Source organism: Gossypium hirsutum, chromosome D02 (assembly GCF_007990345.1).
Source record: "Gossypium hirsutum isolate 1008001.06 chromosome D02, Gossypium_hirsutum_v2.1, whole genome shotgun sequence".
Classification (NCBI taxonomy): Eukaryota; Viridiplantae; Streptophyta; class Magnoliopsida; order Malvales; family Malvaceae; genus Gossypium; species Gossypium hirsutum.
Window position 1 is genome coordinate 23188955 of NC_053438.1, and position 72089 is coordinate 23261043.

At 32.7% G+C, this 72089-nt stretch overlaps 1 protein-coding gene and 2 long non-coding RNA genes across 5 annotated transcripts; 1 reads left to right on the plus strand and 2 right to left on the minus strand.

The window, feature by feature from the left end:
- Positions 1-16165: 16165 nt before the first annotated feature.
- Positions 16166-17504, plus strand: LOC107910706 (uncharacterized). Its single transcript, XM_016838666.2, has 2 exons — positions 16166-17152; positions 17259-17504. The coding sequence occupies exon 1, from the start codon at positions 16476-16478 to the stop codon at positions 17109-17111; it is 636 nt and encodes a 211-aa protein (XP_016694155.1). The 5' UTR covers positions 16166-16475; the 3' UTR covers positions 17112-17152; positions 17259-17504.
- Positions 17505-18263: 759 nt separating this feature from the next.
- On the minus strand, positions 18264-19398 carry LOC107908392 (uncharacterized). The gene is made up of 2 exons (XR_001687009.2): positions 18858-19398; positions 18264-18555 (listed from the first exon to the last, which is right to left on the minus strand). It is a non-coding gene; the product is annotated as an uncharacterized lncRNA (long non-coding RNA).
- A 22208-nt stretch (positions 19399-41606) lies between these two features.
- LOC107910703 (uncharacterized) lies at positions 41607-45186 on the minus strand. 3 transcript variants are annotated; one of them, XR_001687725.2, is made up of 3 exons: positions 44723-45143; positions 43052-44568; positions 41607-41791 (listed from the first exon to the last, which is right to left on the minus strand). It is a non-coding gene; the product is annotated as an uncharacterized lncRNA (long non-coding RNA). The 3 variants fall into 3 exon arrangements; XR_005910142.1 differs by having other exon boundaries at positions 41607-43842; positions 43926-44568; positions 44723-45134; XR_005910141.1 differs by having other exon boundaries at positions 41607-44568; positions 44723-45186.
- Between the last annotated feature and the right edge of the window lie 26903 nt (positions 45187-72089).

The window sequence follows — 72089 nt, forward strand, 5'->3', positions numbered from 1 at the left end:
AGCCAATAAGTACAATAAAATCTTCAAACTTACCCTTGTTCTGCTGTCTGACAGCTTCGTCCCTTCTTTGCTAAATATTCATTATCTCTTAGTACAAAATTTGGATGATGTTTCCATTTGTTTCTATTGAAAATAGACTCATTATTAATTTAAAACTATAAATTTTAACCCCTAATTATTATTCTCAAATTTTTTATAATTTTCCAAAGTCAGAACAGGGGAACCCGAATTTAATCTGACATTGTCTCACAAAGTTTATTATACCTCAATATTTACAATTCCATTACTTACACTGTTTCTTCTATGAGATACTAGACTTAATAAGCTTTAATTCAAAATTTTTTCATTCTCTAATTCTATTTCCACAATTTATGGTGATTTTTAAAAGTTAGCCTACTGCTGATGTACAAACAGCAAGTAATTTCGGCCTTTCACCGAATCCTTTTTTTTTGCGTTTCAGGTACACAATTGGTTTTGTTTGACGCTAAAACAGCCCCCGAGCACTCCAAAACCTATAATCAAGATACTCAACATCAATTTAATGTATTTACAAGAAAATTGGCAACCAAAAATGAATAGAAACCCAACTTACCACCAACGATAACCCTTCTTTGAACTATTGTTAAGACGAGAATATTGAATTCACCAATCCGAGCCTCCCCCTATGCCCAAATCACAGAGAAAAACATTACCACTTTAGTCGTTAAGAGATTCATAGCAGAAATGAAGAGAAACACTTACCGAAACTAAGCGAGCACAAACCGCATGCAAAAACGAAGGAAAATAAATGGATTAGGGAGAAAGCAAGAAGAAAAACAAGAGAAAGATGGAAAAACTCAGAGAATTTTGGCAAGAGGAGAGGGAGAAGAATAGACGGCAGAATTTTTTTGGAAAAGAGAGCCAAAATTCAGTTATGGGAAAAAAAGAAAATAAAATCCCAATAACCCCCAAAATCCCTTAATCTTCTCCTCTAATTCCCACTACACATCCACTACTCAGAATCCCCCTATTACACAACTCTATCCCGAAATTTGAGCAAAAAAATAATACCTTTACCTGCATAGGAATTTGAACACAAGACCTCCACCATAATAACACACCATTTAACCATCAGACTAGCAGACCCATTTTGATGTAATTTACCCAACAATCAAATAAAAGCCTACTAAACAAGAGTAAAGCCTAATTCATTCAAAATACCAAAATTTGCCCAAGCGAAGGCTTAAACTTGGGGCCTCCCAAACACTCCTAGAACACATAACCACTAAAGTTGACAGATATTTGTGTCATATTTTCACAATAACGAAATTAGAAATTTTTGGGGCTTTACAATTCTTTTCTATCTTTCATTGTTATTATTTTTCTAGTTGTTAGAAATATCATTGTTATGACCACCATGATAACGATTACTAGTACGTCCTTGACCACGTGCCCTGCTACGTCCACGACTACGATCGCGGCCTCTATATTTTCTATTTTCATATTTATTGTGTACTGCTACATTCACTTTAAGGAATGGTGCAGAACCAGGGGAACGAATTCCATGATTTTTCATCAACAACTCATTAATTTGTTCAGCCACCAAAAAGCATGAAATAAATTTAGAATACCTTTTAAAACCTTTTTCACTGTATTGCTGCTACAGAAGCACATTAGTAGCATGAAAGGTTGAAAATGTTTTCTCTAACAAGTCCTCATAAGTTATGTTTTCTCAACATAATTTTAGTTGAGAACTAATTTTGAAAAGTTCTGAATTGTATTCACTTACAGTCTTAAAATCTTGCAACTGTAAGTGCATCCAATCAGAATGAGCTTTAGGGAGTATCACCGTTTTTTGATGGTCAAATCATTCTTTCAAATTTTTCCACAACTCAAGAGGGTCTTTCACAGTGAGATATTCCACTTTTAATCATTCATGTAGATGATAATGGATGAAAATCTTTTCTTTTGCCTTGTCTTGATTAGATGCTTCTTCATCTGCTAATATAGTATTTCTTAGACCTTTAACATCTAGGTGAATTTTAGCATCTAACACCCATGACAAATAATTTTTGTCTGGGATATCTAAGGTTGCAAATTCAAGTTTGGCAAAGATTTGACATTATAATCACTTGAATCATAATAAAAAAATATTAGTAAAATAATAAGCATTCTCAATCATAAAATAATTCAATTATATATGACAAATTTGCTAAATAATAATATATATGTCAAATATTGGCATAGAGAGGAATAGTCATAATAATAACTTAACACAAATTACATTAATTGAAATTTCTTTTAATAAAAAATATATATATAATTATCATTATTAGATTTTATTTGTAAAAATAAATGTGCAAATATTACCCAAAGCAAATATTTCATCTAGAAAATAAAATAAAAGAATTATGAAAAAACGTATATCGTATATCGTTTAACAGGAGTTATACGAGCAAATTATATAAAGTGAAATGACGTGAACTTCACTATGAACTCGTAGAAGCTCATGCTGATAATTTGTTATAAAATAATTAAATAAAAGAACACTTAAAATAAATAGAGAATTTTCTCGTCTCCTCTTTTCATTTATAAAAGAGTTATATATAAGTCATTGACATTCAATAAATGAATGAAGCTTATTTAACTGCTTCATTAACACGTCCATTAAGCATATTTTAATAATTAATTGGGGGTTTTAACTCATTACTTTCATAAATGTTTAAAGGTTATATACATCCATTTAATGTATTTACAACATTATATATATTTTATATTATAAACTTTAGTTAATTTATTGTTAAAAGAACAAAAATGATAAAACAAAAAGAAATTAAAGGATATATTAGTGGATGGAAAGGGAAAGAATGTTCTCTTTTCATCCCAACCTTTCGAAGAAAAAAAGGAAAAAAAGAAATGGGACAACGACGCATCGGGGTTGAAACTTTTCAAACTTCAAATTGGTTTGTGTAATTTAGTCTCTTTTTTTTAATTTTTATATTTTCACAATCTCGGTATTTTAAGCTAACTGACTCATGTTGTAGTTTTTGTTATTGTTAAAATTTGAGGATGTTACTTTAGTGTGAATATTTGAAGTCCTAGTGTTAAATGATTAACTTTTAAACTTAGATATGAAAATTGACTAATTCGTAAAGTGAAAATTGTTGATTTTGAACATAAGGACTGAATCTTGAGTATATCAAAATTGATATGAAACTTCTATAATTATTGATAATAGAGGGTTTTGAAGGATGAAATTGAAATGGGTTTAAAAATCAGAGCTCAAATATGAAAGTTAAGCTTATTTCGGTTTTAAGAACAAAATTGAATAAAATATAAAATTCTAGGGAAATTGTGAAAAATATTAATAGGAAGAAATATGCATTATATTGAATGTTATAAAACACTTGGGACTGAAAATTGAAATAAATTATTATATAGATTGAGATTTGAGCTAAGTGGTGGATTAGTCCTCAGCGTTAGGTGTGTCACTATTTTTGTCAGGTAAGTTCATATGGAACTTACTAAGCTGATGCATGTTATGTTTTTGTTACATATTTATTTTGTTATGCAATGTATGATATCGAGGAAAATTGAAAATAATTATTAAAGTTTAAAATGTCATTTTTGAGATTGATTATTGAAATAAATGACTAATTTGGATGGAAATGAAAATTTGTGTAACTTATTGATTATATGTATTGGCATTGAATTTGGTTGGAATGTAGAATGTTATAAAATGAAATGAGAAGAACTTACTCAACTCATGGAAGAGCAAATTGTTTAACCACACACTTTATGGGTAGTAGTGGTAGTACAACTTTGAAAATTCACCAAAAATTGTAAGAATTGAGTTAGAGATTTAATAAAAATATGAAATTAAAGACTATTAAGTCTAGTTTTGCATAAAAGTGACAGTGAAAGTAGTGGAATTGTAAATTATGAAATATAATACTTTTTATGAGACAATATCAGAATGATTTTGGGTTCCCTTGTTTTAACTTTCAAAAATTATTATAAATTGTAAAAATATATTTAGGAGATGAAATTTATATGCCTAAAATATTAATGAGTATATTTTCAAAAGAAACAAACGACAACATAATATGAGACTTGTACTGAAAGATATTTAATTTTTAGTGAAGAAGAGTCAAGCTACCTAGCAGCAGAATAAGGGAGGTTTTAAGAAACAAACTGGTATTAATATACTTTGAAATAAATTTTGAAATTTTTATGGTAAAAATTTAATTTAGTCTAATTTCAAGAACAAAATGTGGATCTTAATTTCGAATTATTTAGGTTTGGATATAAATAATTTAGTGAATACTACTCAAGAAGACAACTTTATTAAAAGTATATGTATAAATAGTGAAAGGATAATTCATATTGTATATAAGCATGCCTTACTAAGGGTAAATATTCTTGTATAAATACTTGTAAATAAAGAAAATGGAATGGAGAGAAGGAAGAGGAAAAGTAATAGAAGAATTATAAAATGAATTAATAGTTGATTATGATTGATCAAATCATATTGGTGTGAATTTAATTAATTCTTGAGATAGATGATTAAATTGAATAAAACTAAAAATATTAAAACTAAATGAAATGGTGAAATTGGTTTGGAATTGAGATGGTATGTTATGTTATGTATGAAATGATATCATCAGTGATGAATTGATAATATTGAGATCGATAGAATAAGAATTGAACTTGTAAGGGAATTGGTTAAATGATTACCGTATTAACTGTTTGGGTGGAGTTATTTCGACCATATGTCAATGAGCATTGGGTGCACTTTACTTCGGACGTTTCGATGAGGTACTGGGTGCCAAATGATTACTTCGACTACGTGCCCCTGAGTGCTGGACATAATTTTTACTTCAGTCAACCGATAAGCATTGGGTGCAAACTACTTACTTCGGAGGTTCCGATGAGGCACTGGGTGTCAAATGATTACTTCGACTATGTGTCAATGAGTGCTAGACACAATTTTTACTTCAATTGAGCGTTGGGCGCAAATTAATTACTTTGAACATTCCAATGAGGCACTGGGTGCCAAATGATTACTTCGACTACGTATCGATGAGTGTTGGGCACAATTTGTACTTCGGTCATACTGATGAGCGCCGGGCGCAATCTAATTTTCTTCGAAAATTGTCCGGTGGGGCACTAGGTGCCAAAATTGGGGTGTTGGTTAGATTTGTGTATTGGTTCGTGTCTGAATCAAGTTAATAAGGATTTAATATGTAAAAATTTATAATGATAATGAAAAGAATTGTTAACGTAAAAGATATTTGTAAACCAGATTTATAAGTCTGGAAGATTGGAACAAAATTGTGACAAATTCAATGATTCAGCTTGAGAAATGGCATGTTAACATGATATGTTCCTAACTAGTTATTTTTTCATATTTAAGATGATTCATAAGACACATTTATCATGAGATATTGTATGTTGATGATTTATTTAATTGTGATTTTGAAATTGAATGGGAATATATATTGGATTGAATTGTAATCAAATCATTGTCATACGATAAGAACATTATACATGATACGAGTATGCAAATACGACTGAATTTAAGGTATGTTATGTAATTGAAAATAATTATAGAATATGATATGTGAAAAATGAATGGTTACATCGGGTGTGATATTATAATTGGAATTGGAAACTTGAAAATGAAATGAAATAGATTGACAATAAAATAATGTAATGAAATGAGTTATGTGAAATTGGTATGAGTTTGTGACTTGATAAAAGATATCGAAATGAAATAGTATAATGTTATGGCATCAATTGTGCATATGTGTGCGTGTGTGTGTGTGTGTATTATGATAAAAGAAATACTTGAACTTCTGTGTGAATAAATTGGAAACGAGCCCTAGGGGAGGTTGAAATCAATATGAATGAGTTGACTGACTTTGAAAAGAAACTTTAATGGTTTATTATTGTGGAATTAACATAAAATTGATTGTTATAATGTTAAGGATATAAATGTTTTATTCATGATTGGTATTAAATTTTAAAAAAAAAAGCTTTACGATAGGTGTTGGCATATAAATAGAATTGATCACATCTATTGCAATGCTAAATGAATTGGTTTTCCACTTGATATGAATACATACTAGTTGGATGTTACAATTTTCTTAACTTGAAATTTTGTTATTTGAATCATAAAAATAGTACTGAGTTTCATTGCTTAACATACGGTTTTTTTTTGCGCAGGTTAGGTATAATTCAAGATAATTGAACTGTGACTTTAGCATCCAGTCAACAATCTCAAACTCATTAACATTTTTATATTCTGTTTTTATTCTAACTTGGCATGTACCTAGTTGAGTCTAGTTTGGTTTGTTCTTAAGTGAATGTTCCTGTTGAATTTGCTATCTTATGATGGATGTTTGGTCCCTATTCAACTTTGAATTTGTTCTTGGAGCTTTGTGAGCTCATATAAATCCCATAAATGGTTGGTTATTGTGATTAAGGTTCGTTTGATTGAATTAAATCTTACAGTGATTTCAATTTGAAAAAAATTGATCGTAGTAGCTCCGGTGATGAATGTAACATCCTATAGCTCAGACCCAACGAACGAGTCGGGTGTAGGGTGTTACATGCACCCCTAGAGGCCACGCCACAGGGATTAAGTTGATTATATTTGTATTAAATTTTTATTTAAAATTTTATAAATAGATATTGGAGTCAAAGTTGTAATAAATTATCACTAGTTTCGTATAAGTTTTAATATTGGTTAGATTTTGAAATTTAAGTTGTTTAAGTATGTAATCAAAGCAAAACTAGAAATATCGTTTAGTGGTTTGGGTTATTGTACCATACAATACCCAAACCTGGAAACTAGGTCAGGTATAGGATGTTACAAATTTAGTATCGATACCAGATATCGGTATCGATACTTATGGCCTGGTATTAATACCTTGGTTTATTTTTTATTTTCTCAAAACATCAAAGCCGAAATTGGTATCGATACCAACTATGGGTATCGATACTTTTATTACTGGGAGCACTTTTTGACTTGATAAAAATGTTTGACAAAATTTTAATATAAAAGCTTCATTTAAGTACTTAATAATTTTAATATGAAACGATTTGAACTAAAAAAATTTTAAACTTGAACTCATGACTTAAATTAAAATATTTAATCTGGTTATGTAAATTGTAAGTATGAAATAATACATTATTATATATATTTACAAATTTAAAATTTTAAAAATAAAATAATCGCAACAAATAAAAGAATCACAAAGAATGCAACAAAAATATTGGAAGTACAATGGAACATCAGGTACATCATTTTAGATTCCCCCGATCGTGAAGATTGACTAGCATGTTAATTTCAATACGAGCACTTGTTTCGATTGTTCTACACAACCCGTAATGCTTTGGTTTGATTGTCTCCCTGACGTCTATGTCACCACAAATCCTGGTGATCTCCAGTCGACCTTTGGGTACCCTACGTAGTCCCTGGTGCGACAACAACTCAAATGCAGTCAGAGGCACTTCTCATGTTGAGACATTTCGCAATATGGGAAATTTTTTATCCCAAATACGCAATGTGTGTTTCAACGTGTACACATCATCAATATATTGTTCAACATTCAAATTGGCGGTTGCACATGCTGCAACGACATGCGTACATGGGTACAGAATGGTCTAGAACCTCTCGTACTCGCACCGCCTATTTCAAAGATCAACTCTGTAGGACCTAGCTAGGACCCCCGTGCAACGGTCGATGTACTCTATCTCCCTAAAAGTTTTCAAGTTTTGGGAATATAGTTCTGTATTTACCAACCTCGCTTTCTAAGCGTTGTCGTCCATGGCCTTTCTAACCTCCTCCATGTACATATGTCACGCCTCCATCTGCTTAACCTATCTCAACCCCATTCTTAGCATCAATGTTTCTAGGTTATAGAACGTAGATGAGAAACCAACTAAAATTGGAAAATGACGCATACGATTCAATACAAAGTTATACACCTCTATGAGGTTGGTCTTCATATGACCATATCAATACCCGTCATCGAATCTTTGATCTCATTACCACGACTCCATGCTACCTAACCACTGCCGAAAAGAAGTACCGTTTGCCCCTTCTATATCAACCTCAAGCCTTGCCAACCTATACTTGAAATAGTGTGGTTTTACCCTGCATATGTATTCAGATATGACACGCTATTATTCATTTTAGTTTGTAAAAGTGCTTCAAATTATTTAAAAATAAAAAACTAAAAATTGAATTTTACCCATGTTCACGAGTTGTTTGCATTAGTCTTTATTCTAGTATTCTCGGTGGAAGTTGACGTCGATGTGGTGGATGCACTAGATAGATCTCCACGAAACCCCTGAATGCCTAATTGAAGTAACTAGAACCTTCAATCTATTGGACATAATGAAAATGTTGTCTTGCCTAACATGTCTTCTCAAGTTGGTCAGGAAAAATTGCCATGATTCGAAGTTCTCTAACTCCACGATGGCAAATGCGATGGGTAGTATGTTTTGGTTACAGCCTTGTGCCACTGCTATTAGGAGTATCTATGTATATTTACCATAAATTTAGGTACCATGAACCTATACTAAAAGCTTGTAATGGGAAAAGGCCCTAACACATGAATCGAACATCCAGAACAAGCCATGGAAAATTTTCTCCCCGGTTGTAGTTTGTCCTCCAAGCTGTAACAAGACAACGTTTGCAAATCGAAGACAATACCTAACGTGTACTCTTGCATCATAAATATCCACCTCTGAATTTTGTTGTATGACATATCCCAATCACCGTACAACTACTCCATGGTCATTTGTTTGGCCCATCATGCTTTCCTATACGACGCCCTATACTAGAACCAAGCTTGCATTTCGATAATAAGGATCGATACATGAATGGTGGGAATCTCTTTCACCAGCTGTATGATACAATTGCATATTGTTTTTGCATCCAGTTTGCGATGGTTTTGCGTCATACGTCCAACAATGCATGTATGGGGCCCTTCTAATTTTTGAATTGTCTACTGTTGAATCCTCTGTATATATACAACCCGAACTCATCAGTTGCACCCTTCTTTAACCTTCCAACATTCTCCAACAAGTAATGTCGGTGTAGATTTTATGACTTTGTAGTCCATCGGCACCTTTATGTTGTATCGCTTGATGGAAAATATTCAGTCTATCTTGTTCACAAATTATTGCCCTACGAATAACCCTTCCAACTCCGAGTATGTTGCCAATCGGTAAGCATGTATTATATCTGGGTACTCAGGGAACTCTAGTGCAAGAATCGTATCGGGGTCTATGCTCATCATGTGGTCTCCAAGGTTACTCCGTATAACAATGTCACGGCTCGGGTTCCCGACCGAAAGGGGGTGTACATCTTCACCCTCATCCGTGCCTTCATTGTCGATATTGTTTGGGACCTTATCTAGATCAGAGTCATTAAAATCTTCACTATCATGATGAAAATGATCATCATTATTGGACCCTTCTTCACCATCTGCATTGTTGCCCATCACCTCTAGATGTATCTCTAGATAAGGACCTAGAATAGGATTATTATACGAACTCCCACCATAGTTTAGATTTTTGGGTCATTGCGAGATGCCTCCACAACCTGACTAATCTGTCCATCTAACATTAAAATCAAAGTCAAACCTGTGATGTTGACTTATTAGAGTGACATTTTGAATGGGTTCTAAATCGGCTAATTGAGCAAACAACTTAACTACTTGGGGGTTGACGTTCCTAGTCGAGCAATAAATTGAGATCATATTGCCCAAGTCATCATTATCTAAAAGTTCCATTTCTGTAAATTTCAACGGATAGCTATTTTTGCATTGATCTTTCATTTTTGTTCTTCCACTTTTATAGTATTATTGAATCTCATCCTTACTTTCTGGCGACCTTCAAATACACAACCAACTTTAGTTGTGGTAGAATTGCCCTATCGAAATGAACGTATACCAAAATCATTTGGTTATTCATCTTCAATACAATTTGTTTTCTCTTCTGTTAAATACAAATCTTTTTTCTCTCTCTTACACAATTAAAGCAAGCAAACTTCAACAAAATCCAAAACGAAATGTATATATATTGGGTGGTGCCACCAGACAATCGGGCGACACAAAAAAAATATTCAATCCTTTTTTTCTGACACTAGTGTCGCCACGTAGCCTGGCGGTACCAAAATAAAATAAATAAATTTTTCTGACACGGGTGCAACCAATGAGCATGACGACATAAAAAAGTATACATATTTTTTCTTTTTTCTAACACGTTTTTTTATTTGGCACCCTTTTCTTAAAAAAATTATCCAGTTCCTCCAAAGAGAATGACAATACCCACTAAAATATTAATTTTCTTTTTCCCCCAGAATATCCTTATTTTTAGCGGGTATGTAGAAAAATGCATACTACTGCCGCCAATGGGAATGGCGACACAAAAAAAATTATTTTTTTAAAACTGACAATCATTAGGTATGATGAGGGGTGGTGCCGCCAATGGGAATGGAGTCATTGTTGAAAACGAAAATTAAATTTTATGTTAAGGACTATTTAAATTTAATTTCAAAGGAGACAGAACTAACATGCATTGGTACTACCATGTTGACAGACAACACCCTTTTTTCAACCAATCTAAAAAGGGTAATTGCTATATTAGGTCCCTGAACATTTTATATAATCACACTTCAATTTAGTGCCGCCAATTTATCAGGTGGCACCACCATTTTTTTTAAAAAAAGAAGCAATAATTGGCCGATGATGGGGGGTCGGTGTTACTGGTGTGTCTGGCGGCACCGACAACATTGTAGAAATCAGGTCATTTACATATATGATTTTTAAGTTGAGTCATTTTCGTAATTAATCAAAAAATTTGGATTACTTAAAAAAAGGGGGATACAAGAACGGGCCTGACCACCATACTTTTAAATTCAAGGTCAAGGTCATAGCTAGGGGATTGGCAAGGGCCCCGGCTCCCCCTAAAATGGAAAACTTTTCATTTAAGCCCTTTAAATTTTTTAAAATTTTAAATTAATAAAGTTAAAATTATACTTTGACCCCCTTAAAATGATAAAAAAATTATAAAAATATAAATATTTAAAATAATAAATTATATTTTTATTATTGTAAAAATTATAATTTGATATCGACCCTAACTCTTGCCTCTCTCTTTTTTTTCTTAAAAGACATGGACCTTTTTTTTCTTGGAATTTTACCAATTCTTTTAAGAAACCCATGGTCGGCGTTTGTTTAGTTGACTCGTTTGTTGGCATCAAGTTTACAGCTTTTTTATTTATTTGTTTGCGTGTTTGTTTAATGGCCTCTTGCCCTTTTATTTTACTCCTAATAATTAAAGGCCGCCTATAATATTAAAAATATGAATAAATTTGATCGCCAAAAAGGACTTGAATAATTTGGTCGGTGTATCTAAGCCGGTAATTACTCGTCACCGCCTATCATCTTAAATATCGATATTCGGATCCATTACGAGTCAAGCTTAATTTTAGAAAGCTATAAAACCAAGTTTCCATAAAAAAACAGCCTAATAATGAAGTTTTAAAATAATTTGTTTTACAACAAGCACAGCATAAAACAAAAAATAAAGAGGAAATATAAAGTTTGTTTACGCAATTCACTTACTTTATATTTGTGGAGTTTAACTCAGTCAGAAATATTTTATATCTTCAATGCTAGTGATCTTAATCCATCATTCACTTATTATAGTTTTCTCACATTTGTACATTGAAGAATGAAATTATTACAACTAAATTCACCCATGTGAATTCAGTAAATAAAACCACAATACAAAAGGTTTTACGATTAAAATGCACTCATAATATAACGTTCCTCGCAATGACAGATTAACTATTCAATCTCTCAATACAATAACCTATATAAGTCTCTCAATTTTATAGAATTTGAAACTTTCTAATCTAAATAAGATCTATTGCAATCCCGATAAAACAACTACTATATAAGTTGACTATAATATAATAATAATAAACAAGATAAATAAAGGCTCTTGGCAGCTAATAATGCAACGCTCCACTCTGATTTAATATCTACAATCCAAGGGATTAGATAGGGATGATCTTATCCTTCAAATATATATACTCAATAAACTTTATTAATGAGTTAAATATCATTCACACAATCAACACAACTCATAAACACGATTAAATAAATAACCAATGAAACAAATACGAAAACTAACTACAGTGGTCCAAAGAGTCAGCACTCCCTCAAACACTAATTACCCTTTCCATATTTTTCAACAAAATCAAATACTAGTGCAAGATGACAACGTTTTAGGACCAATATTTTTTTAAAGAAAAAAAGGAATGAATGAATGAAGTAGGCGGCATAATGATTGTTAGGTGCATATGAAAGAAAGAATAAGGTAAAACTTGAAATAGAAGGTAGCATGAGAGCAGAGAGCGAGGAGAACCATAAGTTTTGTATAATCATAAATGAATAGGTCAACTGTTGGTACCGCCAAATATCTTCTAGGTAGGTTGGCAATGGCATCCATTTTGGCGATTCCACTATTGTTGTATACAGCTTGCTGCCTGCCACTCTTAAATTAGTTTCCATGGTAGGCAGCCTGCATTTCAAGCCAATTGCTATGCTATGCATCTATTCATCGTAACTTTTTAATAGGTTTGGTTGGAGAAATATAATATTAATACATTATGAATATGTTTTGTTGATTCAGTTGGAAATAAACAAAATTTAGCTGTAATTAGTATTTATTAGTTTTCATTTAGGGAGGCAATAATATTACCAAATCTACAAGTTATTGGTAATATCATATTACCAACTCAACTCAATTTTATTTATGTAAACATCAAACTATAATAATTTTCCATTTTGTGAATCAAATACCCAATATTAATATATTTACTGTATTTTGTATGGGGTGAATCTAATTAACACCAAGCATTTCTTAAAATTAGATCTTAATACATTATTAAAAAGAATCATTATAAAATTTAAAAAAAATTAATCTTTATAAATCATAAATACTAAAAAAAAAAAGAGAATTCAAGCTTTAATAATAACATCTCCTTCCTATAATATAATTTGTAAAGTATGAAAAATAAGTAAGGTTGTAGCTGCTAGTTAATATTCTCATTCACGGTACTTTATATCAAACTTTAAAAGAAAAAGCTTTTTTAGGCACTTACTGCTATCTACTGAAAAAAAATTATTAAGATACTAATTGTAGCTAACGGCTGAAATATTCGATATATATCTTTCGGTGCTGGGGAAGAAGACTTCAATTTTTGTCCGCAATGGAAGAAATATAGCCAGTCTTAATCAACATTTCCGGCTTTACTCACTTCTTGATTGGGTTAAGTTAAAATTTGGTTTTAAGCTTAGGTCTATTTTCGAGTTGATTTCTTAAAAAATCCATTTTATTATTCAAAAATTAATAAAATTTTAAAAATATATTTAGTTACTATTTTATATATATATTTTAATTAAATTTTAATTTAAAAATACTTTTAACTATTCAAATTAAATGCAAGCTGGGTCGAAATGTAAAAATCTTCATCCAAGCTGAGTTCTAATCAGGTCAGGTCTATCATGCCTGGTGAGCTATTTAGCCATTGGACATGTTTAGTCTCCAATAAATTGTCTCTGTTACTTATAACACTTCTTCAATCCTTGAATAGGAGAATAAATATGTTTTAGCACGCTTAAACTACACTCTCTTACATCGATAACAATGTTCATGCCAACTGAGTTAAAATTCGATTACTTTTAATGTTATAATTATTTTAAATAGCATTAAATATTTTTATGTATTTGTTATTACAGTTTCAATAAACCTTGTGAGGAATTTGATAAAAATATTTTATAAATTAAATCATTTGTAAATATGATTAATTATTTATGTAATTTAAATATTTATCTATTATATTTCTAAAAAAACACTATTTACACTCAGAAATCTTGAATAATTTCGATCATTGATATAAATTTATCGACGAATCGACACAATATAAATGTGAGTTCAACATGAACGCTAGATGACACAACATAAATGCACGAAGGTGTTAAAAATTTAAGTAAAATAATTATTTTTTCATTTAAAAAAATAATTAGTGATGTGTTAAATTTGTACCAATATTTAATACATTGAATATGATTATGATATAAAAAAGATAACACGGTGATGTTAACATGAAATTGACACTCATTTTAATAATGTCAACTAGAATTAGATACAAAATGATTATATGACACATGTATAATATGAGAATAATATAAATTAGATTTTCTCCTTAAAAATATTTTCTTTTAAAATTTATATATTAATGAAAATAGATCGAGTGATGATGAATATTGAATATATGTTTAATCTTTGGATTTATGATTCTTAATTGTTTTATTTAAAAATAATATTAAAGTAGGTAAAGGTATTATGGATGTCTCTATATTAGGAGTTAGATTGCATTTTTTCTCCCTCTACTAAAAATAGATAAATTAGTCCTTATACGTTAAATCAAAGAGCAAATTGGTCATTTCTGCTAAAAAATTCTGTTATTTGTACGGTTAAAAACTTACGTGGTTGACTGAACAACTAGAAAGTGACACGTGACGTGCTATGTGTACCTTATGTTGATGTACAATGACTAGTTTTTAATAGAAGAATTGGATGGAATTTTTAATAGAACGACCATTTTGCATTTAATCTAATGTCCAAGGATTAATTTGTCCATCTTTTAAGTAGGGGAGACAAAATTTAAATTCACCCTTGATATAAGGGTGTCCATGTCATTTTACTTATAAAAGTATGAAAAGACAAAATGGCATCACAATAATATTATAGTTTAAAATAAAGATATTTCTATAATTTCATTACCGAGTTGATGACAGTAACACTAACTTCGCCAAATGTTTAAATATTAAATAGTGAAAATTTTTATATAGAGGAGTTATAAATATTTAAAATTTTTAAATATATATAATACCATGAATATGATGATTGCACAAAATACAAATACATATCTTTTCAGTTTTTTTTTATATTTATGAATTATAACAAATACAATATAATTATAAATATAAGTATAAGTAATTACAAGTATTAAATTATTATAGACGAACTATACAATTAAATTATTATAATCTAAACAAATTAAAAACTGATATAGTTCAAACTAAAACCAATTAGGACTAACTGGACCAAAACTCTCATTATGAAACTTAAAAACTCGCGTATATAAATTAGGCATGAACTATATTTTAAATTGACATAGACGTCGTTATACATCGTTTACATCAAAATTAATAGACGTGAATGAAGGTCACGTGCATGGCACCGACCAATAATGGACCGGAAATTCTCATCAAGACTGGCTGGCCTGCTGCCACGTATACCAATCCCTTCAGGTCTTGCACTGTATTATCACATAAAATATTTAATATTTTACTCCTATTTTCTATTTATGTGTTGTTCTTGCATGAGGTGGTCATAAAATAGTCTTGGGTCCCGCCAAGTGGGATACGTGTATTGCTAGGATTCTTTCAAGTCCCTTTCAAACCAGACCAACATCTTAGATGGAGGGAATGATCAACGGCTGGTATCTCCTCACCGGTTATTTCTAATTATTCGATCCAACGGTGTAAATCGAATTGACGGCTGCCGCCCAACAGTGTTTCCCAAGTCTTGAACTGTCGGTAAATTAGGAGTCTGTGGTAACATTTTTATTATAAAGAAAATGAAAAAAGTAAAGGACAAAGTATGTTACTAGTCCCTGCTTTTCTATAAATTTTGATATTTACTCCCTATATTTTAAAATTTAAAAGTTCAATTCTCTTACTTTTTCAATTTAAAAATCTTAATCCAATAATTATCATATGCTAAAATGTTTATTTTCATTTTATTTTCACTCATATGATATGTCACATGAGGGCAACTTAATCAACATGCTAAATTGGTAAATTTTGACAAAAAAAATACTTACTATTTTAATGATTGGATTGAGATTTTTAGATCAAAACAGTTAAAGGGCTTAATTTCTAACCTTTTAAGTATACAAAATAAATCTCAAATTTTATCAAAAGTATAGGGCCTAACAGACAATTTTAACGAAAAGTAAATTACAATAAAAAAATAAAGTAGCCGTTGGAGACGTGGAGTTTATTACTTGTATAAAAAGAGGCACAGACTTTTAAACACATGAAAGTCTGGAAGAAAAGTAGAATAAATTAAAAATCCAAACCATTTCGGATCCCTCTGGGATCGAAATCGATTTTGTATCTATTTTCTGTTTATCAATAGCATTTCCTAACCAATATTCTTTTTCTTTTTTACTTTTCATTGAGAAAATCTGTAAAGATTTCCTCTGAAATATATATATCTTGAGCATGTTTTTGGCTTCAGGCTTTTGATCATATTATTTCGAAGATCATCGCCTCTTTTTGTTTGATATTGAAAAAGCTTGTTCGTTGTTTGCCAAAGCAAAACCCAGTAGTATTATGGATGGGATTTTCTTGTCATCTTCAGCTGAGAAATCTGTTTCTCCAAACAAGCAACTCAAGAACATTCCAAGGAGACATAGTAGTGGAGCTCACACAAGCATCATCCATGGGGGGGGAGGAGGCCTCTTTTTGGCTCCTCCACCGTCTCTTTCCTTCTCTTATCCATTCTATCAGGCTCAGCATCAACCACCTCTCCTTCCACTTCCACTCCCTAATAAACCTCTTCATACGTCGCTCCCTTCTCGAACCCCACCCCTTTCATCTTCTCCATCTAACCTCAAAAGCAACAGATACAAAGACCAATCTCTGACCCCTCCAAAGAGATCAAAATCGAAGCAACTCAGTGGCAAATCAGTAGGAGAGCCAAAGAAACTTCAAACCAGACCAACGGAGGGAAAAAAAGCACAAGGTGCAATTAGTAAGCCCTTTGTCATGGCATCAGGAGGACCCCAGGCGGCTGCGAGAGATTTGGAGAGGCTTTCAAGTTCTATCTTTACACTCTCTCCACCACCTAGCAGCTTGCCTTTGCCCAGCTTTTCGCTTAGACCAAAGCTTGGCTGCAAGGCTGAAGCTGGTGGAGGAGTCGATGATGGAGCCACTGACAATCTCCGACGACTCCTACGTCTCCCTTGAAGGGTCTTTTCCGTAAATAAAGGCGTGAACAATAATTAAGGGTAAGCAGTAACTTCTGTTCTTCCTTTTTCTAGTTTTTCTCCTTAATTGTCTCATGTCATGGGAAATTATAAAGATACCTCATAGTTTTTTTGAGCTGAGGTGCAGGAATAAAAGAAAAACTAGAGTGGATAAGAAGTGTGCTTGCTTCTGAGTTCTAAGGCTTTGGGTCAATAGTTTGTTCAACTTTTTCCATTTTCTTTTATAGCGTATTAAGTATATTGTAATTTAGATCCTATGCTGATCATAATGCGATCACCGCCTTGTTTTTGAATCGGGGGTGAACATATAAAAGCTATATGTGTAAGGCTTTGCCATTTTCTTGTGTTTGATAATCTTAAGGCTGTTTCTGAACAGACGATTGCCACATTACGAATTAAGCACATGCACGCATTTTATGTCTCGATAATAACATCTATGCCAACCAATCTTCACTTCACCTCACCGGATTTAAATCATAGGAGGTGAGAGAAAGCAGCATGAGCAAGCAAATGATAAACTTATATATATTAGGTGCCATTCTGCATGGATTATGCTTTCTTATGGACTCGGAATTTCTCACCATATTCAGGAATAGTGTCCCAATCTCTGTCTTTTAACCAGCTGAGATAGATATTTATTTTTTCCTCTTAATTTCTGTGAGCACAAGGCTTCCAAAGAAATTGCAAATTGCATATTTAAGAAATGTTCAAAGATTTTCAAAAAAAAGTCTTGATTTTTCGTTTTTTTCTTCAATTCAAATAAAAGAAAGAAATTCTATAAGATTATTAAAAATAAATAAAAAATGAAAGAAAAGCAGAAAATAACCATAAATAAAGGAAAATAAAAATTGAAAAGAAGGTTAAAGACTAATGGACACAATATAATATAAATCCCAAGGTTTAAAATGATTGTTTATTTAGTAGTAAATATTTTATTTCTCCATGTACAACAAGTACTAAAGTCACGGCTTCTAGTAATCTTACATGGATATGACTTCATATTGTATGTGCTCCAACCTAAAATATTTCTACATATTTTATAATAAATGCAATGGATTTTATTTACAAAAATAATGTTAATACATACAACAATTTTATGTAATATTTTCTGAATAAAGAATATAAAAAAATATTTTACTTGTAATACCTAATTTTTATCCGACCTGTATTAAAATCAAATTTAATAAATCCAAAAGTCCAAAAATAATAATGTCTAGTTACAAAAAAATTAGCCCAAACCCTAAAATTACATTGGCCCGAAATAAAACAAAAAATAAATAATAACCCCAAAAGCCCAATTTACAAAACTCATTTTAGTGGCCCAACAATCAGCAAACCACCCAAAACCCTAAACGCCTTTTAGCCTCCGCTGCTCCTACGCACAGCAGCTCCCACGTGCGCCTCCACGCCAGCTGGCCATGTACCTGCAATGCAACAAACAAAGAAACAAGCAGCAAAAAGAAACGGACTAACAGCAAAATGGAAGCAAAGAATTATTTCCTTTTTTCATATATCTATTTTTCTTTTTTGTTTCGGCTATAAAAGCCAATTAAAATCTGTAAAATAAGGGGATTAGAAAAAAATACAAATACAAAAGAAATCGAATATTAGTTTTTTTTGGAAGGTGATTCTCAAAGTTTTTTTCTTTATTTTTTTCTTCGATTTGATATTCATTTTTTTTATATATGCGAAAAAAGTAAAAGAGGAGAAATGAAAGAGGCCATACCTTCGTGAGTGCGCCGCCGGAATCTCTGCTTACTCCGTCCCAAATCGGAGTTGAGAGTGGAGGGTTTCGGGCTTGCGCAGCGGCGGAGAGAGTAGGGGGTGGCCTTCCGATTTTAGGGTTTTAAAAGGGGCTATTTATAGTGTGAGAAACGGCACCGCTTAGGGCCTGTTTCAATAGCTCCAAAACAGTGCCGTATTGGCTATAACCCGTGACCCGATCCGTCTGCCTAAGGGATCCGCGTGTTTCTGCAGAAAATGGACAATGTGCGCATGCGGTCCTTCCACATTTCAAGCGCGTTTCAATCCAGTCCTTTTTGTATTTTATTTCCTTTTAAATTTTATCTCCATTTTATTTCTGTTTCAATTAAGTCCGCATCTGAGCGCCGCATTTTGGGGGTGGGGAAAATTTCCCTTTTAGTCCCCATGTCATGCGCACTACGTTTTGATCCTTGGACAGTTTTTTTAATCTCGTTTTCTTTCCTTTAAATTTTGTTTTGACTCCAATTTAATCCTTATTAATTTAATGGTTTTAATTATTATTATTTAAATACATTTAAATATCTATTACTCCATTTTTATCTAATTTTAAATTTGATATTATTTTGGTGTTTAAACTTAATATTATTTTAGTTTTATTATTAAAATCGTTTAATTTATTATATTTTATTATCTTAGATTTATTATGCATTATTATTTATAATTTATCAACATTATTATTTTAAATTCATCATTAACATTAATATTTTTAATCATGTATTATTATTTTAAATGTATCACATATTATTATTTTAGAATTATTATCAAAATTTTTAAATTTATTGTGTATTATTATTTCAAATTTATTATGTGTTGTTTATTGTAAATTACTTATTCATTTCAAGTCATGGATATTATTTGTATTAAAATACATATTTATAAATTATTTATTTTAATTCATGCGTCGTTTTAAATGTCATCTATATATTATTATTTTAAATTATACACATTTTTTTAATTTACTTTGTTATTATTTTTCTATATAATATACCTTTAATTCTTCTTTACACATCTTTTATTTAAATATTTTGTATATTATGTCTACATATTATATGTGTTAAAATGTTTGTATGTAATTTTAAATGATTTTTTATTATTTCTTTTAAATTCGTTTCATGTGTTCATTTTATTTTGAACAGACTTGTATACTAGTTTTTAGCTTATTACTTGCTTCACTTTGTTCTATTTTATGTGCTATCTATTTGGTATTGAGTTTTGTTTCATTTATTATTTTGAGTTTAAAAAACTATTATGTGCATTTGAGTTTGTATATTCATATTTGTATGGTAGTCAACCCGCGTATATTGTTCCATGTTCGTACATTTGTTTTCTAATTCCAAACATTACATTATAGTTAAAATTTCTGATTTATTTACCAAAAATTGATCATTTTATTTTTCTTCATTTCAAATAAATCAAATTTATATCTTTGTTAACATTACATTGAACTTTCGCTTTAATCCAAATTCGTAAAAAGGAAAAATGAAGTTTGCAATATATCGTCTTTGGAACGATGAGAAATTGTGCCCTAACTTACGGGGTTTCGATTTTTTTTCGTTGAACTAAAATGGCTAAACATTTTAGTTTTCAAATACACAAAGTTCCAATAAAGATTTTTTAAGGGTTAGCTTATGCTCGGGAATTCAAACGTTGTATCCTAACTTACAGGATACGACATTTTGTTGCCTCGAGATAAGAATGCCTCTTTTACATTTGTTCAAATCTATCAAAGCATTGTTTTAAAATATGACATTAATAAAAAGGGGGAATCGTATTTAATCTTTTCAAATTTTCGACATTTGACTTTAAGACATCAAATAATCAATTCAGTACCAGTTTTGGGCGTTACGAGGGTGCTAACCCTTCCTCGTGCGTAACTGACTCCCGAACCCGTTTTCTTACTAAAACTTGTAGATCAAAAGTGTTTTCAAGGTGATCCGATCGCACCTCAATAAAAGATCGGTGGCGACTCCAATTTTCATTTTTTAAAACCAAATACCAAATAAAAATTCAAAGTCCAAATACAGTCCAATTGATAGCCCAAACCCAAACCCGATTACAAAATACACTAAGACCCAATCTAAATCCCTAACCCAATAAACAGTGGCCCAATTACAGAGGCCCAATGCCTAACCCTAGACCACGAAATAGAAACCCTAGCAGCAATAGCAGCTTTTTGCCTTTGCGCCGTAGCCGAACCCAAACCCCTCGCACGTGCTGCACCTACGCGCGCGTGCACCCCTCCGAGCTTGTACCTGCACAACAAAAATGGCAACAAATAGCACAGGCAGGGAAAAACAGCAAGAAAATAAAAAATCGCAAATTAGGGCTAGCAGAAAACATCATAGATTTCTATTTATTTTATTTTCTTGTTTCATTTCGGCTATAAAAAGCCATTAAAAATTTGTAAAGGCGGGGAGATCAGTTAAAAAGATACCAAAGAAATCAGAAAAAGAATTAAAAGTTTGGAAAGGTGATTTGAAATCTGATTTTTTTTCTTTTTCGATTTCATTTTTCTTTTATGTTTCTTCGATGTTCGTTTGTTGTTCATGTTGTTTATAAAATAAAAAATAAAGAAGGGGGAAAAGGATTTACCTCAGTGTCGGCGCCGATTGGATCCTTGTTCACTTCATTGCAATCGAAGTTCAGGCAAAGATTGTAAGGCCGAAGATCGACGGAGCTTTCAGCGGCGCGGGACTTGGTTCAAAACCCTAGTGGAGACGGAAGAACAAGGGGCGACCCCTTTTTATTTTTTAAAAAACGAAAAACTAAAATGTTTTAAAAAAATTCGGTTTAAATAATGCAATCACTCGGCGTCGTTTTGAAATTAGGGTTAGTCACCCTCAAAACGGTGTCGTTTAATTACTTTGACTTGATGACCCGACCCAAATGCGGCTAGATCCGCGCTCTTTGGTATTGTGAGGGTTATTTGCGCGCTAGGTCCTTACATTTTTGCGTTGTGGTTCAATCTAGTCTCTTTTGTGTATTTAATTTTGACCACATAATTTCCTGCTGATTTCAATTTAGTCCATATCGCAGCGTTGCGTTTTGGGAGGATGAGGAATATTTCCCAATTAGTCCCCCATGTTAGTACATTTTCGTCCTTAATTTTTGTTTAAAAAAACCCTACTTTATTCTATACTTTTTTTGTTCTAACATTTTATATATATTATTATATATTATTTATATTAAATTTTCATTTCATATGTATATTGCTTATTTAGACTAATATGTATTATTTTATGTATTACTTATTTTGATTTTCATCTTATACAATATTTACTTTAAAAAATTCTTTTAAATATTATTATTTTACATGGTATTTATTTTTTATTTATGTTAAACTTATATATATTGTTTATTTTAAAATTTCATGTCTATAATTTATTGTTTGTATATTGATAATTTTAAATTTTCTCTCTTGCATGCTATTTATTTTTTATTTTATTTTAAAATTTGATATTCTTTATTTGTGTTAATTTGCTTAGTATTTCTTTCAAAGTTAATTTATAATTCATTAGCTTTAAATGTGAGTTTTTGCATAATATATCATGTAGGATTGTTGCTCTCATGTGTATTGTTTTGTTTACTTGTATTTATGGATTATTTGCCGATCACTAGTGTACATTTTAGTTTACGAATTATCATTTCACATTGTACATTATTATCCCATTGCGTTTTATTTGTCAAAAAGATTACGTTTCATCAAAGCATTAAAATCATTTTATTCAAAAAGTTTTCAAAATAAAGCAATACTCGGTATCCAAGATCTTTGAGAAGATTGTGCCCTAACTTAGTGGGCTTCAATTTCCTACGTTGAATTTAGGTAACCGAATATCCCTTTTTCAATTCAAACGTGAAAATTTTAAATCAAAGCTTATCTCGGGAATTCAAATGTTGTGCCCTAACTCATTGGATATGACCTTTCGATATCTCGAGATGAGGTTTTTTTAAAATGAAGGCAGACTTATATATTATCTTTGGAATTTTGAGGAATTGTGCCCTAACTTACGTGATTTCGATTTTCTCATTAAACCAAGATGGTCAAACATTTTAGTTTTCAAACATAAAAATTTTAATAAAGGTTTTTAAGGGTTAGCTTGAGCTTGGGAATTCAAATGTTGCATCCTAACTTAAGGGGTACGACATTTTGCTACCACGGGATGAGAAGGCCTTTCTACATATGTTTAAATTTAAGCAAATATTTAAAATATATCATTAATAAAAGGAGGATCATTTTTAATATTTTCAAATTTTTGACATTCGACTTTAAAACACTAAATAATCAATTCGGTACCAAATTTAGGCGTTACGAGGGTACTAATCCTTCCTTGTACGTAACTGACTCCCGAACCCTCTTTTTTTCTAAAACTCATAGACGAAAATTATTTTTAAGGTGATCCGATCACACCTCAATAAAAGATCGGTGGCGACTCCAATTTTCTTTTTTTAAGTCGACACTATTTTTGTTTTCAAAAAAGTGGTTTCGACAGCTTGGCGACTCCGTTGGGGACTGATTTTAAGAGAGTCGAGCCATAAATTGATTAATTTTTGTCTTATGGTCGAAAAATCAAAATTTGTTTTAAAATTCATAATATCCCCTTTGCATTCAATCTCATTTTCAATATAGTGTGCTTGGTTGGTTGGTTTAAGTCTGTTAGTGAATTTGCATTTTGAATTACATGAGTTGGACGATTTTACCCTTTTAAGTGGGAGTGAGAAACTATTCCTTCGTAAAGTTTTCACCTCCGTATAGGATAGTGGATTGCTTTTGGGATACATCTGTACCTGTGCCTTCGTGAGATTTTCATCTCCGTATAGTCATAGGGAAATGTATTCCCCTGAACCGAACTTGGTCTGCATGAGCATATAACGGGTGAAGATCGAGGCATCGGCTGGTACAAGTACCTTTGCCCTAGAAGCCAAAACTTCATGTAGTGAACCTTAGGAATTCACCTTAGGTAGAACCACACTGAACCCTAAGAAATACCCGAATAAGTGTTTTGATTATTTCTTGATTGTATTGGATTCTATGTTTATATATGATATTGAATTTTTGTGTCTTACTTTGATTGCATGACATTTCAACTACATGGCATTTCATTATGAAAGGCGTTGGTTCATATTCAGTTGCTAGATAGAAAGCTTATCATGGAAAAAGGGTTTCTTGATAAGGTGGAAGATAATGCGGCTGTCTGAACTTGGTCCAAAATGACACAACGCGAGAAAGGTGATAGTTTGGCTGAGGGATACGTATCAAAATTATGGGACTTTACCCGTATTAGCGTAACTCAAAACAGTTTGCAAGAGTTGAAAGAAATCTGGGATCAGTGGAATGATGAGGTTAGATAGCTATTCTACTCTAATTATGGGGATTTGACTTATCTGCTTGACATGAAGGTAGACAAGCACCTGTTTCGGGCTCTCGCCCAGTTTTAGAATCTTGCTTACAGTTGCTTCACATTTGGGAAGGTCGATTTGGTGCATAGAATAGAAGAATACATGGCTTTACTTTGGTGTTCAAAGATTCAAGTAGACAGAGCCTACTCGAGAGCTGTAAATGTACCAACCTTTTTAAAGAAGATGATGAATATAACTGGGATAAGCGAGCAGTGAGTTGTAGCCCAGATCAAGCAGAAGGGGGATAGCAAGTGCATTTCTTAGAAGAGCTTGAAGGATCTAAGTCTAGCACACCCAGATATAAATAAGTGGGTGGATGTCTTTGCTTTAAGTATATACGGCTTAGTGGTCTTCCCCAAAGCTTTGGGGCACGTTGATGAAGCATTCACTGATTTATTCGATCGACTTGATAAGAGGGTTACACCAGTCCCAGCGATTTTGGTAGAAACCTTCAGTTCACTGAATGCATGCCGAAAAGCTGGTGAGGGTAGATTCATCAGATGTGCGCAGCTCCTACTTCCATGGTTCCATAGTCACTTCTAAAAGGTTGATAAGGTTTTGTATCGGGTCTTCTTCAAAAACTATTCTCCACTGAAAGAGATAATAGCTACACTGAGGAGGGATGACATCTTGGAAGAGAAATGGATGGCAATTTTTTAGAATCTTGAAGAAGAGAACATCGAGTGGAGAGCTCCTTGGTTGCTTCTAGATAGGATCCTATATTGATGCGGTGATTTTGATTGGGTTCCTCTGCTTGGGATTTGGGGAGCTGTTGGTTATGCTCCATTGCTAGTGCTTAGGCAGTATAGGTCAAGGCAATTTATACCTACAACCCATGGAATAGCTGAGTGTGAATTCTCATACAAGGGCGATGGTTACAAAAAGAAGATTCGATAGATGTTCAATGCATGAAACCAGACACGACGGATGAAGAGATTAGTCGTGGGTTCAATGACAAATTTTGAGTATAATGAATGGTTGGTTAGGAGGATTAATGATAATATCCCCAAGCCAAGTCAGGGAAGTAGTTAGTCAATAGATGAACATTTGCGAGTTGTCCCTTCTGAGCTAGAAATCATAAGAGAAGATTTTGAAAGAAGAAATGTAGAACAAATGGAAGAAGAAAATATGAGCTTGAGATTAGACGTGTATGTTCAGAAACTCGAGGTTGAGAAACTAAGAAAAGGGAAAAATAAAGTTGATGAGGATTTAGATAGCTTGAAGATAGATTATAAGAAGCTGCGTCTGTCAATGAGAACTGCCGGGTTGGGGAAAACTTCAGAGTAGTGGTGTGAAGAGATTCGAGAAGAAAAGAACAAAGCTGATAGATGGGAAAGGAAATTCCAAGAGGTTCAGACACGAAATGAGGCTTTAGAGAAGAGTTTGTCAGAGAACCAAAAAGAAAAAAGGCGAATTAAAGGACAGAGTGGCCAAGTTGGAAAGATTTATTCGTCAGTATCGAAATTGGAACTCTGCAATAGAGTTGAGAGCGAGCTTGAGCAGGATTGAAGAATTGAAAAAAAGAATTGAAAAAAAGAATAGAAGAGTTAGAAACAGCATTGCAAAATTGTGATATCCGGATCGAGTACTTGGAAGCAAACGAAGATCGTAATAATGAGCAGCTTCACTACTTTCAGAATCAAGTTAGAAACAGGGACCACATTATGGGAAAAGCCATGGTTCAGATTCGAGAGGTAGTTGATCACTTGCAGACTTTGGCAGTGCAGGCTGATACGCAGAGTATAAAGTATTAATTGGAATCAGATTAGGGGCAATAGTTAGCCTCGCTACTTAGGAAGATTAGAGTTCTGAGTATTAGGATAAAGCCTTATTTGTAGCCTACTTTATGTAAAGAAATTTATTTTCTAGTAAAGTTTTCTTAAATGGAATTGAATCAAAATTGGCGCCGTTTTTGCATTCATTTCATGCATTGCATTGCATCATATGCATTAAAAACTAACTAAAAGATCCTAATCGATTAAAATTATTCCTCAGTTAATCTGGAAACCAACCAACCAAACACCATTACGGTACTCGAGTGAAAACCAAAGACATGGACTAAAGATTGGAAAGACTTGAACAGTTCCAAAATGAGATGCAAGACCAACTTAAACTGCAAATGCAGGAGCAGCTAGCTAAGATTCAGCAAGATATGATGGACAAAATGCTGGAGTCTCAAAGAAACATAATGACTCAGTTGGCTCAACTTTTGGCTGGGGGAAATGATAAAGGAAAGGGCCCTATGGTTAATACCGAAGAAGGATACAATAAGGGACCTTTCTATCCTCCAGGTTTTACTCCCCCACATGTGCAGACCTAAGCTGAGGTATACTGGTGCAAATCCTCTGTCACAATCAAGCCTCAGCATTTCCAGGCCGATACCTCAACACCAATAAACTTCTAAACCAGATCAGGCTCTAACCCCGAAGATAACCCTATTAATCCTACTATATCTAATTTCGATGAAGTGGCTAAAAAAGAAAAAATAAAAGAGGAATTGCCAAAACAACTAGAGGAAAGGTGTAAGTGGCTCGAAGAAAAATTCAGGGCAATGGAAAGCACTGAGAACTACCATGGGATAGATGCTAAATATCTGAGCTTAGTCCCGGATTTGGTACTCCTTTACAAGTTCAAAATGCCAGAATTTGGGAAGTACAATGGGACCAGTTGCCTTGAAGCTCATATTACCATGTTTTGTAGGCGGATGACTGGATATGTTAATAACAACCAACTGCTAATACATTGCTTCCAAGATAGCCTCACAGGGGCAACATCTAAATGGTACAATCAATTGAGCCATACCAGGATTAGTTTATGGAGGGATTTAGTGCAAGCATTCATGAAACAGTACAGTCACGTAACAGATATGGTTCTTGATAGAATCACCCTACAAAATATGGAAAAGAAGCCGAATGAAAGTTTTAGGCAATACGCACAAAGGGTGGAGCGAGGTTGCCGTCCAAGTTCAGCCTTCGCTCCTGGAAAGAGAAATAACAATGCTCTTTATTAACACACTGAAATCCCCATTTATTACACATATGTTAGAAAGTGCCACAAAAAGCTTTTCTGACATAGTCATGAATGGTGAAATGATTGAAAACGCCATAATGAGTGGTAAGATTGATGCTGGAGAAAGTAACAGAAGGTCGGCCTTGAAGAAAAAAGAAAATGAGCTGAACAACACGAGTACATATAGAAAAGGTTACTCAAAATCGATTATAGTGAATCAACCAAGAAAGGTGGCTACTAACCAACAAGGTTTATCAAGACAAGAATCCGACACAAGACAAAACACTGAGAAGCTCTAGTTCACGCCAATTCCAATGTCATATAGGGAGCTGTATCAAAGTTTATTCGATGTACACGTTGTTTCCCCTTTCTACTTAAAACCTCTACAACCTCCGTACCCCAAATGGTACGACACGAATGCACAATACGATTATCATGCGGGAATTACGGGGCATTCCATAGAAAATTGCACTGCCTTTAAAAAACTGCTTGAAAAACTCATCAGTATGGGCATTGTCAAATTTGATGATTCATCCAGTGGAGAAAATCCATTACCTAATCATACTGATAATGGGGTAAACATGATGAGTGGAAACATGGGAGAAGAATTAAGACAGACATTGCAGAAGTAATAACTCCTTTGAGATGGGTCTGGAAGAAGATGGTAGAAAAGGGGTTAATCATTTTGAATTTAAAAAAGAGCTACAAAAAGACGAGAAATTATTGTGAGTTCCATCACGAAGAAGGGCACGAGATCTAAGAGTGCATAGAATTTAGAGCCTTGGTTCAAGGCATGATGGATGATAAATAAGTGGAGTTCTACAAAGAAGTCAAGGAATAAGGAAGCATATGCGCGTCAGAATCAACGACAAAGGTTCTGAAAGTAAATCATCTTGTGGTCATCATCTCGCGACCAAAGAATAATGAAGCGGGAGTACAAATAATGCCAAATATCATAATTCAGAAACCTACAACCTTCTCTTACAAGGATAGCAAGAAAGTCTCATGGAACTATGAGTGCAACGCAACCATCTCGGGAAGGGAGACTTCAGCCAGTGCTGCAAAAGAAGATTAGGGTATAGGTTCTCATACGCGTTGTGAGAAACGCTATGATTTGATAAGTCCTCAAACAGAACCTGTAAAAGGAAAGGCCATAGTGACGGAACAAAAGAAGGGGAAAGCAACCTAGCCTGTGTTACCGATCAAAGAGCCAATAAAAGAGGAAGAAGCCAAGGAATTCCTCAAATTCTTGAAGCATAGCGAGTACAGCGTTGTGGGACAACTATATAAACAACTAGCTCGCATATCTGTGCTAGCCTTGCTCTTGAGTTCAGAGGTGCATTGAAGTGCGTTGATGAAAGTGCTGAACGTAACCTATGTGGTCAATGATATCTCTGCCAATAAATTAGATCGGCTAGTCAATAATATAAGTGCCGATAACTTTATCTTCTTCAATGATGATGAAATACCACCTGGGGGTATGGGGTCTACTAAATCTTTGCACATTACTGCCCGATGCAAAGGGTATACCTTGCTAGGAGTTTTGATCGATAATAGATCAGCATTGAATGTATTGCCCCTATCCACACTTAACAGGCTACTCGTGGATAGCTCGCACATGAAGACATGCCAGAATATAGTGAGGGCATTTGATGGCATATAAAGGAAGGTCATGGGATGAATCGAAATACCCTTATTGATTGGTCCGACTATTTACAAGGTGGATTTCCTTGTAATGGATATCAAACCTTCCTACAATTGCTTGTTAGGGAGACCATGGATACATTCGGTGGGGGATATACCATCATCATTACATTAGAAGTTGAAGCTAGTGTCAGAAGGTCGACTAGTGACAATAAATGCCGAAGAGGATATCATAGCGGCTATAGCCAATGATGTACCGTACATGGAAACTAATGATGAGGCAGTTGAATGCTCCTTTCGATCATTGGAGTTTGTAAATGCAACATTTATTTCTGAGGGGAACAAAATTTTAGTGCCTAAAATATCCAAAACCACGGAGATGGGGTTACAGTTGTTGATAGGGAAATGAGCTTTACCTGGAAGAGGATTAGGGAGACATCTTCAAGGAAGAATTATGGTTCCGGTGTTGAAAGAAAAAGAAGATCGCTTTGGTTTAGGGTACATGCCAGATATAAGACAGAGAAAGAAGAAGTTAGAAAAAAGGCAAGAAAGAAAAATGGCACGTGTGAGTGGGGAGTAAGTCAAATGGGAACCAATGATATTCCCCTACATATCCAAAACTTTTGTATCAGGACCGATTATTCATCCCGAGCGAAAGATGCCAAGGAGAGAAAGTATTGAAGAGATGTTGGAAAATGTTCACATCAATGCCATACATGAAGACACAAATGAAGAGGGGACCTTCTTAGATATCCGTCCTTATGAACCTGGGAGTGTTCTAAATAATTGGACTGCAGAAGAAATACCTGAAGTTTTTAGAGCTTTCTTAGAGTAATATTCAGAACACACTTGTTGTTTTAGACTAAAGACAATAAGAACTCCTTTGTGAAATAAGCTCATATTTGAACATCATTATTTTAATAAAATATATCTTTGCAATTATTTTAAGAAGATATTTCTTTAATATTCTTTCATTCTTTTGTATGAGTAATTATTTTGGATTCTTTCATTCTTTTGAATTCTTTACCAAATCATTCTTTCATTAATTCATAATCATGCCATACAAATAAGTATCCTTAAATTCATACAATTCTTTGTATATTCCTTGGCACCTATAACAGACCCCCAGATATCAATGACTATGGACTCAGGAAATCCTTTTGAACAAGACATGTGTTTAGAGGGATCTCATGACTTTGAAGATAACATAGATCATAAGAGGGATCTCATGACTTTGAAGATAACATAGATCATAACCTATCTCCGGACTTCTTGAGGATGGTAGAGCAAGAAAATAAACAAATCCTACCTCATAAGGAAATGGTGGAAATTGTGACCCTGGAAGAGGGAAAGGTGGTGAAAATTAGGACATGCATAACCGAAGAAACGAAGCGAGACTTTATCGAGTTCCTTCGAAAGTTCAAAGACGTCTTCGTACCGTCATACCAAGATATACCCGAGTTAAGCTCTGATATTGTAGTGTATCGCCTTCCTATAAGAGAGGATTGCAAGCCAGTTCAGCAAATGCTTAGAAGGATGAGACCTGATATTGTGCTTAAAATAAAGGAGGAAGTCAAAAAGCAGTATGATGCTGGGTTTTTACAATAGGTCAAATATTGTAAATGGGTAGCCAACATCGTCCTAGTCCCTAAAAAAGATGGAAAAGTACGAATGTGTGTAGATTACAGAGACTTGAATAAGGCCAGCCCAAAGGACAGCTTCCCATTGCCTTATATTGACACTTTGGTGGATAATACGGTGGGCCATTCACTGTTTTCCTTTATGGATGGTTTCTCTGGATATAACCAGATAAAGATGCATCCTAAAGATATGGGAAAGACAACATTCATTACCTTGTGGGGAACATTTTGCTATAAGGTGATGCCATTCAGATTAAAAAAATGTGGGGGCAACATATCAAAGAGCCATGGTAGCCTTGTTCCATGACATGAAACACAAGGAAATTGAGGTTTACGTTGATGATATGATTGCAAAATCCAGAACAGAAGAGGAACATGTGCAGGTCCTAAGAGAATTGTTCTTAAGACTAAGAAAGTTCCAGTTCAAGCTTAATCCAAAAAAATGAACTTTCGGAACCAGGTCAGGAAAGCTGTTGGGCTTCATAGTCAGTGAAAAGGGAATCGAGATCGACCCAGACAAAGTCAACACGATACGAGATTTTCCTCCACCACGTACTCAGAAAGAAATTCGAGGTTTCTTAGGAAGACTGAATTACATCACTCGGTTCATTTCACAACTGACCGAGAAATGTGACCCCATATTTCGTCTTCTGAAGAAACATAATCCAGGTGTGTGGGATGAAGAATGCTAGGAAGCTTTTGACAAGATAAAACAATACTTGTCCAATACTTCAGTGTTGTCATCGCCTAGCCTGGATAGACCGCTGATTTTGTATTTATCGGTGTTTGATAATTTCATGGGATGTGTGTTGAGCCAGCATGATGAGACAGGAAGGAAAGAAAAGGCGATATACTATCTCAGTAAGAAATTCACTGATTGTGAAATGAGATATTCACCTATTGAAAAATTATGTTGTGCCCTGATCTGGACGACACGGAGATTGAGGCAATACATGCTCTACCATACGACTTGGCTAATTTCAAAGTTAGACCCTTTAAAGTATATGATGGAGTCAACTGTGTTGAATGGGAGGATGGCTAGATGGAATATTTTGCTCTCCGAGTTTGATATAGTATATGTAAATCAGAAGGCTGTCAAAGGGAGTGTAATAGCAGACTTTTTGGCCAGCAGAGCTTTAGAAGACTATGAACCTCTGGATTTTGATTTCCCGAATGAAGATTTGATGTGTGTGGCAACTGTTGAAGAGGATTCTCAAGAAAATCATCCTTGGAGGCTAAATTTCGATGGAGCTTCGAATGCTGCAAGTAATGGGATTGGGGCAATCCTTGTGTCCCTAAATGGAGATCATTATCCTTTTACCAGTAAATTGGATTTTGATTACACCAATAACATGGCTGAATATGAAGCTTGCATCATGGGCATCCAGGTAGCCATATAGCGAAAAATTAAGATACTAGAGGTATAAGGGGACTCGACATTGGTAATATACCAGTTCAAAGGGGAATGGGAAACGAGAGACCCAAAGTTAATTTGTTATCGAAGATTGGTTCTGGAGTTGATTGAGGAATTTGACAGTATCACTTTTTGTTATCTTCCACGAGAAGAAAATTAGATGGTTGATGCTCTGGCTACCCTAGCCTCCATGATCAAAGTGATCAAACTAGAAGACATGAAGCCTATTCAAATCAGTATTTATGAGACCCCGACCCATTGCTACAGTATTGAGGAAGAGGAAAATGATAACCATCCTTGTTACCAAGATATATTACAATATGTGAAAAATCCTGAGTACCCTGATCAGGCAACAGAGAATGATAAGAGGACATTGAGGAGACTAGCCATTGACTATGTCTTAGATGGAGAGATTTTATACAAAAGGGGAAATGATTAAGTACTATTGAGATGCGTGGACGCTGTGGAGGCCAAGGAAATCTTGGAGGAAGTCCATGAGGGTATTTGCGGAACGTATGCCAAAGAATTCACCATGGCTAGATAGATTATGAGATTCGGGTATTACTGGTCCACCATGGAAATGGATTGCATCAACTATGCCAATAAGTGCCATAAATGCCAAATTTATGGGGACAAAATGCACGCACCTCCTTCACCTCTCACGTTATGACTTCTCCATGGCCTTTCTCCATGTGGGGTATGGATGTTATCGGGCCAATATCGCCGAAGGCTTCTAATGGGCATCGTTTCATCTTTGTGGTTATTGACTATTTCACTAAATGAGTGGAAGCTGCTTCATATGCTAATGTCACGAAGTCAGCAAGTTCTTGAAAAAAGAGATCATATGTCGATATGGAATGCCTAAAAGAATCATATCTGATAATGTGCTGAATCAGTACAATAGTGGAAGTCTACAGTCAATTCAAGATCAAACACCATAATTCGTCACCATATCGCCCAAAAATGAACAGTGTAGTGGAAGCGGCCAACAAGAATAGCAGAAAAATTGTGGGGAAAATGGTTGAAACTTATAAGGACTGGCATGATAAATTACCATTTTCTCTCATTGCCTATCGAACATCTATCAGAACTTCTACAGGGGCAACGCCTTTTTCTCTGGTTTATGGGATGAAGGCAGCTTTACCCATTGAAGTTGAAATCCCTTCTCTCTTGGTATTAGTTAAACTAAAGTTGGATGAGGCCGAATGGATCCAATCTCGATATGATCAGTTGAACCTGATAGAAGGGAAAAGGATAAAGGCTATTCATCACGGTTAGATATAGCAAAAACGAATGATGCGAGCCTATAACAAAAAGGTTCGCAGAGAATTCCACGATGGGGACCTGGTGTTGAAAAAGATCCTTCCTCTACAAAAGGATTTTAGAGGGAAATGAATGCCAAATTGGAAGGACCTTATGTTGTAAAGAAGGTCTTTTCTGGAGGAGCTTTGATTTTGAGCGAGATGGATGGTAAAAACTTGCCAAATTTGGTAAACTCAGCTCAGTCAAGAAATACTTCACATGAAGAAAGAAAATGGATTAAAGTGAAAACCCACAAAGGGCGCTTTGAGTCAAAAAAAAGGGAGAGGCCAAGGTGAAAACCCGCAAAGGGCACCTTGAGACCAAAGGGGATTTGAGTTGAAAACCCGAAAAGGGCGGCTCAAATTTTGATCAGAATGAGACATGAGGTGATCAGAGTAGATCAAATGATTTATCAAAATAGGGCATGCGGTAATCTTGCTATACTTGAATCAATAGAAAAGGGTAGGCGACATCTTGGGGCATCGACAAAGTGTAGGTCTCCTAAACACATGTCAAACTCAGAATGGTCTTCAGAAAGTTTGTATAGAGAAATTCAAGCTGCGATATCTGGGGCATTTAGTCTTCATACTATTTATATTGAATTTTTTGTTCTTGTAATACTTTATTCTTTTTCAAAATACATGTTCCCACTTAATTCCTCTTTTATTTTACTATCCTTGATAATTTATTCATTTTAAATCGTGCTCCGAAATCAATTCTATTTTTATCCATTGATATGATTTTTTGTAAGCATGTGGCATTGGAATGATGATTAATGGACTAATAATACTTTCTCAAAGGAAGTTTTGCATATTACTCTAGAAATTTCTAAATAATATAGGAACCTGAAACAGGACTATTGTTTAGAACGCACCAAGTTTAAAGGTTGAAATATCTAAGAAGGAAAATTCTAAATTAAGACTATCCCTTCGAATTTTGTTGTCAAAATATTGATTGAACAAAGTGACAAGATGTCGTGTTGTTGACAATGAAAAAACAAGCAATGATCATTGAGTGATAAGAAGAGGTTTTCTTGGAGAAGAAAGTTATACAATTGTGCATAAAACATGTGGTACGACACTCTAGGAAAAGTGTAAGAGACCAAAGAGATTCAGATCTTGTATCCTTAAATTGTAGTAGGAGAGGATTGAGAAAGAGCTAGGTCTTACACTTCTAAATTACAGTGGGAGGAAGATAATTCAAATTTTACGTACTAAAAGCACAATGGATTGGACCTTGAAGATTACAGTGGATTGAACCTTGAAGATTACAGTGGAGGCAATCCGGTTAAGTAAGATATGAGTGTTACTAGCAGAACAAGATGGCGTTCTGATGTGTTGGTAATAAATCCTTAATGAACAATGAGCAATAACAACTCAAACATTAGGGGATTATTTTCATGACATTTTGCATTCATGCATGCATATTTTGTTCAGAGATTTTGATTTATTCCGATCATAACATCCTAATCACTAGGCATAAATAGGCTCATAAAAAGGATTCTACAGGTCAGGTTCCCCAGGGAATAGATTGGTGAAATCACAAATCCTATCTCCCTAAAGTTGCAGTGGGGTGGATTGAGGACACCAATCTTATCTCCCTGGCGTTAAGATTGAAGGCAGCGAATCTTATTTCCCTAGCGTTGCAGTGGAACAGATTAAAGCTAAAGTGGAGTAGATTAAAACTGAAGGTAGCGAATCTTATCTCCCTAGCAGACTGAAGATGGCGAATCTTATTTCCCTGAAGTTGTAATGGAGCAGATTGAAGAAACTAATCCTATCTTCCTGAAGTTACAGTGGAGCAAATTAAAACCACAGATCTTATCTCTCTGAAGTTGCAGAGAGCAAATCACATCAAGTCTTATCTCCCTGAAGTTGCAGTAGGGCAGACTGAATGAACCAATCTTATCTCCCTGAAGTTGCAGTGGAGCGGATTAAAATGATAGATCTTATCTCTCTGAAGTTCCAGTAAAATAGATCGCATCAGACCTTATTTCCTTGAAATTATAGTGAAACATTTGGAAGCTATAAGTCTTATCTCCCTGAAGTTGCAGTGGAGCAGACTGAAGATAGCAAATGTTCCTTTGAAAAGCTACAAATCCTATTTCCCTAACGTTACAGTGGAGTGGATCGAAGCACCAATACCTCTGAAGATGCAGCAGGTTCGAATGAGGCTACTTGAATACGAAAAGCACCATGATCCAGCACAACCCGGCAAAATTGGCCATTTCTAAATTCTTTGCTCCGTTCCCTTTACACAACAACGAGCAAAGAGGGGCAGCTGTAATTGGCCCAATTTGCCTGGCCCGTATGTAAATAAATAAAACCAAATACCAAATAAAAATTCAAAGTCCAAATACAGTCCAATTGACAGCCCAAACCCAAACCCGATTACAAAATACACTAAGACCCAATCTAAATCGCTAACCCAATAAACAATGACCCAATTACAGAGGCCCACTGCCTAGCCCTAGACCACGAAACAAAAACCCTAGCAGCAATAACAACTTTTTACCTTTGCGCCGCAGACGAACCCAGGCCCCCAACGCGTGCTATGCCTCTGCGAGCGTGCACCCCTCCGAGCTTGTACATGCACAACAAAAATGGCAACAAATTGCATAGGCAGCGAAAAATAGCAAGAAAATCAAAAATCACAAATCAAGGCCAGCAGATAACAGAATAGATTTCTTTTTATTTTATTTTCTTGTTTCATTTCGGCTATAAAAAGCCATTGAAAATTTGTAAAGGGGGGAGATCAGTAAAAAAGATACCAAAGAAATCAAAAAAAAAAGAATTAAAAGTTTGGAAAGGTGATTTGAAATCTGATTTTTTTCTTTTTCGATTTCATTTTTCTTTTCTATTTCTTCGATGTTCGTTTTTTGTTCATGTTGTTTATAAAATAAAAAATAAAGAAGAGGGAAAAGGATTTACCTCAGTGTCGGATCCGATTGGATCCTTGTTCACTTCGTTGCAATCGAAGTTTGGGAATGGATTGTAAGGCCGAAGATCGGCAGAGCTTTCAGCAGTGCGAGACTAGGTTCAAAACCCTAGTGGAGATGGAAGAACAAGGGGCGACCCCTTTTATTTTTTTAAAAAAGAAAAACTAAAATGTTTTTAAAAAAAATTAGTTTAAATAATGCAATCACATGGCGCCGTTTTGAAATTAGGGTTAGTAGCCCTCAAAACGGTGTCGTTTAATTACTTTGACCCAATGACCCGACCCAAATGCGGCTAGATCCGCGCTCTTTGGTATTGTGCGGGTTATTTGCGTGCCAGGTCCTTCCATTTTTGCGTTGTGGTTCAATCTAGTCTCTTTTGTGTATTTAATTTTGACCGCATAATTTCCTGCTGATTTCAATTTAGTCCATATCGCAGCGCTGCGTTTTGGGAGGATGGGGAATATTTCCCAATTAGTCCCACATGTTATTCGCGCGCTACATTTTCGTCCTTAATTTTTTTTAAAAAAAACCCTACTTTATTTTATACTTTTTTTGTTCCAACATTTTATACATATTATTATATATTATTTATATTAAATTTTCATTTCATATGTATATTGCTTATTTAGACTAATATGTATTATTATATGTATTACTTATTTTGATTTTCATCTTATACAATATTTACTTTAAAAAATTCATTTAAATATTATTATTTTACATGGATTTATTTTTTATTTATGTTAAACTTATATATTTTTTTTTATTTTAAAATTTCATGTCTATAATTTATTGTTTGTATATTGATAATTTTAAATTTTCTCTCTTGCATGCTATTTATTTTTTATTTTATCTTAAAATTTGATATTCTTTATTTGTGTTAATTTGCTTAGTATTTCTTTCAAAGTTAATTTATAATTCATTAGCTTTAAATGTGAGTTTTTGCATAATATATCATGTAGGATTGTTGCTCTCATGTGTATTGTTTTGTTTATTAGTATTTATGGATTATTTGTCGATCACTAGTGTACATTTTAGTTTACGAATTATCACTTCACATTGTACATTATTATCCCATTGCATTTTATTTGTCAAAAAGATTACGTTTCATCAAAGCATTAAAATCATTTTATTCAAAAAGTTTTCAAAATAAAGCAATACTCGGTATCCAAGATCTTTGAGAAAATTGTGCCCTAACTTAGTGGGCTTCAATTTCCTACGTTGAATTTAGGTAACCGAATATCCCTTTTTCAATTCAAACGTGAAAATTTTAAATCAAAGCTTATCTCGAGAATTCAAATGTTGCGCCCTAACTCATTGGATATGACCTTTCAATATCTCGAGATGAAGTTTTTTTTAAAAATAAAGGCAGACTTATATATCATCTTTGGAATTTTGAGGAATTGTACCTAACTTACGTGATTTCGATTTTCTCATTAAACCAAGGTGGTCAAACATTTTAGTTTTCAAACATACAAATTTTAATAAAGGTTTTTAAAGGTTAGCTTGAGCTTGGGAATTCAAATGTTGCATCCTAACTTACGGGGTACGACATTTTGCTACCTCGGGATGAGAAGGCCTTTCTACATATGTTTAAATTTATGCAAATATTTAAAATATATCATTAATAAAAGGTGGATCATTTTTAATATTTTTGAATTTCCGACATTCGACTTTAAGACATTAAATAATCAATTCGGTACCAATTTTGGGCGTTACGAGGGTGCTAATCCTTCCTCGTACGTAACTGACTCCCGAACCCATTTTTTTCTGAAACTCGTAGACGAAAATTATTTTTAAGGTGATCCGATCACACCTCAATAAAAGATCACTGGCGACTCCAATTTTCATTTTTTAAGTCGACACTATTTTTGTTTTCAAAAAAGTGGTTTCGACGTTACTAGTATGATGTGCATATTTATAATGACAAGAATATCTATATCATATATCATATTGAATTATCATATGTCATATATATAGATATTTATAAATGTGATCCACATATTTTTTAAAATATTCTTAAAATTTCTAATAATAGAATTAAATATGTATATATACTTTTAAAACTATTTTAATATCACATATATATTTTTAAAATACTTTATTTCCAATTCCATTGAATTTTTAAAAAATAATATGAACTAATTTAATAAAGAGATAATATCTTGTACACTATCATTAAAGTTTTTAGACTCCACGAGCAGAGTTAGATAGGAGTATAGTAAAATATTAAAAAATAAGTATTTTTAAAAAAGAGACGCATGATCGTTTTTTAAGGCTACTTTTGGAATAAAAAAAGTACACTATTAGTGTACTAAATATTAACTCTTTAATATATTATAATTATTAAATACAATACAATTGTGTATTGCATGGGAAATAAACTAGTATTAAATAAAAGAAGATACAGGAGCACATAAGGAACATTGAGTTATGGATAGTTCTTTGAGTTTCAAAATACTTCATTTTTTAGTTATATTTAAAATGAGTTTGTAACGACTCGAAAGCCAGTGGTGTCAAGCGGTTTTAGAACCCCTATTTATGATGTTCGAGTCTATAAATATTAAAATAATATTTACACGATTAGTATTAAGGTTAATTAAACTTTGGTCCCTTAATTTTATCAAATTGATAGTTAATTTAGGTACAATGATTAAATTGTAAAAGTAGTCAAAGCTAATTACTATGGATTTTTAATTAATTGAGGGACCAATTGTGCAATTAGACAATAAGTATAAAGCTAAATGGTGGTGGAGACTAGTTTTCATCCACCGAATTAGCTAATTATGTTTAGTGTTAATTAATTAAGGTTAATTAAGTTAATATTAGTTAATTAATAAATTAATTACACTATATAAACCTAAAATTAAAAACCTAAAATTAAAAGCCATCAGTTTTTTTCTCTCCTCTGCACCGAAACCATTAAAGAAGCTTAGGAAGCCATTTTTGAAGCTTCAACCGTTCAACTCTTAAGCTCAATTTAGTCCTCTTATTATTATTATTATTATTATTATTATTATTTTGCAATTTTTATGTTTTTGAAGCTTTGGGAGCTTGATTTAGCTAACCCGAGTATCAATTTGTAGAATTGCTAAAGTTGTAAAATGTTTCCATTGTTGAATATTGGAGATTTTGGTACTAAATTGTTAGATTTTAAGCTTAGATATGAAAAAAGAGACTAATTTGTAAAGTGAAAATAGTTAGCTTTGAACATAAGAATTAAAGTATAAATATTTTGATGAAATTTCTATATTTATAGATAATAGAGGGCTGTAGAAGGATGGAATTGAAATTTGTTTTTAAATTGAAGCTCAAATTTGAAAATTATAGCAATTTCAGGTTTAGGGACTAAATTGAATAAAATGTAAAACTTTAATGGCAATTGAATAATAAAATTGAACTAACATATGCTTATAATAGGATGATATAAGATGTTTAGAATTGATAAATTGAATTGAATAATTGTATTGATCGAGAATTGGACCAAATCAAAATTAATTGGGAAAAAAACAAAATTGTTGATTAGTTCTTTCAGATCAATTTGTTTGCTAATTTAATCAGGTAAGTTAATATGCTATGTTTGTTTTAAATTGTTATGCATTTAATTTATAAATGTAAATATGGTTAATTAAAATTTGGATTGTTTATGATTTGATACAAAAAGGTGATATATGAACTAAATCATAAAGAAATAACAAATTGACTGATAAATTGAATATAATGAATTTCAATTTGAGATTGGTTAGTTGAATTGAATCAAATTGATATGATTATGTTTGATTATCGAGATAGAGGACTAAATTGAATACAATTGAAAATAGTATAAATGGATGAATTTGTGAAATTGGCTTAGTATTTAAATGAATTATGCTATGATATGGATTAAATGATGTATTGATTGATGAATTGATGATATTGAGATAGATAAAATGATGATCGAACTATAAAGAAATTTGATTATTGGTTACCTTATTAACTGTTTGGGCAGAATCGGATATAGTTGGCATGCCATAGGATAGATAGATTACGAGTTACTTTGACTACGTGTTGATTAGAGTTGGGCACAACTTTTACTTCGGTTATATTGATGAGACAGTGCATGCAAAACATAGTGATGAGTGTTGGGCGCAAACTATTTACTTCGGCATTGTCCGATGAGGCATTGGGTGCCAAATTAGTGTATAACCTCCCCAACCTGGCCCAAACGTTACGACCAAATTATGGAAGTCACACTAGCCGTCTAAATGGACTAGTAAAACATTCAATTATCAGAAAAAAAAAGTCAGAAAGTCTATTTCATAAGGATTTCAAATTATACAATTCTTAATTTTAGTTCAAATAATCTAAAACGATCATTCAGGGAGAAACATTAATAATTCGAGCATGAAATTGGACTAATTTGCAAAACTTCCAAATTTTACAAATGGGTATCGATACCAACTAGAAAAGTATCGATTTAAGTATCAATACGGTTTAGACATTCTGTTTGTTTTGAAAACTATTTATTTGGTCAAGTATCGGTACCAGATGCCAATATATCGATACTTTTCGTTAGAATTGGTGAAAATTGCTTTATAGAAAACCATTTCGTTTCAGTTTCAAAAACACTTATTAATTTAACCTATTTTAAGAAAACATCAGTTTAATTTAGTTATCTTGTTCTTTTAGTTTTAGCTCCAAAGTTTTTAGAAAAATCATATATGAACTGTTTAAAAATAATTTAACAATCCTAAAGTTCTTAGCCATGTTCGAGTTTGATATTAAAATGGGTAATGCTAAATCCCAAATAAAACATCCATATGAAAAACTAAGTCCATGCCACAATCCATTTAAAACGATAGGAAAAAAAACCCAACAAAGTTTATAAAATAAAGTTTAAAATACTTTTGTTCAAAACTGTTGATAGTGCTCTAAATACCGAGTCCAAGCCTTAACCTCACAAGCTCTTAGGAAAAATGGAAAAATTGAGTGAGCTATAAGGCTCAGTATGTGTAAAACATGGTCCAAAAGTTACGACCAAATTCTAAAGGTTACATTAGCCACCAAAATGGACTAAAACAAAACGTCGATCAAAATCACCTAAAATTTTTCAAAAACCTCATTGCTTGAACTTAACAAGATTCGGTAACAAACTCTACTTAGGTTTTCAAATGGTTGTCCATTAAACGATGAAATAATGTTAAAACCTTATCAAAATGTCTTTATTCGGTTTGCAATTACTTCTTTTACCAACTGTTAATCCAAAATTTCGAAATCAATGTAGTAGCGGAAAATCTATTATTTACTTCTAAATAGAAATCATAAATTATCTTTTAAAAACTAAGCGATTAGTTAGCCAAATTTTTATGTACGGAATCACAATTATAGTTCAAAACAAAAAATCCATAATTTTTCAAAAAGTCCAAAATCAAAGATCATTCCACAGTTTACTTACAAATCTATTGAAAATAATTTATTGAATTTAAGAAAAACTTATAAAATCAAACCAAGAAATTATTGTATCTCTCGAGACCTCCGATTCACTGAGTCCAACATCTAAGCTCGTGTATTACCTGAAAGGGAAAAATAAAGGAATGAACTACGAAAGCTCAGTGTGAGTAAAACAAATGCAAAAAGGCAGTAACATAATAATACCTCGATTGCAAAGTTAACTAACCAAACAAACTTACATTAGCAAAATTCGAATCATAAACAAAAATCGCATAAGAATAAAGCATAATATCACTTATACACATAACAATTATGCATAACGAAATCTGACGAGGAATGATACAAAATCCCACCTAGCCAACCACTACACACCATATCCACAAATCTCACATACATATCAATAAGGGTATACTAGACCCTTTCTAACATCTACACACCAATATTTGAGTTATGGTGGATCCATCCAACCGAACACACCTCAATGTGGTCGTATGCCACTTTTATTATTGCGAATAGACCACTAAAATATAATAATGCAGTAAAACTGCCAATACGAACTTCCTTCTCTTCGAAAAAAAATCTCAATCCCAAATGCAGATGTAAACCATATCAAAATGCACACAGATTATAGAATTGACAGTCGTATTTAGTTTCCATATTAAATAACCATATTTGCAAACCAGTTTAGTTTAACAGAAACAGAACCGGACTTACTCATATAAAGTTTTCAAATTAGAGAAAAAATAGTAAACAATTTCCATACATCACATCAAAACATTTTTGTATACTAGGTTTAGCATATTGCATTATAATAAACTTGAACGAACGTCATGTAAATATAGCTTAGAGGTTCATGAAGTAAATAAGAATGATTTTGCAACTATTTTAAGGATATTAGAATTTGATTCAAAGTAGCATAATTACATAAGCATATATTTCCTTTCAAACAATAAGAAATGAACTGCATCTTTTCCACCAAAAATAGTTAACTAAATTAAAATGGTGAAAATTCAAAAGGCACAAAGAACCCTTAAAGCAACACAAGATATACAAATCTAAGCAAATTAAATAATTGATGTCTTATCCATATTTTTTTGAATATTTGCAATGTATCCCATAATTATCAATCTTTTTTTATAATTATTAATTCCAGATGGCACAAGTAAATTATGCATAACTTTGTCACTAAAAATTTAAAATACATCTTTATGTGTTGACAAAATTCTAATTACTGCAGCTATACATATTTTCAAACTATTTTCAGGTTTCTACACTAGATCAAGCAATAAAATAAATAACACATATATTTCACTATAAAAAAAAAGAGAAAACAAAACCAACATTAAATCGACCCCCTAATTGTAGTAGTTTCAGAAACACACCTTAGAAAGCGATTCCAAGCACCCACGAACGATCGATTCACCTTAACCTTACTAACCTGAAACTAAATTTTCTAATTATACTTAACCTATAAGAATTCCAATTTAAACCATGGATAAAGAAATCAAGAACCAATGTAATACCCAACAAACAATATTTACCCGATTCGACACTTAAATGAAAATCTAGAGAACAACCAAACCTTACTGAGCGAAAATTAATAATAATGAGGACCCAAAAAGGAAGAAAAGAAAATGAAAATCAAAAGAGAAAGAAAGAAAAATCAAAGTTTGAAACCTTGAAAAAGAAGGGGAGAAACTAACGTGAGAGAGTGAGGGAAAAATATGTGAGTAAATTTGGGGTTTTGTTATTATTATTTTTAAAACAATAAATTAAATAAATAAAATTTAAATAAAATCAGGCATAATAAAATCTAAGAAACTTTCAACTTATTAGAATTTCTATTAAGCTCACACAAAGATTTGAACCCGAGACCTAAGGAAAAACTTACACTTAACCACTGAACCATAAGGCTCAACATTGCCCCTAAAATGTAAACAAAAACATAAAAGTCTACACGACACCACTAACTCACCTACGAACCTTAATCCTTCTAACCCCATTTTCAGATGTTACAGTATGGTCTTAACATATAGGTAGTAAAACATATAAAGTAGTAGATAATGGCATACAAGTAAGAGGTGCATGTACAAATCAGTATCACAATATTCATAGAATTCACCTAACAGTTGCCATGCTCATGAATGAGAGCAGCCCACTGCCCAATCTAGCCCTACACACCATAATAAGAGTTCCTCAAAACTTGTCCAACCCTACACTCCGTAATAGTAAGAGCATAAGCTCATGTGGGCATACCACCAGTAGATGTACGGATGGACCGCCATTAGTTATGCGGATGAACCGACACTAGATTGATCGGTGAACCAATCTGGCATTATATACCTGAACTTTTTCCTTCAATAACTCAACCCTAGGCAACAATACCATGCCATTAATGATTAGTGACAGTAAACATACAGTAACAATATCAACATGTTATCAACATAAAAATAGTGACATATTAACTTATATGCAGTAATAGTAGAGCATGTGTCTATCGTATATGCAGTAACATCACAAAAACAACATCACAATTAGCCAACAACAATGTTTCATAAATTGACAGCATAATAATATCGTACTTACAACACACGATTATGTTTTCAATCAACTTACACTTACGGTTTTTCGGCAACTTAACCACAGATGTTATCCTTTTTAGATCTGATAATTCTCATTGTAATTAGATTCACAGATCGATTTTATTCAGTATTCATTAAAAAAAACTGAATAAGCATTGTAACGCCCACACAATCGACTGAAGCACACACACACATACACACACACTACATAATTATGGCCCACACCTTCACCCTACACGCCCGTACGACCCTTCACTATTTCGGCACACTCTTTCGGATCAATTTTGATAAGATTCTCCTAGATCTGGTGCTTCAAACTGCAAACACACAAAACATATATAATATCATATTTGACAAGAAAGATCTCGGAAGATCCAATAGAAATTGGTTAAACAAAATGGAAGAGTGTAATTTGTAACCCCGTTATGAATTCAAAATCAAAGTGTAACCGATACCATGGGTTTTGCTTACCGATCTACAGCGAATATATATAGATCTAAGGTCGACAATCTCAACGTCAATGGTGATTCAAATGAATAGAGGTAAATCGACAAGGAGAGTGAAATCAGTGACTCGAGGATGATGTAAGATGCAACAGTGACAGGGGAATTAATTCGAACGTTGAAGATTTGGCAAGAAAGATGAAAAATATTATGGTCCAAAGATGGTGGAAGGTGTGGCGGCTATGAAGAAAAGAGAGGAAGAGGAAGAAGAAAAAAAGAAGAAGAGAAGATAGGAGAAAGGAGAGACGGTGCAAGGGAGAGGAGAAGAGAGGAAAAGAGGAGGCGGCTAGGGAAAATGAAAATGAAAAAGTGAGGGGGAGAGGTGTTCCAACAAAAATACCTTTAAATACCTAGGGTTTCAGCGTATTAGGGTTTCCTTCACTAGAAATATGAAAGTGTTGATACTTTTTAGAAAGATATCGATACTTGTTAGAAAGGTAACGATACTTGCATAAGTATCGATACATTTTTCGGCATTTTGACATATCAAACCAAAATAGAAGCCCAATACCCAAATAGAAAATTAAAATAAATCCAACAATTATAGATTTAACTCGAAAATTTAACCTACATTTCGGGGGGTGACATGGTGTATTGGTTGGGTCCATGTATCCGTTTAAGTCTGAGTCAAGTTAATAGGGATATAAAATATAAATTGGATAAATGATATTTGAATTGAGTTAATATTATGATTTGATGATACAAATATTGATGGCATGTGAAAGATCATGCTAACCTATACAAGCTCGGAGGGTTGATATGGAAATGTGACGAATTAATGAATTCGATTTGAAAATTGAATGATGAAATGAAATAGTGATTAACAATAAATTGAAATTGGATGTATTGTTGATAAATAGTTGGAATTATGTGAATATGATAGTAAATTGATTAAGTGATGATTAAATTAGTGAATTTAAATGTTATATGTTTGAATTACAATATGAGATGATAAATGTTGAGCTTACCTTGTTGATTTGTGATTGCCATGTTAGGCAAACTTGAGAAGCTAGTAGTTTATCATATTAAATCATAAAATGAGGTAAATTATTGTTAAATGACTATGAACTTACTATGCATTCAATTTGCTTACCCATTGTTTCCCTTTCCCTGTATATTGCCAACTTGTGGAATGTGTCAAACGGATTGACCTTGTGCACACATGCCCAAAAAACAAGAAATTTTATAAAACAAGTTAAAAATGCAATTTTAGCTGCAATCATACAATATTAGTTGTAATATTTGTAGTGTCAATGGAACACTAGAGCATTCAAAGGATCAAACCCAAGGGATTGCTAGTAAATGTATTTATCAAGTTAATTACAAGTTACGCAATTACTAATCTAATCGAGTTGGAAATTATTAGTGCAAATACCAAAATAAATTATTTATAAACTAAATTTAAATTATCAATTAAACTAACTAAACTAATTTTCTTCTTTATTGCTTTAGACAATGTAGATAATAAAAAGATTACTATTTAAGCTAATAAACCTATATCGGTTATATTGTTTGTCACTCTTAGTTAAGAATATCCTCTTGGTCTCATCTTAGAATAAAAGATACTACCTAAGCTCTCCTTTCGGTCTCACCTAGGTAAATAGATCTCCTTTCGGTCTCATTATTCGACACAATTATATCACGATACTCATAACAGTCTTAAGATTGAGAGTTTTGGGGAGTCTTAGTATTGCAATATCACTGTAGTTGGCCTCAATTTTTTTCACTTCAACACCGTTAAGGGTATAATAAATTTCATGCCTTGATATTGGAATACCCTTATTCTAAGTGATGTTTTCTTCACATCCGGGCCATTATCGACTACCTACACCACTCATTCTCATTGTTAGGTTCCCCATGACATGATTGGCCAATTTGGGTCTAAAATAAAAATAACAAAAAATAATTTATTAACAACAAAACTAAAAATCAACAAAAGTAAATAAAAGACACCTAATTTGCTTGAGACTAAACTCTTTAAGTGTAATGGAGAGCCTAATTTGACGTACCAAATTACAGAAGATCAAACTCCCCCACACTTAAATCTTTGCTTGTCCTCAAGCAAATACCTAAGAAACATGCATAAAAAAAATGACCCTTGAATAATGAACGAAGTTAGCAATCAATGAATGGATATGTACAGTGTAATAAATTCTTCTACTATACAACTTAAGAATTATACATTCAAAATTCACAACTTTGGGAGCAAATCATTTTAGTTCACAAAGTTACAAGATAAACAAAAATAGAGGTAACCTTATCAAAAAAATAATTTTCGCATTATTCCATCTAAATAAGGTATGTAGATATGATATATATACATGAAAGAATCTAACTTATCAATTTCTTATTAAGTTCCACAAGTTTTGATTTTACAAACATGGATGCTAAGATTAAATAGGGTTTTTTGACTTGTAACGTTCTAAGGCTTGGGTTGGTGTAATTTCAAGAAAAGATCAACTCAAAATGGTTGAAGCACTATGAACAGTATAGCACAGGGCATTGCTCCCAATTCCCCTATATGTAATCATTAAGCTCACTGCTTTATTTCTACTTCTCTCGCCTTCCTTATATCTCCAATAAAGTAGAAGAAATGGTTCGATATTAGCTAGTGTTTGTGCACTATGATATTGAAAAGCTAATTTTATGCTCTTTAATTGATTTCTCACTTTGAGCATGTTGTTCCATTTTTTGTTCTTTTCACTTACAATGCTTTTAGCTCTAACCATGCTTTTATTCACTCATATTTTTCATTCAACGCACAATTTCTGGTAAGATTTTCTACGAGCATTATCGAACCATCTCTTCACTATTCGCTCATGCTCATTTTTAAGATTTTCAAGATGTTTCTACTTGACCTAACGTCAAATATAGTAGTTATTTTATGTGATTTTCGCACTTAACGAGCTTGTTTTCTTTACATTTTAATATTAATGATTAGATTTTCAGTATTATTAGTTTAGGAATAAAATATTAATAAAATAAACCTTTTTATTCTTTCTCTACTCTTTCGATGGCCCGTAAGGCTGACTTAGGCTTTGTGAGTGACTAATGTGTTATTTAAGTGTGTAGGATGCCAATTTAGGTCTAAAAATACAAGGATGACCGGCCCACGAGACAGGGATCTCGATAAGCCAACAAAGCTGCCAAAGGTTCGGAACACACTTAACTTCGTGACGAGGAGCTTCCTCTTTTCACGACGATGTGATGAAAATAGGAAAATTTGTACGGTGGAAACATCATGACGAGGAGCATTCCTACGTCATGACGATACGACGATAGCATACCATAATGAAGCTGATTTCCTTGGATGACACTTTTGGGGATATGTCCATGTTTGAACCCTATCATTTATTAGAATATATTTATTCATGAGCATTCTCTTATCTGTTTTCTTCTCTTCTTTTATTTATCTTTTGTTAATTCGGCCGATTAGCCGTTCTATAAATATTAGAATAGGTTATTGTGATTATTTTATATCTTACATGATTCGATTAGTAAACTCATTTATTTGTTAAGTGATTATTTATTTGAATTTGGTTGTTTATTCAAGAATACTTAGTATATCAGGGAGTGACGCCCTTAATAGAATATCGAGACAGGTGAGACTGAAAGGGTATACTGTCATGTATAACTTGTGCGAAGTAGTAAGATTGTAAGAGTATACGTATGCCTAGGAAGAGTCTTGAAGGGTGACTTAGGTGGTAATCCTTAGTGAATATGAACTGGGAGGGTAGTCTTAGCTAAGGGTGATAAGTAACTCAATGTAGGACAATTAATTATTTAATTAGATAATTAGGGATTTAATCGATCATAGGCTAGAGACTCACATTGTTGACTCTAGGAATAAGAAAGTCTATTAGGTTAATTTAGGTTAGTTAATTTAATTAGTTTAATTAAAATATTAATTTGGATTTGCACTACTAATTCGTGACTCGATTAGATTAGTAATTATTTTCTGTAATTAATTTAATAATTATTTCTCCAATCTGCAATCCCTTGGGTACGATCCTCAGAATACTTACTAGTGTTTCATTGTAAACTTTACTATATTACAATTTGACCTGTACGCTTGCAAACACCGCCAATTTAATTAAATATATTTTGTGTTATTTTACTATATTTAATTAAATATATTTTTTATTAGATTGATTACTGTAAAATAATATTAATCAAAATACGAATGAAGCTAGATAGTGTTTTAACTTTTATGCAATTAATTTTATTTTAGTGTGCAAAAAATTTTACGATTATTATTGTTTAATTATTTCTTACAATTATTATTATTTTTTTGGTGTGAATTTTTTTACATAATTAAATATTTTTATTTTGAATTTTTTTAGTTAATTAAATATTTTTATTTTTATTTATTTCCCTTGTAGATTATCAAGTTTAATCATAAATGTTAATTTTTGTAGGTCAGTGTACGAATTATCCGAATTGAGTTGATTGTACGAAGCTTCGACAAATTAATAGAGTTATGATTACAAAGATGAGCGGCCTGAGTGTTCGAACGAACTCCCACCTAAGCCGAGCAAGTATACATACGAGAGGGATGGAGATTTGACGAACCTATTAGACGAAAACTGTATCACCCCTAACTCGTCTCCGTCGTCGGAGTAGGGTTACGGAGTATTACAATACAATTCAGAACATTTAGTATCAAATAGCATCAAATTTTCTAATAAATTATCAACATTTATATTATCATGTAATTTAAAGTGAAACATACACTCATAGGCTTAAAATCGAGTTTACGAGGCCTTAAAAAATAGTTTAAAAACAATCGGGTACCAATTAAAAACAAATCAGAAGATTTAGGAAAAATATAAAAAAATTTCAAAATAGGGGTCATACGGCCATGTGTCCAGGCCATATGAAAGAGCCTAGATCGTGTGGCTCAAGACATGGCCGTGTGGCTACTTCACACGCCCGTGTGACTACTTCATATGCCCGTGTACGCTAACTATGTAACTAACTATGCTTGTGTAATATAAGGTCACACAACCATGTGACTACATCGTGTAACTCACTGTTACCGTGTAGCTTAAGGTCACATGACCGTGTCGCTAACTGTGGACCAACTTGGTCTGAAAACCAATAAGGCACATGGCCATGTGACAACCCGTGTCCTAGGCCACGTGCATCCAAGAATTGGCCCAAAACTTGTCATTTTCACTCCCAAATGCTTAGGTACCTAAACATACCAAAAGTATATGCATACAAGCCCTCAAATATAATCAAGAACACTCAAACCATGTCAACACAATCAACCTATGTGCCTAATCAATGTGCCATAATTGACACCACAATTCAAATGCATAAACAAACCATTATCATAGCTAGACTTTCAAGTCATATGTATGTACTACTAGTTGTATCAAAGCTTACCATTTCATACACATTCAACTACATCCACCTATACTTTAACTAATACTAAGCATGCATATCTCAAATGGTTACTCCACACAACAACATCATGCATAACAAGTTTTACAACATGAGTTTTTATGAACTATTACAAAGCAAATTCAAATCCTCCTATTACATGCCATAGAAGCCAAGATTGTATTCAAAATCTACCAAAAGGTCCTCGGGTAGTGTGATTTCTTCAAGTTGATCCGATCGCCTAATCTTTCACAAAAACGTCATCTATAAGGAAGCAAGACAAATAACACGAGTAAGGTTTTATAAAGCTTAGTAAGTTCGATGATTAAAACGATAAAGCTTACCGAATTAAACATAATAAATCAAATAATAAGATTACTAAATAGAGTCCCTGTCAACCACAGTTCGCAATAGGTGAGTTCATACTCAAACAAGAATATGAGTTCCATTATCAATTCATAAAGCTATCAGAAGTTTATGAACAAACTTTTCACAATTTAATAACAATCCATTTTCACTAACATTGCTCGATGAACGATATAAGGAGATGAGTACACGATTAACCATCTGAAAACACACCAAATGCTCATACGAGCCAATCCAATTGATAACATGCCTTAGCACCTAGAGCCTAGCCCGTAGGCTAACATTTGCCCTCTGTAACACGCTAGGAAACACTATAATATAACACAATAGTCCGCAACAAATGCAGGACCTCGATATATTCAGTGAATAGGGAAAATATACAGGAATTGTCATCTTATCTCATACCAATGCTTTACAGCGTGCACTATAACATATTGACATGCCAATTGTACTCTATCCTACGTTCATCTGGCTCAGGAGATATATTATTAATAACCAGTGCTATAAACAATTCATTACTCCAGTTCTCATTTACATAACAACGAATACATATAAATCAACATTCAAAAACTAAATTTTCATCCAATATGCATTTAACATGTATTAAAATTAAACTGAATGAACTTACCTAACCAAAAATGAAGTCGAAATCGAGACAACGATCAATCCATTACTTTAACTTTTCCACAATTCAAGTCTGATAGATTTGTTTCTTGATATAAAATAATAATTGTAACACCTCTTAGCCGTATTCATCTTCGAAACAAAGTAAGAAGTGTTATCAAACTATCTGAAATATATATATTTTTTACAAAAATTTTGACATAATTCCTTTTCATAAACATTCATTTCCTCCTGCAAATTCTCAAAACACAATTTCAAACAACTTCAATATTTCAACCAAATACAATTATATGTTCAGACACAATTTATCCATCCACAACATTCTAATTACTTTGTTAATAGTTTAAGGAAACAATTTATCAATTAATATACACCAACATTTTAAATCAAACAATATTTTATAAATATATATATAAATTTATACCACATTACATTAAGTCATCTATACATGCCATTTTTCAAAGTATTGGTTGCAAAATACCCAAAAGATGATGATGATAGTGTGGACGATGTTCTGACCCCGTCCAATTCTCGAGCTGATTAATATCACTATAAAACAAGGGAAAAATAAAGAAGAGTAAGCTTATAGCTTAGTAAGTATGTATGTAATTGATAAATAAATTTCTAGCATGATACCATATATAATATAATTTTTATCACACATAAATCTATTATCTATTCAATTTCCAGCAAACTGTTTCTCTGCATCACAATCACTAAATTATTATTATCACGAGCTACGGAACTCCAAATTTAGATTTGTAAATTTTCGCTGAAACTAGACTCATATACCTTCTTACCATAAAATTTTTAGAATTTTTGGTTCGGCCAATTAGTACAGTTTATTCTCTAAAGATTCCCCTGTTTCACTGGTTGACACTTCTGACCTCTCTTCACTAAAAGTCAGTTATCTCTTAGTACAGAGTTCAAATGATGTTCCCACTTATTTCTTTTGAAAATAGATTTAATAAGAAATTTAAGAATGTAAATTGCAAAACATAATTATTGTCTCACTAAAATTCCAATATCTCAAAATATATAACTCCTTTGGCCATTCTTTATGTTTTATATGAAAGTAGAGTCATTCAATTTCTATAATTTTTGGTGATTTTTCAAACTAACATCACTATCACTGTCCAAATCTATTCTATTCCAACATCCCTCATTCACATAGCACTATAACCATTTATTTTATAGCACAATACAAGACTTCATCACTTCAGTCACTCTTTCGCAACTTATCACGTTCAAATCACATACTCATATCTCATTGAACATGTCTGTATAACAACAAATATTTGGGTTTTTTCACACAGTACTACCCTTGTTACTTTTATCATTCGATACACGTAGTAGCCTTCACATAGTACTACACACGTGATCAAGTTTTACGGTTCACGTAGTAGCCTTCACATAGTACTACACATGTGATCAAGTTTTACGGTTCATGTAATAGCCTTCACATAGTACTACACACGTGACCAAAGCTTTTCAGTACACATACTAGCCTTCACTTAGTACTACACATGTGACCATCATTTATCGATTCACGTAGTAGCCTTCACACAGTACTACACACGTAACCAAAGCTTCTCGGTACATATTGTAGCATTCACTTAGTACTACACATGTGACCATTATTTATCGATACATGTAGTAGCCTTCACATAGTACTACACACGTGTTCATCGATACCTTATTCAAATCTTTACCATTCCGACAGTTCCACAAAGATTCTTACTTTCCAATAATTTACAATTTCTCCATAGCACATTATAATACCAATCTTTCCACTCAACTCCATAACCAATTTAATAATTCGATTTAAAACACTTCAACCATTACTTGCAGTTGGTAGATCCATAAACCAAGCTGATTTTAAATAAATCAACTATCAATTTCAAATTTCTAACTTTAATATAACTATTTCATATCCAACCCTTTCACATATATTGTCACAAAATATAAAAAAATAATTATAACAATGTATTAATTACATACAACTTACCTCGATACAAAATGTAAAGATTTTGGAATTTAATCCCCAATTTTCTCTTTTCCCCGATTAAGGTTGACTTCTCATCTTTCTTGATCTATAACAGCAAATTGAGCTTGTTTAACATTCACATTTATTAAAACAAGCTTCGACTCAACTTTTGTCAAAATTACGATTTTATCCCTAAACCTTTGCATAATTACATTTTTGTCCCCAAGCTCTAAAATTAAATTTCACTCCTTATTCTTATGTTTTAAAACATGCTAAACACCTTTTCCTTCTATGGAAATATCAAATTCTCACTCTAACATGTACTTATGAACATTAAATATTTTTACCGATTATGTCGATTTACCCGTTTTCACTTAAAATTGCTTAGCAAAAGTTGTTTAACATAATTCCTAGCTTCATATTCTACCATAAAACAGCAAAATAAACACATTTTACCTATGGGTATTTTTCCAAATATGAACCCTAACATGAATTAATGGTAGAAATAGCTAAATCGAGCTACGAGGATATAAAAAATGTGAAGAACATTAAAAACGGGGCTAAGATGCACTTACTATGAGCTTGAAAAAGCAAAGAAACCCTAGCTATGGTGTCCCTTAAAATTTGACAGCAAATATGGAGAAGATGACACCATTTTCCATCTTTTTCCCATTTTATTTCTTTTTATTACCAAATGACTAAAATGCCCTTACTTAAAAAAATCTATTTCACTAATTCTATGCCCATTTTTGTCCATCAATTAACTAATGGTCTAATTACCACATAAGGACCTCCAATTTAAAGTTTCATAGCAATTGGACACCTCTAAGATATAGAAGCCAACTTTTGCACTTTTTACAATTTAGTCCTTTTGACTAAATTGAGTGCCCAAACATCGAAATTTTCGAACGAAATTTTCACAAAAATTTTCCGTGAAATTGTAGACCATAAAAATATAATAATTATATTTTCCTTCGTCAGATTTGTGGTCTCGAAGCCACTGTTCCGACTATGCCCAAAATCGGGCTATTACAATAATTCCATTCAATTATCAACCTCCAGCAACATAATTAACTAATTTTATGCAAATAAGTCCTTTTATACATTAGAGTATAAAAGTGACGTTTTAACTGCAAGCGTACAGTGTTAGTTATAATATTGTAGTGTCAATGGAACACTAGAGTATTCCAAGGATCAAACCCAAAGGATTGCCGGTAAATGTATTTATCAAGTTAATTACAAGTTAAGCAATTACTAATCTAATCAAGTAAAAAATTATTAGTGAAAATTCAAAAATAAATTATATATAAACTAAATGTAAATTATAAATTAAACTAACTAATCTAATTTTCTTCCCTATTGCTTTAGACAATGTAAATGATAAAACAATGGTCAATTGATTTATTAACTAGTAACTAAGCTAATAAGCATATACCAATTATATTATTTGTCACTCTTAGTTAAGAATCTCTTCTCGATCTCATCTTAGACTAAAAGATACCACCTAAGCTCTCCTCTCGATGTCACCTAGGCATATAGATCTCATTTCGATCTCACTATTCAGCACGATTTCATTGAACTATCCAAGGATAAACTCTTCCTTCAGTCTCATTTATCTAGATTTTCTGTTAGAGACGTCAATTCTAGCATATTAAGCATTTCAATATAATCGAACAATCAATTAATCAAATATAAACATTTAATTAAACTAACAAACATTGTTTTTTTCCATATGATGCCGTAGCCCAACTATGGTATTACATAATATGGTGACATGACCATGGACTTTTCCTTTCATAGATTATGTTGAAAATCCCAACGGACCCCTTTAGAAAACTCTGCGGAGACAGACATAGATTCATCATCCTAAGATCCACTCTTATTAGAACATATCGTATTTCATACAATTAAGAAACATATACACAATCCATACGTCCAGATGCAACCATACTTCACATCGATCTACTTAAACTCAACAGATCAATATCAAGTATGCATACCATTCTTATCAAGCATTAGCATGGTGATCAGCTATTTAACGTCATAGCAATAATGTGCAAGCGTACACTGTCGATGCAAGTATAGTAGACATATATGAGTCTGTCGAATATCGATCCCATTAGGATGGTTGTCTTTTGTCTATCAATGTTAATGCAATAAATAGATAGAAATGAGATAAATTGTGAGAGTAGTTGTCGAAGTAATAATTGAAAACTATAAGATACAATATGATAATGATAAACTGGGATCCCCAACGTGAATATTCAACAAAATACTAAGTGCTCAAAAGGTATAAAAGGATAAGTGATTGTCGGTGCATTAAATTGCAATGAATATCTTACCAAGATTAACTTTTATATTTAATTTAAGACTTAAACATGCACATTAACCACACCTTCCGATGATGGCAATGGAACACTATTAAGAACAAGTGGATTAAAATCCTCAAGCAACTTCTATTTTCATGCTTGTTAGCTTGAACTGTTGCTGCACTTTCCAGTGTTAGTGACCGCAATAACACTTCCATGCTAAAAACATTCAAACTCAAAGATTAAACAGTAAAAGCAAGATTGAATAAAATAACATTTACTCCAGAAATCATGTGTACTTCTGTACAAACATGAAATAGAAAGTAATCACCATCGTTTAGAAAAGAAATATAAAAGAAACAAGTAGAGAATACCATTCTTAGACAATCTCGACTTGAATCTCTCCATTCCTTCTTGTGTCGCACTTAGGGCTCCTCATCAGGAGCTGATCTGCGTCCCTTTCACGTTAGTTCACTTGTAGGAGACTTAAGCCGCCATAGCCTAAAAGCTTCAAAAGATAGGTTGAAAAAGATAATACCCTCAAAAAAGCCTCTCCTCATTCCTTTTCACATGAATATTAATATTTATCCAAATAGCGCAAGTGTTCTTTCATCAAAATCATGCTGCCTCTGTACACACAAGTTGGTTGTACTAGGCTGGATAGCTTACACATTTTTGTTCTTATCTGGACAGTTGTCAAGTGTGGCAACAATTTCGGGCACAATTTGGAAATACTCATAGAACGAGATTAGTACCAAAACTTGACAAAATTAAGGATAAATATGTTAATATCCACTGAGTTATAAAATGCAATTTACTGAACTGAAAAGGCTAAAATATGTGCTAAAGAGAACTAAATTGGGACAAATTAACCAATAAGTAAGGAGAAAACATATGTTCTTTCTAGTACGATCATATGGTCATGAACATGCTTCAATAATCACACACAAAGTCACTTACATAACATATTGTAACCTCAAGGTTCACAGCATCATTTTTCAATCACTCTCTTACAGATCTACAATTACTATCGTCATATAAATAAGAGTTAGCATAGAGACTCACCTAATTCTCTCCTACTATAGTTCAAAGCTCTAGATCCAGACTTTCATTGTGAAATCAACAACATATACTGTTACAGAATAAAAAAGCTCATCAAGATCTACTCATTTATCCATTTTCCTATAATTTTCAACACTAAAATTCCGTAATGAGATCCCTTTTACCCTTTATCTTATTGATTTACCAAATCTAACAAATTTACTCTTCACAATACAGTATGTAGAGTCTTAAATAGTACCTCGACATGGTGTATTTATTGGTAAAGATCCAAATCTACAAGTTTTAGCTTATTTGAAAGAAGGAAATACTTTAGGTTCCTTTAGATCTAGACAAAAATAATTTTTGAAGAAGTAAGAAGAAAACTCCCTCTTTTTAGACCTAAATACATATATATAGAACCAAGCTCTTATTGGAACCTACCACGTGTCACAAAATTTCAAAGCTACTTTTATAAATGGTTTACAATTGTAAATAGAAATCCAATATTTTATTTTCTTGGTTCGCCCCTTTATTCCTTTTCAACTACCTCGTTAGAATGTAACAAGCACAATAACTCACTAAACTGGGTGTACAATACCTTTGGCAGTAATCCCCTACTTAAAAGTTCTCAACATTCTTACCAAAACTCTTCTTCTTAATAACTTAATACATTTTAAGAAAAACCCTTACTTAATAACCCAATACATACTATGCGCTTGATCTATACGCCAGAAGAACAATTAGGTGAATAACACTACGCCACTCTAGTTATTTATGTTTACTCGCCAAATCCAAAACCCATCCAAAGTTGGATGTTACATTTAAGATTGTTGGACATAAAATTTCCCTAGTAGGTTTTTCACCTGTCAGGCAGGCTCGACCCTAGGGGTAGTATAGGACTGAAGCTGCCTAGGGCCAGGGTTGAAAGGGGCCAAAAAAATTATTTCTTTAGTTGGGAAAAAAATCTTCACCTTTTAAGTTTTCTGATGTACGCTTCATCAGTTGATTAGAGGTAGGAAAAAAAGAGTTCATTGTAGGCAAGAAAAAGAGAAAAAGGGCTTTCAATTCTTCCCCATAAATGCTTCATCACTAACTCCTACCATTAAAGCTAAAAAAAAATCATTTCCCCCCAAAAAATCAACAATTACTAGCATTAACCTTTTTTTATTTTTCCATAACATTGGCAATGGGAGAAATTTTATACAAATTGAATAGGGCCAAATTTTATTTGAGTAATAATCATTCATCACTCATCAGCATCAATTTATTAAGGCTATTAATTTTTACATTATATTTGAGAGATTGAGAGCCTTCCATCTACGGTCTACTGAATCTACCATTGTTGCAAGTATAATTCTCCCTTCTTCGTCTTCTTTCTTGTAGGGACTTATTAAAGACCTTAGAAAATAAATAATCCCCTATACATCATGTAACCTGCAGATTCAGACAGGGCACATCACTTTGTTAGTTTGTTATGCCATCAGGATCTGGTCATTATTCATGTTATTTTTTACATTGATTTTAATGCAATTTAGCAATTTTGAATTAATCTTCTTGGTGTATAGTTCTTCATTGTATCCATTTGGTTCTTATAACTATACTATAGTTACTTCCTGTTTGAATTTTCCTATGTAGCTATCTAAAAAACAACAGCTGCAGATTTGATCTATGCATTGGATTTGAAAAGAAGAAAAATGTACATGTTCGAGATCTTATACTCACAAACCTATATGTGATTACTGATTATTGCAAATATATGTGCCATTGTTCCTTTACTTTTGCTTTCCAATCATCGTCAGTTTGATTCCTAAGATATGAAATTGGAGACATACTATGGCATGATGCCATATTTCATGAAAATGTTGCATAGCTAGTCTGCTATAGAGCAATACTTACTCCCCTCCTCTTCAATTGCACCATTTTAACTATGAAGTATATTACACCATTATCCTATTAAAAAGCTTTCGTTGATTATGTAATTGTATTTTGCTTAATCTTGCATATTTTTATTAGAAATGTTCTTATGTATCAAATTCTATAATCTCTCTTTCTTAATAGGTTAAGATTTGAAAATTACAACTCACCATTCCAAAAGATATGTTGCTCTAAAATTCATGTATTTTGGTCAGAGGTATGCATTTTAACCATAATCCCTTGTAATGTTGCTCTCTATTAATAGCATATTTCCTTTTTTGTTACAAGTTTATTGTCAAATGAGATGAAAAGGATAATAGAAAACAACAATCGTGTATTTATGGTAGAAGAACTAGTTTTATTAGCTGCACGATTATTTCATGTAACTCGGTTCAGCCTTCATACCAACTAGACATTGTCACCTACAATGATGATTTTATGCTTTACTTTTTTACTAGGGCAATTTTCCTTCAAGAACTATTAAAACATCTATACTTAAGTCCCCTACATAGCATGTATTTCCTTTAGTAAATATTACTACTTATGTCTATCACCTGTTGGCATTTTGACAAGATTGAGACTTCGAATCTTGGACTGAGTATATTCTAGAATCAACATGGCATCAGTTTCACTTAATTTTTTACTTGAGGTTATGTTTTTATTACTTATTTAATTTTTTACTTGCATTTCATTTAGCTTTTTTAGTTAATTATAGTGTATATTTGTAATTGATTATTATAATTATATTTACAGAATTCCAGTGAATCGATTTGAATTTTGGAATTAGCAAATGTGAAAGCAAATATTCAACTCAGAATTTTTCTATCAGGTGCTATTGTTCTATTTTCTTGTGTTACTTGAGTATCTGATTTATCTTTTATATATAATGTTGCCTAAAAAGCATTTATCTATAAGTGAAAAAAGGAAAAATAGAAAATGTGCTAAAGAGTTAAAAAAATCATAGCAACATGCTATTGATAAATTTTCTTTTAAAAGAATTATTTTTCATGAAAATTTGAATCAATCAAATGAAATTTTGAATAATGATGATAATGAGAATGATGAAATTAAAGATCCAAATGAGCCTAATAATGTGCCAAATGTATCCAATATTGGAAATATTGGTCTTAATGAAGAACAAACAATTCCTCCTGATATTGGCATTGATGAAGAACAAACAATTCCTTCTTTGGATATTTATGATCCTAAAAATTCAGTTAATCTTGATAAGAAAACAAGGGACATTTTTTTTTGAAAAAGGGCCTATAAGAGAAATGAATCTTGATTTTCCTTTCATTAATAATAGATATTTTCATATGCTTATTTTTCTAAGAAGTTGAGCAATGGTGAGATTAGCAATAGAAAGTAGTTGGTTTATTCCAAACATGTTGGCAAAGTGTTTTGTTTTTGTTGTAAGTTGTTCAAATCTACTAGTAACAAAAGTTAGAAAATGAGAGTTGAAGTGGTTGGAAGCATATTAGCGAGAGGCTCAAACAACATGAAAACAGTGCTGAGCGTATGACTAATATGAATACTTGGAATGAAATGAGAGTAAGGTTGGATAAAAATGAAACAATAGATAAAAACTTACAAGAACAAATTATGAAAGAGAAAGAGCGATGGATGCAAGTTTTACTTACAATATTTTCAACTGTGAAATGTCTTACTACTCATAATTTGGCTTTTCGAGGATCCAATGAAAAACTCTATCAAGATAGAAATGGTAATTTCCTGAGATTAATTGAAATGATCGCAGAATTCAATGTGATAATGCAAGATCATGTTAGGTGCATTCAAAACCATAAAATTCATTACATTATCTTAGGCATAAAGTTCAAAATGAATTAATTTCCCTTTTGCCCGATAATGTTAAAAGTTCTATAACTAAGATCATCAAAGAGGCAAAAGATTTTTCTATAATTCTTGATTGTACCCCTACTATTGGTCATCAAGAAAAAATGACTCTAATAGTACGATGTGTGAATATGTCAACTAATAAAATAAAAATTTCAAAGTACTTTTTAAAGTTTTTAAAGGTGGATAATACATCTGGATTGAGACTTTTTAATGAATTACAAGATGTTTTGAAGTATTTTGATCTTAATGTTGATGATGTAAGGGGTCAGGGTTATGATAATGTTTCCAATATGAAAGGGAAGCACCAAGGTGTTCAAAAATGATTTCTTGAAATAAACTCAAGAGCATTATATATGCCTTGTGATTGTCATAGTTTGAATCTTACTCTTAGTGATATGGAACATTCTTACATTAGAGCTATTTCATTTTTTTGGAATTGTTCAACGCATATATTCATTATTTTTGGGTTTTACGAAAAGATGGAAAATTTTGCTTGACAATGTCCTTAAATTAATTGTGAAAATTTTATCTACTACTTGTCGGAAGAATCGAATTAAAAGTGTTAAAGCTATTAGATTTCAAACTCCTCAAATAAGATTGGCTTTGCTAGAATTATATAAATCTTATGATGATGCAAAGTCAAAGAGTGAAGTGGAGAGTTTGGTCAATGCACTTGAGAGTTTTGAGTTTTCTTGGTATGAAATTTTATTTGTTATAAATATGGTGAGCAAGAAATTGGAATCTAAGTCTGTGTATTGACACCAACATAAAGAAATTAAAAGGTGTATTGTCATATTTTAAAAAGTATAGAGATGAAGGCTTTACTTCTTGCATGAATATTACTAAAAGTATTGCTCTTGATATGAATGTAGAGCCTACCCTTCCAACAAAGCATCATGTTATTAGAAAAAAATTGATGTGAATAACCAAGAGGATGAACAAATTCATTCCGCTGATGAATTATTTAGAGTTGATTTTTTTAGTTATTGTAGACATGGCAATTACTTCTTTAAAGAGCAGATTTGAGCAACTAAAAACATTTGAAAGTAGTTTTGGGTTTTTGTTTGAGTCAAACAAGTTAAACTCATTGGATGAAAAGGAATTGAGAGAATGTTGTGCTATTTTTCACTCTGATTTATTAGATGTTGATTTAAATGATATTTTCTCTGAATTGAAAGTGTTGCAATTTACTTTACCGAATGAATTAATGTCAACAATTGAAATTCTTGAGTTTGTCAAATCTGCAGTGTAGAAACTAATATTGATAATGTCAATATAAAATGATGGCAAAGCAAAAAAGAAAAAGAAAAATAAGAACACACAAATTTTATATGAAAACCCTTTCGAGAAAATAACCATAGGCAGAGGAGAAGAAAATTCACTAATGTCGAATTCGAATGATACAAGAGGAGTTTAGACTACATCTATTTATAGGTTGAAAAAACTTTATTTTGATCAATGTCAAATAGATGAAGTGTAGTAAGGTTGAAAAACCTTATTCTAATCAATGTAAAATAAAAGAAGTATAGTTCTATATGAATTTTACTTTTATTTTATCTTACCACTATATTTTATTTTAATAAGGATTCGAGTTACTCAAGTCTAACAATCTCCACCTTGACCAGAATTCTCAACGAATAAGTTCTTCACCACGAACAGTCAATGGACAAGGTCTCCTCTTCCATGAAACCCCTTAAGGGGTGTTCTTCAACAAAGAACACCAACCAAGTCCAAGAAATGATCAAACTTGGTTATAATAAGTGATTTAGTTATCATGAGTACTAACTTTGCTCACAACAATATCTCCACGAGCAATAATATCACGCATAAAATGATACTGAACATCAATGTGCTTTATTCTCTCATGAAATATTTGATCTTTCGTAAGGAATATGACACTCTGACTATCACTAAACACTGTACTAATCTGAAGGTCTTTACTGAGTTCATCAAAAAGTCCCTTTAACCAAATAGCTTCTTTACAAGCCTTAATAATCACCATGTACTCAACTTCAGTAATAGGCAAAGAAATTGTAGTTTGCAAAGTGACTTTCCAACTGATTGCGCAACCCCCAATTGTAAAGACATACCCTTGTCAGAAATCTTCTTTTATCAAGGTCTCCAGCAAAATTAGAATCAACATACCCAATGAATCGATCTCTAATTCTTCAAAACTATAAGCAAGCACTAGTAGTACCTCGTAAGTAACTGAAAATCCACTGAATTGCCTTCCAGTGTTCTTTACCAGGATTTGTCATGTACCTACTAACTGCATTAACTGCATATGATAAATCTAGACGTGAGCAAACCATAACATACATGAGAAATTCCATTGCACTAGAATATGGAACACATGACATGTATTCAATCTCATCATCTAATTGCGGAGACAAAGCCGATGAAAGTCTAAAGTGGGCTGCTAATAGAGTACTAATAGGCTTGGCATTCTGCATATTGAACCTGCAAAGAACTTTCTCAATGTACCCTTTCTAACTTAGGTACAGTTTAACATGTTTTTCTATCTCTGAGAATCTCCATCCCAAGTATCTTCTTTGTTGCTCCCAAATTTTTCATTTCAAATTCTTTACTAAGTTGGGCGTTGACTTTTCTTATCTATCATTTATCTTTGGTCGTTATCAACATTTCATCAACATAGAGGAGTAGATACACAAAAGAACCATCGCTATTTTTTTTAAATAAACACAACTATCAAAGCTGCTTCTTTTGAAATCATGAGTAGTCATAAAAGAATCAAACCTTTTGTACCACTGCCTTGGTGACTGTTTCAAACCATAAAGGGACTTTTTCAGAAGAAAACATAGTCCTCTTTTTCTGAGGCTGTAAAACCATCTGGTTGTTGCATGTAAATATCTTCCTTAAGTTCTTGATGCAATAACACTATTTTTACATCTAACTACTCAAGATCCAAACCATACATGACCACAATACCAAGAAAGGCTCGAATCAAACTATGCTTCACAATTGTAGAAAACGCATCTGTGAAGTCTACACTTGGAATCTAACTATAGCCTTTTACAACTAGCCTTGCTTTATATTTGGGTTTTTTTAACTCCTGGACTTCCTTCTTTCTTTTTCAACACCCATTTACAATGAGCAACCTTTTTACCTTTAGGAAGCTTCACTAGATCCCATGTTCTTTATTATGGAGCAATTCTATCTCCTTTTGCATGATAATCATCTAGTTTCATGAATCTTCACAGCTAACTGCCTCGGAATAAGTAGATGACTTTTGATTTGCATTTATATCTTCAGCCAGATTTAAAGCATAAGCATCTAGATTATCCCCTACATACCTCTTTAGAGGTTTATTTCTCTTTTAGGTCTGTTCTTGATAATAGAATATTGTGGTGAAGAAGCAACTCTACTCTGAGTTTCTGTACGAACTTGAGAAGTAGACTCTATTGTAGATCCTAGATTAATCTGAAGCTCCACCTACTTTTACTGGTCTTTATTGGAAGAGTCTTTAAGAGATAAGTTAGGTAGCATAGCGGTTTCAAAAAAAAAACATCTCTGCTAATCACAACTTTTCTATTTTCAGGACACAATAACTTATACCCTTTAACACCAATATTTTAACCAAGAAAAACAAATTTAATGTATCTAGGTTCCAATTTCCCATTATCAACATGAGCATATGCAGGACACCCAAAAATCTTCAAATCAGGATAATCAACAGGATTATCAGATCATACCTCTTGTGGAGTCTTTTTCTCAATGGCTATGGATGGAGATCAGTTAATCAAAAAAATGTAGTGGAGGTCGCTTCAGCCCAAAATGACTTCGGTAAACAAGCATTCAAGAAAAAACATTGAACCTTTTCCATAATTTTTCTATTCATCCGTTCTGCAATCCCGTTTTGCTGTAGAGTATAATGAACTGTCAAGTGTCTCATGAGTCTTTCTGATTTACACTATTCATTAAACTCATCATAACAAAATTCCAAGTCATTATATGTATGAAAGTGTTTTATCTGTTTTCCTTTCAGCTTTTTGATCATATTTTTCCAAGCCTTAAACGCGGGAAACATATCACTTTTTTGCTTTAAGAAGAATGCCCAAATTTTTCTAGAAAAATTGTTAATGATCGTCAGCATATAATTAGCTCCACCCCTCGAGGGCACTCTAGATGGTCCCCAAATATCAAAATGAATATAATCCAGCGTTTCCTTCATGTTTTGGATTCCTTTAGTGAACTGGATTCTCTTATGCTTCCCAAAAATACAGTGGTCAAAGAACTTCAGTTTACAAATGCCTTGTCTAGTAACATCATCATCTGATAAGGAAGAGGAAGCGACAACTGCATCACCAGTAATAGTTGAACCTTGCAACACTTATAACTTGACAGTCTTTCTCTGCCCTTTCATTACAACGAGGAAACCCTTGCTAATATTTAGAACCCTACTTTCAGTTGTGTACTTGTGCCCTTTTAAATCAAGAGTACTCAACAAAATTAAATTTCTCTTTAATTCTGGTACATGTCATACACCACTAAGTGTTTTAATGACTCTATCGAACATCTTAATTTTGATCATTCCAACACTTGTGATTTTACATGAAGAATTATTTCCTATCAAAATAACACCTTTAGACATAATTTCATATTTTGTAAACCAATCCCGATTGATACTTATATGGAAGGTGCAACCAGAATCAAGGATCCACTCCTTGCTCACTTTAGAGTTGTCGATAGAAGCAACTAGGAGTTCACTATTGCTGTAGTATTCTACAACATTAGCTTCACTAGATTGTTTTGGTTGTTTTCCCTTTTGATTTGCAACCTCTCTTTTGATCTTTTTCTGCAACTTATATCACTTAGATTTAATGTGCCCTTTATTCTTACAAATGTTATAGATTTTACCTTTGTTTGAAGATCTCGATATACCCTTAGATTTACTATGAGCATTTCGTTCCTATGTCCTTCCATAATTATCATCAGTATTTCGTTCTTGTCTCTCATGAACAATGAGACCTTCTCCCTGAGAGTCGGATCCAACCACAAGATGCTTCATCTTGTCATACAAGGTTAAGGAAGCATAGACTTCATCAAATGTGAGAGATTTGCGGCTATACAAAATCGTATCTCTAATGGTTGAATAAGACGGGAGAAATTAACAAAGTAGAATTAATCCTAAATTTTCTTTATCATACTGAACCTCCATAGCCTCTAGGTCTGAGAGAATTTCTTTAAACACAGTTAAGTGTTCGTGCACAGACACACCTTTCTCCAAACAATGAGCATAAAAGACGCTTCTTTATATACAACTTACTAGTTAGGGTTTTCGAAATGCATAGTTGTTGAAGCTTTGCCCATAATGCAGCGGCAGTCTTCTCCTTCATCACGTCCTGTAGAATTTCATTCAAAAAATGCAAATGTAATTACACTAAAGCTTTTCGATCTTTACGCTTCTTCTCTTCCTCTGTCAATGTCGAAGGCATCTTATCTTTCCCTACCAGGGCATCCTCTAAATCTGTTTACGCAAGAACTGTCTGCATCTTTATCTGCCACAATACAAATCTGGTATTGCGATCCAATAGCAGAATATCATACTTCAATGTCACCATTACTGTGATCGAGACAAGCAGCTCAAAAAGCTCTTGATACCAATTTGTAGAAACCAATGTCGATAATAGCAATATAGAACGATCGTAAAACAAAAGGAAAGAAAAATAAGAACACACAAATTCTATGTGGAAACCCTTTCGGGAAAAGAACTATGGTAGAGGAGAAGAAAATTCACTACTATCGAATTTGAATGATATAAGAAAAGTTTAGGCTACATCTATTTATAGGTTGAAAAAACCTTATTCTAATCAATGTGAAATAAAAGAATTATTTTTCTATATGAATTTTACTTTTACTTTATTTTACCACTGTATTTTATTTTAACAATGATTCAAGTCACTTAACTCTAACATGTAGATTGCTATATTAATGTTTCAATTGCTTATAGAATTTTTTTAGTAGTCCCTTTGACTATGGAATCAACTGGAAAAAGTTTTTCAAAGCTAAAGTTAATTAAAACCTACTTGAGGTCATCAGTGTCAGAAGAATGGTTCAATGTTCTAGCAATTTTATCAATCAAGAAGGATTTTTTTCGAAAGCATTGATGTTGATGTTATCATTAATGATTTTGCATCTTGGAATGCTTGTAGAACCCATTTTTTTGTGTTTTTGTAGTTGATGACATAAGAGGAGATTGAATGAATTTTTTTTTAAATTCTGTTAGAAAATTTCTTATTCGCTTAATGACATAAAACGTATTATCTTAAAGAGATTACTAGTATTTATTTTTATTTTATTATTACATTATATAATTCTTTTAAAAGAGGCCCAATTTATTATTTCACCTAGGGTCCGAAAAATGTCAAGAACGGGCCTACCGTTAGGCATGATATCGCAATATCCATAATAGTCTTGAGATTGGGAGTCTTAGGGGGTCTCGATATCGCGATACCCATTACTTAGAATCTATAGTTGGCCTCAATTTTCTTCACTTTAACACTATTAGGGATATCACGACTTTCATGCCTCAATATCGCAATACCCCCTTATAAGTGATGTTTTCTTCCAATTTGGGCCATTATGAACTCCCTAAACCTCAATCTCATTGTTAGCTTCCCCATGGTAGGATTGGTCAATTCGGGTTTAAAAATGGCATAAAACTAACAAAAATATTTATTAACAACAAAATTAAAAATCAACAAAAGTAAAGAAAAGACACATAATTTGCTTGAGATAAGCTTTTTAAGTGTGATGAAGAGTCTAATTTGACGTATCAAATTACGACAGATCATTGATTGTCGAGAAGCTCACACTATCCCAATACCGGTTTGATAGTATTTTATTCACTTTATTTAGTTATGTGGCATGTACATAGGAGTTAATGGTTGTGTTTACTTTTGAATGATAATTTTGGTTTAAAATTTCCTAAATATTTGATTTTGGATGATTATAAGGTTGTATATAAGTTTGTGTATGCTTAGTAACATTTAAAGCCACATACGCATCATATGATTATCAATTTAGAAGTTAAATTGCATGGTTAAAGTGATGGAAATGAATGATTGTACAAATGTGAATGTTTGAGAACTTATAAGTTGGAAAAGATGTGATTATGTGCATAATTGAATGAATGAATGTTTAAATGATAGAGAAATGGTTGAATAGAAAATTGAGGAATGATTTGAGCTATTTATATGCAGGTTTAAGTGTATGTATTGGCACCAATTGATTTTGTTTTGGTTTAGGCATGAAAAGAGACCAAAATGGAATGATTTTTTTTTGACATATTTGGTACTGTGGTATTAATACCATGGGTGAAGTTATCAATGCTTTCTATTTTTAGTCAATTTTTTTTTAAAAATTATGAACCTTAAATGTTATAGATACCAGACTAAAGTATCGATACTCTATATCAGAGTATTGATATTATTGAACTTCGTTTTAAACTTTTGCAAAACAGAATGTAAAAACAATATTGATACTAGAGTTTGGTATTGATACCTATAGAAAAGTATCAATACCTTGTGACTAATATTGATAACTTTTGATTTAAATTAATTTTTTGAAACTTCAAGGTTAGAAATGGTATCAATATCTAATAAAGATATCGATACTTGGTTTGAAACTTTGAAAACTCTACAATTTGGTCCTATTTCATGTTTTGGTTTACAAAAGAGCTTTCATAAGCTTGAATAAGCTCAAATTTAATTGTGCATCATAATGTGAATGTGATTATGACATGATTTGTCATGCCCCAATCAAGGGTTAAAATTTTTCAGGAAAAATTGTTGTGTTGAAAATTTATTTATTGTTGTTTGGGCCATTGTCTGTAGTTTGGCCTGCTTAGTGCTTTTGGAAACTCAAGGGTTGACAAAAAGCTTGAAGTGGAGTAGTTGGTTAAGAAACTGTTAATGCTTCAAGAGGTCATAAGTTTAATTCCCATTGGTGCTGCATATCTTATTAATACATTTCTTATGCTCCTTTCCTACTTGTACATGCCTCAAAGTTAAGCAATTGGAAATAAGTTTAGATTTAAATAAGTTATTGACCTAGTGGTTAGGTTTTAGTGAAATCATCTGTGTGACTCGAGATTGATTCCCCTTGCTTGTAAATTCTTTTTTAAAGCCTGTGCCGTTCACCCCTAGCAAATTTTCAAATTTTAGTCTGACTCAAACACTGGAAAATCTAATTAACTCGAATATTCAAAGACTTTATTTGAATTATCAAAAGGTTATCGGTTTTTTAAAAGAGGTTAAACTATTTTTTATGTTGAGCTTTTTTCCATCTTTTTCCTCTTCTTTTCCCCTAATTTTGTCCCATCCCCTTCTATTTTCTCTCAATTTTCCTTCATTTTCTCCCATTTTCTTTCCTTATTTTCTTTTCACCCTTGTGTCGCCCCTTTGTGTTCTCTTCTTCTTCTTTTTCTTCTTCTTTTCTTCTTGCCGAATTATTGATTACTCTGGCCAAATTCATCTGTACTGCTTGGATTTTTCTTTGGTTCTTTAAATCTATTGTTCCAATAGAGTAAGTAGTTTTTCTTTCGATCTGATCTTATCTCATTTCCTTTTTCCTTTATTTTATGATTTGGCTGAATGTTACTAGTGCCGTAGCAAAACATTCTATACTAACTTTTGAGTGTTATTTTGATTCAAGGACCTAATCCGAACATCATGAATCAATAGTGACATCGAAACTTGTTCATGTCTTCGTTATATATCAAAATAAAATTCAATCTAAAGCTGTCTAGATCTAAGTTGTAGAAGTTGCAGTTACGTTACTGCATCAGATTCGTGTAAATCAGGAGCGGGTTTAACCTTTGGGTGTTTAATTGACTATATTTAATAATGTTATATGCACCAAAATAGATGTTGATTTGTGTGTGGCCGAACGGTCACAAGTGGATTAAAAGTTGTCGATTAAGGTAAGTACTAAAAAGAGGTAGTGGTCGAATGCTTAAAGGCTTTAATTGAGATGAAATGATTGTGTGGGTGCCAAACGTAATTACTTTTAATGTGTTTTCTGATTTTTGTGACATGATAATATTAATGAATGCATGATTAAGCATGCCACTGAAATTGTTAAACTGGAAGCATGATAAGCCTGCTACTAAAATTATTAAACTGAAAGCATGATAAGCATGCCATTGATATTGGTACCTTTACTAAATAGCATGATATGCTACATGATTGATATGCCATATTGCATTGTATGAGTTTGGGTATTGATTGGGTGATGGAAGAGTTCCATGGAGTACTGGCGATTTATCCGCAATATTGGTTAGTCATTATACTGCACCTGGGAGTATTGTGGAGTATTGGCGACTCATTACATCCTATTGGAATCTTGTCTACGACGAGTTTTGAGGAACTCGTGGTGTTTAACGGATGGATGGGTAGGAATATTGCACTATATCATTGAGCATGTCATATACATATGTTGATATGCCATGGTAAATTGCATGAATTGTATGCTATTTTCATGCCTCATTGACTGATTGTATGCTTATTTTTGCTTATACTCGCACTGAGCTTGTTAAGTTCACCCCCTAGTTTACTCCTAACAAATAACCCGTAAGATTAGGATCGAACTTGGCATACAAAGGTCTCATCTCAAATTTTCTCATAATAAAGTATTTTTAAATTTTAAATTATTTATTTTGGTTTATTTTTGGATTATAAAATTTATTAAGTATCGACTGTGGTATGGGTGATTTTTATTTGAAATTTTGCATGCATGAAATATTTGGATGAAAACTGAACAAACTTAATAACAAATCTAACATAACTTAAAATATGGATTTTATAAAAAAATTGAATGCAACAACTTTTCCACTGCCTAACAGTAAAATGAGGTTTTTAAAAGGTTATAGATAAAGTCAACTAAGGGTTTTTTCAAACGACTCGATCTTCTCATAAATTGAACCTAAATTATAGATGACCTAACAAACTAGTGTTTTTAACAAACTTTATTCAACCACGCTAAATTTTCTGAAAATTGAACAAAACAACGATTTTTCAACCAGAAGTTTTTACTTGACCGTTTCGGTTGTAACCTTCGGGATTCGATCATAATGTTTAGGCTGGATTTGGGAGATTACATGATTGAATGTTTGATTGATTGATTGTGAATTTGAATGTAGTAGCTGCAGCAACGAATGTGACATCCCATTTCTTGAACCCGACGATCGGGTCAGGTAAAGGGATGTTATAGGATCTCATTTACTAAAGTAAGCTTTAAATATAATTTTCTTTCCATTAAAAATAATAAATAAATAAAATTTTATGCATATTTCATATTAAAATCATCATATCAAAACAATATCCATAATACCTATCTTTAGAAATCAGTTTTGAAGTATACCACCAAGTTTCTATTTAAACAAATTCAATATTAATTACTCCCTTAAATAAATATAAAAATTACAAATATTGTTTCATGTCTAATCGGCTGTAAACGTTACAACAAAAATGTGCAAGCGTACACTATCGATGTAAGTATAATAGACAAATGTGAGTCTATCAGATATCGATCCCACATGGTTGGTTGTCTTTTGTCTATTAATGTCGGTTCAATAACTAGATAGAAACGAGATAAATTGTGAGTATAGTTGTCGACGCAATAACATAAAAATAATAAGATAAAGTATTCTATAGATAAACTGGGATCCCCAACATGAATCTTCAGCAGTATACTAAGTACTCACAAGGTATAAAAGATAGGTGATTGTCGATGCAATAAAATTTAATGTATATCTTACCAAATGTCACTCTTTTACTTAATCTGGAACTTTACCATGCATATTAACCTCACCTTCCGATGATGGCAATATGGCACTATTACGAACAAGTGGACTAAATTCCTGTAGTCCTTACTCAACTTCCGTTGAAATGCTTATTAGCTCAAATTGTCACTACACCTTCCAGTGTTAGTGACTGCAATAACACTTTCGTGTTTAGAACATTCAAACCCCCAAGATTAAACAATAAAAATAAGATTTAATAAGATAACATTTAACAAAGCATTCATTGTACTTCCATATAGTAGAAAATATAGAGTAATCACTAGCGTTTTCAAAGAAATGAGAAAGAATAGAATGGAGAATACTATTCCTAGGCTACTCGATTGAATCTCTCCATTTCCCCTTGTCCTGCACTTAGATCTCCTTGTCAGGAGTGGATCTACATTAGACTTCACATTGGCTCACCCAAAGGAGGCTTAAGTTGCCATGGCCACAAGCTTCAAACTAGGGTAAGAGAATTGTGGTCTAGTAAAAAATCCTCCATTCATTCTTCTCACGTTATCCTTTTATGTTTTCCTAAACAGTACAGGTGTTCTTCCCTCAGGATTCTTCTGTCTTTTTCGTACAGGGTAGTTTCATCGAACTGGATAGTTCACACATGGTTGCCTCTTATCAGATAGTTGTCAACTGCGGTGACAATTCTAGATGCAATCTGGAATTAACTCATGCAATGACATTGCAAACATCTATCGACTACAACAACAATTTCAGACGCAATCTGGAATTAACTCATTCAGTGACATTGATGCAATAAGAGAGAAAAATTAAGTATAAAATAGACTAGGATTCACTGAGTTATAAAATGCAATTTACTAAACTGAACATGCTAAAATGTATTCTAAGGGTAACTAAATGGGAACAATTTAACCAATAAGTAGGGGGAAAACTTATGTTCTTTTTAGTGCTATCACACACCAGCAAACTTTAATTTTTACTTGTCCTCAAGTAAAGCAGAAGCCAGTAAGGCAGCAAAACATTACTAAGTAAGGAAAATGAACATTCTAGCAACTTGAATCACCTAAAATCC

Bases quoted from the DNA above. Each gene is read 5' to 3' on its own strand.
- LOC107910706 (XM_016838666.2), top strand. From the start codon at position 16,476: ATGGATGGGATTTTCTTGTCATCTTCAGCTGAGAAATCTGTTTCTCCA.